This window comes from Alosa pseudoharengus, unplaced genomic scaffold (assembly GCF_046254945.1).
Source record: "Alosa pseudoharengus isolate Yale_2024_CS ecotype anadromous, Long Island Sound unplaced genomic scaffold, YU_APseudo_1.1 YU_APseudo_1.1_scf_24, whole genome shotgun sequence".
NCBI lineage: Eukaryota > Metazoa > Chordata > Actinopteri > Clupeiformes > Clupeidae > Alosa > Alosa pseudoharengus.
Window position 1 is genome coordinate 24,967,629 of NW_027468689.1, and position 72,089 is coordinate 25,039,717.

At 42.6% G+C, this 72,089-nt stretch overlaps 2 protein-coding genes across 2 annotated transcripts; one reads left to right on the plus strand and one right to left on the minus strand.

Moving 5' to 3' along the window:
* The first annotated feature begins 3,008 nt into the window (after positions 1–3,008).
* LOC143142581 (transmembrane protein 131-like) lies at positions 3,009–46,130 on the plus strand. Its single transcript, XM_076303563.1, has 41 exons — positions 3,009–3,179; positions 6,592–6,653; positions 7,539–7,579; positions 13,723–13,791; positions 16,881–17,001; positions 17,980–18,096; positions 18,350–18,472; positions 18,857–18,937; positions 19,044–19,194; positions 19,784–19,840; positions 19,949–20,010; positions 20,105–20,213; positions 21,018–21,126; positions 21,354–21,507; positions 22,483–22,653; positions 23,268–23,378; positions 24,763–24,897; positions 26,172–26,276; positions 26,656–26,742; positions 27,121–27,273; positions 28,185–28,260; positions 28,906–29,020; positions 29,287–29,425; positions 29,711–29,820; positions 30,001–30,064; positions 31,096–31,247; positions 32,952–33,094; positions 33,475–33,661; positions 33,920–34,105; positions 35,402–35,560; positions 35,960–36,390; positions 36,642–36,856; positions 39,740–39,879; positions 39,997–40,124; positions 40,483–40,644; positions 41,479–41,668; positions 42,654–42,775; positions 43,206–43,299; positions 43,956–44,059; positions 44,320–44,483; positions 44,857–46,130. The coding sequence occupies exons 1-41, from the start codon at positions 3,056–3,058 to the stop codon at positions 45,163–45,165; spliced, it is 5,532 nt and encodes a 1,843-aa protein (XP_076159678.1). The 5' UTR covers positions 3,009–3,055; the 3' UTR covers positions 45,166–46,130.
* A 6,919-nt stretch (positions 46,131–53,049) lies between these two features.
* LOC143141827 (uncharacterized) lies at positions 53,050–54,093 on the minus strand. Its single transcript, XM_076302532.1, has 4 exons — positions 53,934–54,093; positions 53,711–53,840; positions 53,250–53,616; positions 53,050–53,154 (listed from the first exon to the last, which is right to left on the minus strand). The coding sequence occupies exons 1-4, from the start codon at positions 54,091–54,093 to the stop codon at positions 53,050–53,052; spliced, it is 762 nt and encodes a 253-aa protein (XP_076158647.1).
* Between the last annotated feature and the right edge of the window lie 17,996 nt (positions 54,094–72,089).

A 72,089-nucleotide genomic window follows, 5' to 3' on the forward strand; every position in this document is an offset into this window, starting at 1 on the left:
AGTGCTTTATGCTTTTGAAAATGTTCCTCTCCCGTATCTGGTGTTAAGTCATGAGGAGGGAAAAGTATCACATGTCTAAAACACCTTCATATGACTTGATTTTGTAATGACATTGATTCAGCACCACTGTGCTTTTTGTGTCTAACATTGTCATCCGTGTCTATAGTATTCCTAAAGCAACATGATTTGTTTGGGCTTACTGTTGAATGCTTAACTAATACTTGCATCATCAACAAATTATGCCAAACCCTACCAGCCCCATTACCAACCTCTCTTAAACTTACTTAGAGTAAATACTGTAAGACTGCATTTGAAATGCACTGCACTGTTTCTGAAGCCATCCCAGAAGGCTTTGCTATGCTACCAGACGGCACAGTCCATCTTTTAGCAGGGATAAGCAACAGCAAATGAGATTGGATCTAATCTTTTGATGTCACTTCAACCTGAAACCAAAGACACATGTCAGCAGTGGATCATGTGGCCTATAGGAGATGATAGAGCTGGAGTGTGATGTTTTCATCTGACGAAACATACCTTGTAGGTTTTGCTCCTTGCAAAAGCACAGTTGGGTTTCTCCTAAACTCCCTCCCACTGTCTGATCCTATTGGATTTTGAAAAGAAAGATGAGCTTATGTTTAATTTCAGTCTGAATATGATGAAAGCTGTGGAACAGCAGTGAACATGTTTATGAGGATGTTATATCAAAATATGAATTGCGTCCCAATCCTCCCAACAGATAATACAAAAGAATACAAGCAGATAATATAAAAGAAAAAAAGGTTGCCAAAGATGTTGAATGAATGTTGAATGAATGAATGAATATGAAAGATTGTTTCTCCTTTTGATGAGATAATTTTTTATTTCAGACTCCAACTTGTTGTGGTCCCTGCTTGTTTAACATTGTGATCATCTCTTGACAGCAGCTTGTTTGGTGTTGTTGTTGCTAAGTCTCAACTAATTGTTGAGCCCATGTGTATTCATAATTGGCTGGCCGACATTTTCTTGACTTCATTTAATCTCACAGTCCCTATTTGTTGATTAATGCATGAATTCCCTAGCGCAGTCATGCTTTACAGGGTTTTCCCCTGGGTGATATGGTTACGCACCCTTCCCCTGATGCGTCACTCAGTTGAAGTGAAATTACAGAGGAGTTTGTGCTATCCATATGCTGCGGATAGGCCTATACATCAATTTCTATCACAGAGATGTGTGTGATCGCACCGGGCCTATACAATTTTGACACCCAGAGTTGATAGTTTGCTAGCCTGGCATATTGATAATATTATGCCATTTCTTAGCACCTTCTCAACAACAAGAATTCTGACATCCAAATTCTCACCATGCCTCTATATGGGACCCTCTGTGACTGTGCAGTCCTCCATGATGGCTCCATAGGTTACTGTGCAGTCATCCATGATGGCTCCATAGGTTGTAGTGGCATCATGAGAAGGAGAAAAGGCCCAGAGGATGGACCAGTGCTGTCACGGCAGAGCCCATGGTGTCCTTCAGCAGCGCCTCTGTGAGGTGTGTGGTGTGTTTTGGTGGATTTTTTGAGGAACCCAATGAGATTTTGAGGCTCATGAAATAGGCTAGTGGGGTATTTCTAAATGCATGCTACCATTCTCAATTTGATTTCATGATGTGAAGCTGAGTACCGTCTTGTAACTCCTTCTAGCCATGCTCGCCATAGCTTACCACCTATAAGCACGGCTGTTAGGATATATTGCAAATGTCAGATTTAGCAACTTTTTTCACCTGCCTACTCTAGCAGCAACAACAACAAAAAAATCACATCTAGTGACCAATCTGGGGACTCTTTGCACAACTTTGGCAACACCCTTTTCCAATCTCTGAATACTGTCATATTTTAATTTGCCTTTCTATTCTGCTCATGATCATTCTGTATGTATAGAACAGAAATATGGACATATGAGAATTAATACCCCTGGTAACATATATGTGACATTCATCATAATAACCCTAGGTAGATGTGCCATGGCATTTTGGTTTGACCTTTAGTGTGCCTTAGCCCCCTAAATGTTGAGAGCCTCTACCCTACAGGGCCTGGTATAATCAATTCCATTCCCCCACCCTGGGGTGGTGCTATGTAATACAGGAACTTAATTTGGCTTAACCCTAAGATGACAGAAAAAAATAATATAAAGAAAGAAAATGCTGTCTTACTGACATTGTAGTAGGGAAGAATATGAATATGAATGAAGAACTTGTCAGCTGCTTGAAGTTTGGAACCTTGAGTAGCCTGCTATAAAAGTTATATTTTTTAAAAACGACTAATACCATCTATTACATATGGTCAAAATAACTGTGTTGCTGGCTACTGCTTCCATAGCCATTTATCATCCAAATATGTCAGTATCACCTCATGGTAGGCCTACTGGATGATTTTATTTGCTGAGCGGAGTTTTACAAAGACAACACTGCCCTCTGGGGTTAAGAGAAGTAACAACCTGAAATGCTCAGTAGCATTTGTTTGTATTTTGTGTCAATTTTCAATAGAGATTAGTTCAAATTATAGGATATTTATCCTAGTGGAACTATTCATAATTATGTCAGTCAATATAGCCAGTGAATATAATTAAGTAACTTTTAAATCAGACCTTGGGCTCTTGTAACCTTAGTGCTGTTATCAGATAGATAGGCTACTATTTTATTAAGTTCCAGTGTGAAAAATACAATAGGCTACAATTTGCTTGCATGAATCATGATAACCTACTTGTCGCTATGAGTTTATTCAATCTTTAGGCTACACTGAATTATAAAGTTCTAATGTTATAACAAGCACCTTAAATTCCACAAATGATAGCATAGTGGAAACAAAATGACACTTTATCTGGTACTGTAAACACAGTCATGTCCATGTCCATCAGGAAAAGATAATTGTGCTATAATCCGAACCATATGTAGGTGGTGCCGATGCAGTGATACTCGTGTAGTGTGCGGGCTGAGCGAGATCAGCTCGCTAATGTTTATATCTGCGAGCGGCGAAGGTTAAGCGTACACACAGGGACACACACATACACATAGACGCGGCAGCATGGCGAACGCGCAAAGAACTCAGAGTCCTCACAAGCTGTCACAGAGAACAAAGTCAACATGCCTCCCGCTTTTTCAGCTTTTGTTTTTTGCTATCTTTCAGGTAGCGCGGGCAAACAAGCAAGGTTGGTATTTTTTTGTTTGTATCTGGCAAATGGCACAAAACAGCGGCAGTATTTAAAACTCGGTGTTGGATCAACTAGCTATGCTACCTGGCTAGCCGCATTAGCTAGCTGACAAGGTTTAACATTATATTCACTGGCTAGAAGCCTATTGCCTTTGTGTCAATCAATATAATTATCCAAGTCTCCATATGCAAGGTTTTATATCGTGCTGGTATCAGTGTACAGTCGCTTGAGTCGCGTTTGAATGGTCAAAATGGTATGGAACGATATGTAGAGAACGACAGGGCTTATAATTGTAGCTAGCTAGCAAGCAAGCCAGTAAGCAAGCATAGCTTCACTGCAAGTAAGCTAGCGAGCGTTAAGCTAGCTATTATATTGGCCATCGGATAAATTGGCCGCAGGTTGCTATATTGATCATCGTTACTCTACTTCATATTCTAAACGTGGTGCATGTGCAGAATACATTGAAGTTGGGAAACATCACAGTGTGTTGTTGGAGGGTTACGCTGTAATTCCTCGTCAACACGGGTGGTTTAAGTAGGTGATTTAGATTGAACATATAAACGTTACTTCACTCGATATTGCTCTTATCCTGCGGATGCAGTTGAGCACATTGACATTCACATCTGTTCCTTAGGCTACATGTTTGTGGACCAGGGGTATCCTTTTTGCAACATTACCCTCACCTACTGATCAGCTTGTGCCAGCAAATGTTGAGATTGTTGCCTATCTCTTGACCCACTGTGGTTATAATAGAAATTTGATCGGCTCATCAATTGTTTACTATAAAAATACACATTGCAGTCAAATTCTGTCAGGATTGTGCAATTCTATTTGCCGTCTGCCTGGGCTTGTCACATTTATGGCTATATATTACTCTTGTAACCGAAAGACGAGGTTGTTGCAATAACAAATAAGCTGTTAGTTCAAAGACTAAGCGAAAGAGGAAGTGAGCTGTGAGGTAGGCCTTCAGATATTTGGTTGAAGTTTCCTCTTTTTAAAAAATAAATCTATTACAGAGGTTGTTTGTAATTTACTGATAGGCCTAATGCATGTGGTTGCATGTGAATGTAATATGGATAAGTTCAGTCCCCACTGCCATATCGTGTGAATAGTGTTGTTGGAGTACATTTCCTGTCAGCCACACACTTTTTCATGTTTTTGAAATGTTTTAATCATAACTGCTTGAGAACAGTTGAGTGTTCTCCGTAAACCTGTCTGCATAGTGGAAGCATCACCTATGGCTGATCTGCACTTTTATTTTTAATCACACTTCCTTTACATGCTAGACATGATGGGTTTGAAACCACCACTTCACCTTTTTTGAAAAAAATAAAAGAAATAAAAAACAATGACGGTAGCTCACCATCACATGTTTGTCATAGAATTAGCACAACTTCTTAACCTCAGTGAACTACGAACCGAACAGACACATTCAGTATCTCTTCTCTTGTAGAGGAATCTTAGTCAAGCACACCTGTGCTACTGTTTCAGGGAGAAAAGCTCTGCTTGGCTGCAAGTGATTAGTTTCCATTCGACTGATCATTGTCAGGCCGTGAAGAGTGTTTGCTGGCCAGTGACGCTGCCACAAAAGGCCTTGCTTGGATGACCTGTCCAGAAAAAAGAGTGGGAGAGAGGGTGCAGAATGGCGTGTTTGACAGTCTGTGTTTGATATGCCAGACCCTGTGTGGCTTTTTAGAATCCGAGTATGCGCGGTGGTCCGTATCGAAACAGAGGGGGTTGGGGTTGCCACAACTATCTTTGGTCTCCACACAGCCGTTTCTGAAAGCCAAAAGCAAAATGTTTTCCACCACACGCCTCCCCTCCCCCATCATTCATCCTCTCAGCTGGATGTCTCCCGACCTTTTGTAAGAAATCCCTGTTGTCATCAGGGTCTTTGAGGTAGGCAGAATTGAATGAACCAACTTTCATTCAATGTTTTTGTCATAGGTGAAAATTCAGGTCTACGCGGCTGATGCTGTGTTCTTTTAGACCTGTTGTGTTCTTTTACTTTTCCTGAACATCAGCAAGTTTACTCAGACCTGTATGTTTGAAGACATCTGCGTAATATGATGGTTAAAATCCATACGTACATGTACACACTGTGTAAGACATTGAGGTCATGTGAGTTGAGTAAAGTTTCTGCGGCTAGTGGCTACCGTATCGAGTGTTTGTCGTTGTCATGCAGTCAGTCTGGTGAAGACTTCTCAGAGGCTCAGGCACTGAGGGGAGGAACGTTTTGTTTTGGAAATGAGTCACCGATCCACCACTGACCATGCATGTGGTTGCAAGCACCTTCTGAGTCCAGCCAGGCCACCCTGCTCTCTCAACTCGTAACCTGTTCAAGTTATCTGGTATCTGTTGTGGTTGTTCGTTTCAGGTGGTGTTTATAATGGAGCTGATCTATATGGCTGCTTTCTGTTTGCAAGATTTTTTTGTGACAATGTGAATCTGAATTTTGAATGTGTATCAGATTCAACATGTAGAGTTAATCTTTGTGAGCACTTCGCCTGTTGAGTCTCACTGAATGTACTTAGGCCCCAGCTATTCGCTTTGATTTTTGGTGTCCAAACCGCCATTTTACCCCAGTCATTTAAATTAATTTACCACTAGACAACGACAATAATTTGTTTTCATTAAACCAATGAACATTGTACGACAGAGAGATAATGGAAAAATAGTTGAATGTTTGTAAAAAAAATGAATTTGGGTCAGGTGTTTCACTTTGGGATAGTCAGGTAATGGGGCTGAGGTGGAGGTTTTTGAAAGAAAACCTTTTGAATGATTCCATAACGAGGATGCTGTCAATGAAGAGAAAGATATGGTGTCGTAGTAATATTGCGGTGTCCATTATGATGTCTAAATTGCATCATACCTTCTTAAAACATGACCATAATTTGGTCAGTATTTTTAAAGTTTTATTTAGTTGTTTGTTTTGAGCCATCCTTTACATTTATGTGAATTGTTTCACAGACTTCGGATAATTTTTCGAGAGTCAAGTACAGCATGTACGTTTGGTCTTGAAATATGTGCTAAAATTAAAAAATACCACATACTTCCTGTGTCATATAGTCACACAGTTGGATTGCAATGAGCTTGCTATGTCCTTCATCATCATAATTTTTTCATTGTTGTTGTATTTATTTGTTTTTGAAGTGAAGCCTTAGCTGATGGGGGTTGCTGCTGTGATATTTGACACATCACCTCATACACTTCAATGGCAATACAGTCTGAGGCCAATCAAATCTCAACTGATCGTATTACCTTTAACACCACCATTGCTTTTGATCAAAGTGTATGAACATAAAGTGTGTGTGTGTGTGTGTGTGTGTGTGTGTGTGTGTGTGTGTCTGTCTGTCTGTCTGTCTGTCTCTCTATATGGGAATTAACAGCTGTCTGTCTGTCTTCACAGCTTTCATTCAGTCAGACACCATCCTAGAGGTGCTACATTTTGGGGAAGCAGGCCTCTTGCAGGTAAGCTAAAAGCAGTTCATAATGATCTTAATTATCAGTCGTGACCCAGTTAATGCCGTGTACTCAGACTTATACAAGCTTCGGCCGTGCCTCCTGTGGAACACTTGAGCTGTTCTGTGTAAAGTGTACAGGAATAAATCTCTGATACCCCACTCTGTCAGTAAGTAGCCTTCTCTCGGTAAGGTTTAAAGTTAAATATACCTGCAGTTTCTGAGGATCCCATTAATTCTCATCTCAGTGGTCAGACAGAATACTTTGTTGCAAGACACCGGTGTCATATCATTCAAGACAAATGTGTTGCTGAAGGCATTATCAGGTAGAATTGGTCTTTAGTGCCAAGTCCAAGATCTAATAATTTTCTGAAGCTTCATTGTTGTTTCTCTAGTTGCTTAAGGTCGAAGTATGTGCTGGATGTAGAAATGTATTGAGTTCTGTCTCTCTGTCCTGTCTGTTCATCTCTGTGTGGCTCTTTCTCTTTCTGTGTGTATATGTGTGGTTGGGTGTATGTGTGGCTGTCTAGCTAGCTAGCCTGGAGTTTGTTTAACCATACCTCACATCGGGATGGGTTGTTTAATCAGCCCCTGTCTCTGTGCTGAGCTCTTTGTCATTGTGAGCCACTACTGCCCAGTGATTCAATAGATAGACCCACAGGTTGAGATATGAATGTTAGATAAGATTTTTGGTGTGTGTGTTTATGGAGAGATGAAGAGCCATGTAGTAATTGTGAACTTGGTTTTTTACTTATTTACTTTACCTTCATACCCATTTTGCACAGGTATACTAGAATGAGTGTGGACATAAAATAACTGTTTAATTCCCTTGCCTTACCTTGTGGTGTTTTATTGTTGTGTTCTAACAATGTCTTTTAACTCTTGTGTTTTGCAGACAGAGTCTGACATTGACATTAGTTCATATAATCAAAAAAGGTAAGGCTAATTCTACCTCTCCTCACCACTCCCTTACCAGTGCCTTTATTGTTGACTGATGTCTTAGACATACTGTATGTTTGACATGTTTGTATCTTGGGTTATGCAATCACATGGCTGTCCTGGTGACAATGACCGTGATTTATCATCTGTTTGGCACACTGGAGATGTTAAGAAACTTGGTCAGTGTGTGGCCTCAGACACAATGGCCTCAGTATTCCATGATGTAGCTCAAGCGACGGTCCTCACTAACTTCTCACATGCTTGGTAGTCAGTGATTCTGAAATGGTTCTGCCGGGTCCTTGCCAGATTGGTGCCAAATCAATGCCAGTCAACCATTATTTGGGGGCCGCACCCCACTTTTCAGCAGAGTGGAGATTTACGTTTACAGTTATTCATTTATCCAAAGCGACTTTACAGTGAGGACTAACATTCAAGCTGTATCACAATAGGTTTTTAGACAATCAACAATGCCTAGTGCTTTAAGTTTTCTGTCTTTTTTAAAAGCGTAACTCTGGAGTAAAAACAAATTAGGGTCTATTTACGGTAGTCAACAAGTTAAAACATTTGAGCTACAGACAAACCAAAGTATTCCAGCGCTACCGCAACATGGAGCCAGGTAATTTGCTTCCTTCAGATAAAGGTCTTGTTATAACCTTTCAAAGTTTACAATACTTCGGTTTGTCTGTAGGGACCCTCCCCACACTACCACAGAAGTGTAATTATATTTTGAGAATTGTCAGTGGTATAAAATAGCGTTTGGTTTTTGATGCTCTAGCTGGACCCCTTAGCTTTCACTAAAAGTGTCAGTGTTAAAAAAACAAAAAAAAACAGTCTTGCTCAAAACTCCACCAATTAACGTAATTTTGCTCTCAATCAAATGTTTGAACTTGTTTGAACTTGTGGAAATCATACATTGCTCCGATATATTTGCTTTTAATCAACAAACACCACTAACCACTCGGTGAGTTGCACAGTTTTGAAAACGAATGTTAAGGGTTGTTTTAGGACATGTTTGAGTAGCCTACAGTATGCCTGTTGGCAGCCACTCTGAGTAGTCAAAGGCAATTCAAAACAAGTCAGAAAGGTCGAGACAGGACCAATTGTCAAAATTTCGGTGTCCACCACTCTAGTTCATCAAAACAAACCAGAAAAGGGACTAAAAGTGCTAAATACCGGAATTTTCCTTTAACTCCCGTAAATAGACCCTAAGTTGTTTTTACTGTGGTGTTTAACGATTTGTTTTATGTTACTATGTGAAAGTGTATAAAATCCACTGATGTGTAGCGTATGAAAAACAAATAGAGCAAGCTGAAAAAGTACCCATAAAAGTTGCTGGACAGCCTTTGTGCACTAAATAAATCTCAGTGCCACACATCTCTTCCACAAAACGTCCACAAACTAGAACGTCAGCTTTCCCCAAAACATAGGAAAACATGGGGTCTTGTGGTGACATGATTACAAATAAAATGCATGCAAAATTAAAATGAGCAGTTTTGGCTACTGAAAAGCAGAAATCAAATTGCTTAACACAACCCACAGTTGTGGACAGCTCTAGATAGGGCTGCTGTTGTCACAATAATGCTGACTAAATGTTGGTATCACCATGGTCACAATTTGGAAGATTGTGTGTGTCTGTGTCTCTGTGTGTGTGTGTGTGTGTGTGTGTGTGTGTGTGTGTGTGTGTGTGTGTGTGTGTGTGTGTGTGTGTGTGTGTGTGTGTGTGTGTGTGTGTGTGTGTGTGTGTGTGTGTGTGTGTGTGTGTGTGTGTGTGTGTGTGTGTGTGTGTGTGTGTGTGTGTGTGTGTGTGTGTGTGTGTGTGTGTGTGTGTGTGTGTGTGTGTGTGTGTGTGTGTGTGTGTGTGTGTGTGTGTGTGTGTGTGTGTGTGTGTGTGTGTGAGAATTCCTTAGATTCAGCAAGCCTGTCCGACCTCTTGTGTTGCTGTTGACTCGACCTTCCATTTTTGAGTTGACGTGCAGCCTTTTTAATGGCTGAAGGAAGGAGGCTTGGCTTCTAATCATAAAGAGACAAGCAAACACACACACTGAGGCATCCAACTTTTTTGTGTACCCTCAGTAACCTTATCCAACAACTTACAGCAAAGCATGCCAGACAAGTGACACTCCTTGTGAAAATTCTTTAAGCCTGCTTAGCTGCAGATTCTTTTTTTATTTTATTTTTTATAACAGAATGTGTAGTATTTAACTGTAGTCCTGTTCAGGAATTTAAGTAAGGTAACTTTATTTATATAGCACGTTTTAATGCACAGAGTGCAACCCAAAGCGCTTCAACACAAACAGCAAAGAAGTCGCCATCGTACCTGTTAAATGAGTGTGATAAGCTACATAAAACTCACATGACATACACAGCGACATACCAAACATATCGACAATTAATAAAGTCCATGGTCAATGGTGACTCGAAACAACAGCAGCACATACAGTAGGATCTTTAAAAGTCCAAACCCCAAGTTGCACTGGGCTGTAGCTTGATTCTCTTGAACACACGTTGCTTTGAACCGGCCAGGTCATCAGCAGAGCGTCGGAGACACAAATCAGTCCTCCGCAGCTTCTCCAGGCAGCCGCTATTTAGTTTTGTTGAATGTTGAATTAGTTCAGTTATTGAATGTTGAATTAGTTCAGTTATTGAATGTTGAATTAGTTAAGTTTTTCTTTTTTTTACTGTGAGGATTTTTTTTTGTGAGGATTAGGGGTGGGCGATGTATATCGTCTGCGATAATATCGTGATTGTTGTTTTAACGATTTGCAAATTGACATGATCGAGTATTTAAATTACTTTGGGGAAAAAACACTCGAAATCACGCACTGAAGACTCATACAGTCCCAGGAGGTAGGTGCAGCAGAGCAAGTGTCACGTGATCACTAGTGGGTCACAACGTTGTCCCCATAGCATAGACAGTAAAACACGCAGCCTAATGTTTATTTTGTGCAGGGAGAGTAGCCTACTTGGGATTTTATGCGGCTACTTCTGTTCAAGTAGCATTGTATGATGAGACAGTCACGTTTTTTCCTACACGGTATTATATGGAGAGAAAACATGGAAATAACTGAGATGTAGGCTACTCTGTTGGTCTGCTCTTAGTTTTACAGTGAATCCTATGTAAAGGTTTGAAAGGAACTTCAGCTTCAGACTTTCTTTTGGGAAACTGTTAGACCTATTCATCTTCTCTAATGTAGCTGGCTAGACCATGTCATTGCCACACACACAAGTGGGGGCAGAATTGGAAATGTGTAGAGTGACAATGAATTGGTTGATTTGGTTAAAAAGTCACAGGTTAGGTTATTGGTTATTATTGTAATGATGCTATTTATAAATAATGAGCTGTAAAGTAACTCAGACTTTAACAAAAAAATTTTTTTAAAGGATATCGACTAATTATCGTTATCATCAAAATCACAAAAAATATCGAGATATTATTTTTTGTCCATATCGCCCACCCCTAGTGAGGATTATTCTTTCATTCCTCTAGGCATGTGCTTGAGGCCATCTTTGACCTTAAAAACCATGGGAATGTGTTAGTATACCCAGTGTGCAAAACGAAAGGGTTTAAATATCTGTGACTTTTCTATCTGTGACAAGTGGCTAGAGATAACAGGTGAACTCTTTTAAACACTTAAGCACTGTGCTGGACACTTTCTCTTACTTACACACACACACACACACAAACACAGACACGCACTAAGCACTCTGGACTGACATCTGTAATCTTAAATTATCAGTAGAAGTTTAACCAAACAGAGAGAAGCAGAGGTGCGTGCGTGTGTGTGCGGGTGATGTCAATCGGCATATTCTGAACAGCTTTTTTTGCACACTTTAATTGGCTTTCCTAGAATTAAGTAACTGTGAGCGTGGAAGTAGTATCGGCCTAATTATTTATACATACACACACACACACACACACACACACACACACATACACTCACTCAGACACACTCAAAGTTACACAGTGTGTCTGAGTGAGTTAAATTTGAAATAAGCTCATCAACACAAACTATTTTGTTTTGCCACCCCAGTCTGGATGTGGCACTTTGCAAAAAATTGCCACTTCATTACAATTCGTGGATGAAAAGCTTAGCGGAGGCTGTGAGAGCCGCTTGAGGTCATTTAGACTCACTCGTAAGGTGGACTTGACTGCACTGAATGTTCCCAGCAGTCACTCATAGCTGACACTTTAACAGTTAACATTTTTACTCAGTCACATGACACAGACTGGCACAGTCTGCAGCACGTGTAACAGACTTGTTTCATGAAAGCCTCTCAGCTGTGCTGAGGGATTCAAGCAGCCATGACACTTAAATCTCGAAGGCACTTGGACAAGTGCAGACCTCTGCCAAGGCCTAGTGCCCCATCTCTCAGTGTTAACAAATGAAAGATAATTTGTCGGTCCGCCCTGCAATTTGGAGCTGCTTTAAAATGTAATGGGATCTTCTTTGGCCCATTCAACCCTTTATCAAGCTTCCGTAAGATAGTTAGTGTAGAATCCTACTGACAAACAAACAGACAGTGAGGGAAACATAACCACCATGTTGGAGGTAAAATTAACTTGACTGATGTGTTTCTGTGTGGATTTTATACCAATAAAATCGGCCTAGTTAATAACCAATGTGTCTATGTAAAAGTTAGGAGAAAGCTTCTGGGAGCACACATTCTGCTCCTGTGGAACAGAAGTTAACGGTCACATCTTTTCCTTGCACAGTGAGGAGCTTTGTTTTGTGTAAGATACTAAATTTAGGCCATATGTGCTCTAGTTGTTGGTGCCCTTGGTGCACTACCTCAGTACCCACCCTTGGGGAGTGTGATTCAGTGTGTTACAGACTCTTGGTTACTCATGACACCTGCTGCAGTGTGATGATCTGATTTTGTTAGCAAATCGTAATCACTTCCACATCAAACTATAAGGCTCAGAAGATGACTAGTCGTGCTCTCTGTCTATATTTTAGCCACAAGGATGGGGCTATTCAATGTTATGATCCACTAGCCTACAGTGAGTAGAAAGAAATCATGCCCATAAAGCTGCAAGCATCAGACTAACAGTGTCAGGAATGTTTCATTGTGCTTTTGGCGTCATTGCTTAAGGTGCTGTCTGGGTCACCCCCCCCCCCACACACACACACACACACACACACACTCTCTTACACTGATTTGAAGCCCTCTGTCTTCGCTCGATGGTGTTTTAAGCCCCCACCATCGACTTCAAGGCAGCCCTGTGGCCGTCGACTTCAAGGCACCTAACCCTCACCTTTACACCAACCCTTGCCTAACCCTAGTGCCTTCCATGCAGCGTTACCTGGAAGATGACATTGGGGGCTTAAAACACCATGCAAGTCTGTGTCTTCTCTCCATAAAGCTCTGGAGGTTTTTGTGGTGGCCACGGCACACACCCTGACTCGAACATGACTGATGATCTGAAAGCATGGCTGCTAATGTTTTGAGACTTCTCACAAATACTTGAAGAAAACAGGTCTTCTCTTTGTGGTGGCTAGAAAAAAGCCATTTCTGTGTCGGTACCCTAAAACTGCTTGCTTACGTCCCAAACTGCACCAAGACAAACCTCAAAACTTCTGAAACAAATTCAGTTGGAGTGATGAGACCAGAATTTAACTTTATGATCACAACCATAAACGCTTTATTCGGAGAGCTGTCGTTTTTTATGATTGAAGAATGACTGTCACACCCTAAATGTGTTAAGTGCTGGTTGGAGTGTTTTATCAAATCAGATGGAGTCACTATACAGTCAAATAAGTCAAAGCTGCAAAACACATACAAATGTGCACAAAAATGCATACACAGCCATTTATGTGTTTTTGTGCTCAAGGACGCTTTCCTCATCATTGTGAAATGCACAAACACACCCTCAGCCACCAGGCTGGTTTGACCAGACCCCCCCCCCCCCCTTTCTCTCTCTCATGTGCGAGCACGCACACACACACACACACACACACGCCCTCACACACCCCCTTACGTGTACAAACGAAAACAAACTGAGGCACTGGTTTGTCCACTACAGCAGATCCTTCTTGTATCTGAAGCAGCACATGTGTAATTTGACGATGAGCAGAAGACATGGCGTGCGTCTTCTACACAGCCTTGCTCTTATGCTTCCTCTCCTTTGTCTCTTCCAGCCCGCCCTTGCACCGGGGAAACTGCAGGCCCATACGCTTCGAACCGCCCATGCTGGACTTCCATGAACAGTGAGTTACTCCCGTGGCCAGGCCCACATGCTAGAGCTGTGATTTCTCTCAGGTCTACTCCTGCAGGCATGTGGGACCATGTTTATATCTGTTCCCTCCATCCTGATTGTAGTCATGTGGAAGTCACAGAGTTTTATACTAACTTAAATTAAACTCATTTGGTAGAAAGTATTGTCTGTTACCAGTATGTAATGCATTCTAATGTAATACACAATAGAATTACACAATATTCCTGTTTTTATCTAATATTTTTTATTGTACATGTAATCTATTTGCTATTTTCTCTGTGCCATCTATTTTGCACTCTTTGGTCTTGGCTTTTGCAACGGCTGAAATCCCTGAGATTGCACAAGGCGTTGTGCATTCCAATTGGTTTGTTAGTGGTCACAGTTGGCGATGTGATTTGGCTTTGCTCTTTTACCACATTCGATCGTGTACTATGGATACACTTGGATTGATACAGCTGGTTGCATGAGGTGCTATGAACAATCTTTTACTTTTATGTTTGTTAGCTTTTGGTCATTTTTTTGGCTCTGCTTATTGTACAGCTGGAAGTTCATGACTTCAGGAGTACAGAAGTAATTGTGTCAGTTCCGAAGCAGTGCAAGTATTGTATGCTGTCAGAAGTTAAAACATAATCTCCCTCAGTTGGTCTATCTAGATGTGAGTGTTTGCTAAATGATGCCATGTTTGTAAATATCAGCATAATATCTGTGGTCACACTGAGTCTCAACTTCTAGGTAATGTGTATTTTTGTTAACTCAAAAGTAGTCATTGCAAAACAAACTTGGTTAGTACCGGAGGGCTTCAGATTGGAATTTAGGCTAAAGGGAATGCACCTATTTGTACCCAAACAGGATGTGTTTTTTATGTCTAGTTTGCTATTTTTGAATTCTGATAGATAGTTTGACGGTGAAGAACCCTCTTTGCATTTAGTGTTTCCTGTCGAAAGTTGTGGTTACCATTTCCGTCTAATGGTGTGTGTGTGTGTGTGTGTGTGTGTGTGTGTATGGGCGTGCTTGCTGTGCATGCTGGCATACGTTTATGTCCTGCATTTTACATGATGTCAGTATTTTCAATATGCCTAAGGATAACAGGGAAATTAGTGTTTGTTTTCTTATAGTTTTCATTGGCTGGATTTCATGACTAGCATGTATTCAGCTGAAGCATCTGTTGAGTGTGTAGAGAAGTTTTTCTGAAATTACACATCAGTGATGCAGATATGTATTGAGATCCTGTTTGTAATACATATGTGTGGAAACTAGAAAAAGATCAGGTTTACTTTAGAAGGACGTTCAGCATAATGTGTTATCTTTCTTTCCATAAACTTGGACAGACTTATTGGGATTATGTCTGAGTGGGAAGGGGAGACAAACCATAACTCATGGTCTCTTTCTGTCTTACACACATACACACACTTATTTTTCATCTCCTCACATCAACAAGTTTCTACCTTATTTCAACCTAATTTCAACAAATACAGATGGTAGGCCTACATGTAGCCCATCTGCCATGGTTGTGGGTCATCTTTTACCACTGAGTCCGTAGCTTCCGCATCTAACCGCTCTAGATGGCTGGTTTCCTGAACCCTGTAGATCTGTTAAAGAATGTCACAGGAGGCCTCCACGAAAGTGCAACTTTTTTTCGCAGGTTTGTGTTGAGTCTAAGCAGACAAACGCACCATCAGGCACATTGAGAATCAGTAAATTGCCGTCAGAAAAATGAAACATACACAGTTTGACTCAGCTTTTTTTTGTTTGTGTAATACTGTGTAAAACTAAACTTATATGTACTATGCTTAATCGGAAAATTGATTCAACAGCCATTTCCATTCCGAGGCCAATTTTCTGACCTTTTTGTGTAAACCATGATTAGATTAAACATTGTTCTTTTGGGACCAGCTTTAACCCATTTACTCCTAGAATGCCTGCTAAAAACGCCTATAGAATCCTATGGCATTCTAGACTAAATAACCTTATTTCCTGAGGGTTTTCTGAAAACATACTAAAAATTGTCAGCGTCTACCAAAATTTAATATCTAAGCCTCTGTAGCACCTAAAAACATGAAATAAAAAGCATGCTGCGCTACGCAGCATCCATCGGGAGGGTCAATGTTGCACTACGCATCATCCAGCGGGATGGTCAATGTTGCGTCATGCAGCATCCAGCGCGAATGGGTTAAAAGAGTAGTCCACAAAGCCAGGGAATTGGCATAGTCAATAACTGTCTGGACGCCAGCATGGACGGCACAATGCCTTACAACCAGCAACGCATGCCTTGGGCTGTGTGGGTCTCTGTACATTCACAAACACAGATAACACTCTGGCTCTCAACGTCCTCCTGACCGCATAAAAAAGGCCGTCCGCATTCCACGTTGTCATGCTTTTATTTTTATATCTTTTTTTTCCCCCATGTCTGAGTAACGATAACGCCTAACAATAACACCTTAAGTCAAAAGCAGTCCCTCATTCAGACCTTTAAATCAGCTCTGTGCTTGTCTGAACTTGTCCTCCTTTCTGACCCCTCCCCGAATGTAAAGGCCGAAAGAAGACTTGCAGGGTGAACGTTTTTGAGACTTGCTGTCAGTAGCAGTATGATATCAGTGTCATTAAAGCGCAGCCTGCTTTCAGTTCTCCTCTCTTTGGACACATTGTTAACACTTCAGATATTGTTAACACTTCAGATAAAGTCATCTACATATCCTATAAAAAGGAGTCAGTTGAATGTTGTTCTCATACATAAATGTGAACTTGAAACAGGAGCTATGGAACTGTTGTTGTTGAAGAGTCTGTTTGACACCTGTGAATTTTGCATGGTGATATTTCAATAGGAACGCTAGAGGTGTTTCTATATTGATCTGTAATGCATGTTTGGGAACGCTTATATAAATCTGATCTCTCTCCTCACTCTCTCTCTCTTCTCTCTCTCCTCTCTCTCTCTTCTCTCTCTCTCTACTCTCTCTCTCTTCTCTCTCTCTCTACTCTCTCTCTCACTCTCTCTCTTCTCTCTCTACTCTCTCTCTCTTCTCTCTCTCTCTACTCTCTCTCTCTCTCTCTGTCTCTCTGTGTTTGTTTTTTCTTTCTCCTCAGGCCTGTTGGAATGCCAAAAATGGAAAAAGTTTACTTGCACAATCCTAGTTCAGAAGAAATTAGTTTAATATCTATATCAGCGACAACAGCGCATTTTCACGCTTCCTTTTTTCAAAACAGGGTAAGTGAAGTGTGGCGTTGAACCTCTGTAGAGAGAAAGGGGGAAATAGGTCTCCTTATCCTCCCCTGGTAAACTCTCCAGGCTGAAAAGGCCAGTGTTTTTAGAGTGACCGCAGTGCATTTTCTGACCACTCCATTAAATGCCTGCTTGGCAATGTGATTCTTTGTGCCCTTTTTTAAATTCATGCTTGTCTGGAGCAGGTCACCTAGAGTCAGTGTCCCTTACCTAATAAGCGTATGGTTTATTTAATGTCCCATGCTGCTGACCATCAGTAAACTGACATTGGACTTACTCCAGTTTATGTTTTCTATTTAAGTGAATAGCCGACATTTATGGAGGAGTTGAAGTTGTTGTTGGTGGTATTGATCCAAAGCGAGGATATTGCTGTACGCTCTCTAAGAATTTTCTCCAAACCAGCTCTCACGTTCACAAAACAAGCAAGCTTGAAATATAAAGAAATGCAGGCTAGTCAGCAATTCCTCTGCAATTAGAATGAGGATGTTGCTTGCTTGCTTGGATCCAAACAAAATAACTTCTCCTCCAGTTCTTTGGAAAAAAAGCAAAAAAACAAAGTCAAGACAGAACAAAACAAAGAAATCCTCTGATATATTGCATTGGTCCCACCCCACCAACAACCTGATTCATGTTTGGAATTTCAACCTTAATGACTAGCTGCCATATTTTACCTTGTAAAGTTCAAACCTGGAATGGCTTTAGTTGGCTTTAAGTGTCACTTTGGGGAATCTCCTTCCCAGCTAAAGCTCTGTTTTTGTAGAATTCACCAATGTCACCGCATACCTCTCCCATGAACCTTTGTGCTGAATCTTAATTCTTCAACTCTTGTTTTGGAAGCCACCTGAATATTAACAGGTTAATGATTGATAGAACATGCATATTTTTGTGGTGAGCTGTCAAACTTTTCATGGCATACGTTTGAAGTTTCAATCGTTGTCTCTCCTTGTCTCCTCTCCTCTGCAGATCATCCCTCCAGGGGGAAACACATCATTTGATGTGGTCTTTCTAGCCCGAGTAGTAGGCAACGTAGAAAATACTTTATTTATTAACACATCACACCATGGAGTGTTTACATACCAGGTAGGCATCTCAACAACCCGCAAGAAAAAAACGACACATTTCTTTCTCACAACCCTGCTAGAATTTGATAAACAAGTCATGGTTTGCTAGAACTTGATAAACAAGTCATGGAAAAGTTGTGTGTACTGTACACCACTTAGATCACACTGATATGCCCATGTCTTCCTCTACTCCTGACCACAATATGTTTATCATCACACATCTGCACCTACTGCATGGTAACAACATTTCCTGTTTGCGTTGGGTTTGAAAGGTGTTTGGTGTGGGCATACCCAACCCATACCGACTCAGGCCATTCATCGGGGCCAGGGTGCCTGTCAACAGCAGTTTCTCCCCTCTCATAAACATTCACAACCCACACAGTGAGCCCCTGCAGGTGAGTGTGCCGCCCGTCCACAAATCAGTCACAAACTACATGAATAATGAGTATGATTACTATGAGGTTTTGTTCAGACACAGACGCCTTTACATTTATCAGTGACTAAAGGTGACCATACACACGGCTACTTTTAGAGTAGTGTTGCGTGACTGATGTTGTTGCATCACTTTCCTGCTAATATTAGACAACACATTTTTATCTAGAGATCTTAAATCTGTAGAAACTTGTCACAATCATTCAATCAGAACATCAGGAACCTGTCATCTCATTGCTCAGCAACGTTGTTCAAAACATTGTCCCATGCATAATTGCCTTAAAGGTTCTCTTATTGGTTGGAGGTTGTGTAGATCACTAGTGTTTCCTCTTGTCCCGCCTCCTCAGGTTGTGGAGATGTACTCCAGCGGGGGCGACCTGCACCTTGAGCTGCCCACAGGGCAGCAGGGAGGGAACAGAAAATTATGGGTACGAACCTGGTCACCTACACGGGATCAGAGCCATTCTCTATGCTGTGGCCTTTACCTCCCTCACTCCGCAATGGCACTGACTGTGTGCTTCCCAATGTCTGCAGGAGATACCTCCCTTTGAGACGAAGGGGGTGATGAGGGCAAGCTTCTCGTCACGAGACGCCGACAACCACACAGCCTTCATCCGCATCAAGACCAACGCCTCCAACGAGGACGAGTTCATCATCCTCCCCATGGAGGTCGAGGTCACTGCAGGTCAGTTCAGTTCTGGGAATGCGTCTTCAGAATTCAGAGTAATCTAGTAGTAGCATGATTTTAAGGAGTTCTTTGAAATGACAGCAGGAAGTACTAATGACCACGCTGAAATTGTAGCACATTCGCTTATTCGTCATTTAGCTGAAGCTCTTATCCAGAGCGACTTACAGTGAACTATAGGGGCATTCCTTCCTCTAGTGAACTATAGGGGCATTCCTTCCTCTAGTAAACTACAGGGACACACCTTCTCTTGTGAACTACTGTATAGGGACACGCCTTCTCTAGTGAACTACAGGGACACACATTCTCTAGTGAACTACAGGGACAATCCCCCTGGCTCAACTAAGGCTTGAGTGCCTTGTTCATGGGCACAGTGGTGGAAGTCCCTGGGATCACTCATAAGCTTTTATGTGTTTGGAGGCACCTGACCAACACCACTGAAATAATATGTTATGGAATATGTTACGGAATATGTTACAGTAGACTTATGACATATTAAACATAAATGTCAAAGAAGTCTTTGCCGTTACATTTGACATTGTCATTGCATGAACTATACAGTTGAAAAATGCGTTTGCTTTGTTTGCAGCACCTGGTATATACTCCTCCATAGAAATGTTAGACTTTGGTACACTAAGATCTCAAGGTAAGGCCACACCTAAATCCATCTCAACAACCACAACACTGAATTTAATTTCTCTCAGGGCCTTTTAAGAAGCCTCAAACTATTTTTTTTTTATTCTTTTTTTAACAGATCGACCAAAGCAGTTGAATTTGCATCTGCTAAATTCAGGAATGAAAGATGTACCAATCACAGTGAGTATTGCACTGTCAACTGTTCCCGTCCACCTGCATGAAGTGCGCAGGCTTCTCTGCCTGCTGTCACTAACATCTGTTCTCCACTCCACAGAGTATACGACCAACGCCATCAAATGATGCTGTGTCAATAGAATTCAAGCAAATCACGCTTAAAGCTGGTGAAAATAAATACACCAAAGTTGCAAGTATTAGTTTTGATGGTAAGTCCTGTCAAGTCAGTTTATACAGTAAGTGGATGTTTTGTTGTGTTGTGGGATTTTAATCCAAACTTCAAGAATAGTGAAAGAACATGCGGTAGTTAGAGCATGTTATTCTGCAGCCCAAGTAGATGACACACCTGCTTTTGTGTTTTGTTACTGTGATGTTGCACACATGGAACATCTCTGTTGTGTTGTAGTGCTTCTGTGTTCTGAGTTTCACCTTACCACCTTTCTAGCGAAGATCCTTTAATCCCTCTATATCCCTTCCATTAATCCCTACCTATAATAATAAATATAATCCCACTGTAACATGGCCTTCTTTTCGATCACAATATCTCGCATGCCACAAATATACAGTAGCTGAGCGCAGCAAGTGTTATGTAATGACGGGAGGCCCCATTCAATCATTACTCTGAAAAATGAGATCCATGAATCCATTGGCATGTCCAGCTGCTGTGAAATGAAACGGTTGCTGTGAGGACAAGAGAGTGTTATATAAGTCAACCGTGAGCAGAAGACGCTTGTCAAATTGTTGCCAGCTCATCGTGCATCATCGAAGCTTTCTGCTGTACATCAGAAGACATAATGTGTGTCTACTTTGTTATTTTTTGCTTTAGAACAAATGATTGACACAAAGCTTACAAAGCAAAAAAACACTATACACACGGGAATGTGATCTTTAACGAGAAAAGCCATAACAGTGGCTTTACGGAACTCTTAGCTTTACACTTGCACTGTGTGGGGCTCCTGATGGTAAGGAATGTGCAGCTAATTTAACTTTTTCTTTCTTTTCTTTTCCCCCAGCGTCAAAGGTGAAAAGACCATCACAGACATCTGGTAAAATAACAGTGAAAGCGAAAGAGAAAAGCTACTCCAAACTTGAAATTCCATATCAAGCTGAAGTTTTAGAAGGGTATGAACACTCTCTTTAATATCTAATATCGTTTCATAGAGCTAAAATATCTATTTAAGTGTTGTTATTACGGCAGAGATTGGATAATGTCTTGCTCTTTTAAAATTATATATACAAAAAACCCTTAAAAAGAGTTGAGTTGATGGTAGACTGTAGACTTGAGGTGGTAGACTTTTCTGTATATACAAATGTCTCCAGTCCCTCACCTCTATGTGTTTGCCTGGCAGGTATCTGGGCTTTGATCACACGGTCACCCTGTTCCACATCAGAGACAGTCCCCCAGACCCACAGGACCGGCCCATAGTCCTCACCAACACCTTCAACTTCCCCATTCTCATCCATGACGTCTCACTGCCGGAAGAGGCCAAAACCATGTTCAGAGTGAGTGAGGACGTGAGTGAGTGAGTGGTCTGTGTGTACCCACGTATGTGTGTGTGCCTTGTGAAGTGTGTGTATGTTTCCAGAGGTCAGTTTATTGAAGTGTGTGTGTGTGTGTGTGTGTGTCGCAAGCCTACAGGCATGTGATTTTCCTCTAAACAAATCTTGGGCTGATTATCCAGTCACTGATAAATGCAAGTACAAACAAGCAACAACCAATCTCTACCTCTCCTCCTCCTCCTCTCCCTACCACCCTTCCCTGCTCATTTCTCCTCTCTGTCCTCCATGTGTCCTCCTCTCTGTCTGCCAAATAATCCCTCTGCCCCCGCTCTTATTTTTCCTCCTGGCATATCTCTCTTTCCTCCTTTTCCCCTCTCCTCCTGCCCTCCCTCTGCCCACTCTGTTCCTCTCTTTCCATCTGCATCTAACCTCCTTCCTCCCTCACCCCCCCTCCTCTTCCTCTCATCCCTCCTCTTCCTCTTTCTCTCCTCTTTCTCCTCCCCTCCTCTTCCTCTCCTCCCCTCCCCCCTCATCTTCCTCTCCTCCCTCCTCTTCCTCTCCTCTTCCTCTCCTCCCCTCCCCCCTCATCTTCCTCTCATCCCTCCTCTTCCTCTCCTCCCCTCCCCCCTCATCTTCCTCTCCCCCCTCCTCTTCCTCTCCTCTTCCTCTTCCTCTCCTCCCTCCTCTTCCTTCCATCCATCCTCTTCCTCTCCTCCCCTCCCCCCTCATCTTCCTCTCATCCCTCCTCTTCCTCTCCTCTTCTTCTTCCTCTCCTCCCTCCTCTTCCTTCCATCCATCCTCTTCCTCTCCTCCCCTCTTCCCTCCTCTTCCTCTCATCCCTCCTCTTCCTCTCCTCCCCTCATCCCTCCTCTTCCTCTCCTCCCCTCTTCCCTCCTCTTCCTCTCATCCCTCCTCTTCCTCTCCTCTTTCTCCTCCCCTCCTCTTCCTCCCTTCATCTTCCTCTTCCTCTCCTGGTAGGTGCAGAACTTCAGTGACTCCGTGTTGGTGCCGCCCCGCGAGGCCCGCTACATCTTCTCGCTGCACTTCCGCCCCTCGCGGCCCTCCATCCACATCGACAGCAACATCCTGCTGGTCACCAACGCCTCGCGCTTCCACCTGCCTGTGCGGGCCTACACCGGCTTCCTGGAGGTACACCACGCCCATGATCTGTGCCGTTTGTTTACTCTTTCGCTCACTGGGTCACTCACTCACTGGGTCACTCACTCACTCTCCTCCAAAAGACTCCTTTTGTCAGTGGGGTTTAAACAGAGTGAGAATCAATAGTAATTCAGCACAACTGCATTTAGTCTGTAATGGGAGATGGTTGGGGCTGTTGAGCTCTTTCTGCAGAGAATTATTCATGTGGCTTGTTTTTTTCCAATACACCAAAAGCACTCAAGGCACTGTCCAATTTCTAAAACATAAAGTGTATACAAAAAAAATCCAATCCAATCAAAGTGCAATTTTAAAAAAAAATAATGCTGATGTGAGTGGTAAGACATGCTTTCTATTAGTGGTACTAATGCTTTCAGCTGCAGTCAAAACACCATGGGCACAGATGATCTCTCAGATTGTTTAGGTTTCACTGGCACCTCCTTGCTGAGTTTGAAATAGCTGCTTGAATAGATGTCTTCATTCACTGGAATGTGTATGTCAAACTCTACCACTTCAGTGATTCAGACATGAATAGCACTTTGTCAGTTGATCTTAACGTCTCTTAACGTCTTTCTCCGTGCTTATCTTTTTCTGCTTCTTCCTCGCAGCCCCTGGTTCTGCCCCCCAGCCTAGAGGAGCACCTCCTGGACTTTGGTGTCCTCAGTGCCACTGACACCAGTAGCATTGTGTTTGTGGTGGTCAACAGTAATCCCATAGAGGTAATGTCACCAACTGCCTACCATGATTGATGCACTGCTTGTCTGTCCATATCACACGTCATTTGAATTTGATTCTTTCCTCTGTGTCTGGAACACCACTTCTCTGTCTCTGAGTATAGAGTCTTAAACTCACTTGCTTGACCTGTTTCTGGAAGTCACATGTCCATCTCACTGCAAAACCAAAGGGCCCAGTATGTCCATAACTTTCAAAGATACAGCAGCAAATCTGCCTGTCATGTCTGGGTCCCGGTTGTCCACTATCCAAAATTTACTATGTGTGTGTGTGTGTCTCTCTCTCTCTCTCTCTCTCTCTCTCTCTCTCTCTCTCTCTCTCTCTCTCTCTCTCTCTCTCTCTCTCTCTCTCTCTTTTTCTCATTTTTTTTCTTTTACTCATCAAGTAAAGAAGTTGACAGGTGGGGCTCTTCTTGACCCAGTGTTCTAGTTTCGTTGGTTGGTAATTTATATCTCCTCACGTGTGTTATTTATTTTCATGGGTCTGGTGGTTTACTCTTGTAAAATGACCTAGAAATCCAGCTGATTTCTAAACCATGCCATTTCTTTGTAAAAAGCAGATGGCTTACATTCCATTTGCCGAAGTCATTCTTTTTTTTATCATGTGTACCTTCTGTTGGGTAAACATCATCCTCCCTGAACTTGCAGGCTCAAGATATACAGATTGCTTCAACAAATATTTAACAGGACACGCATGACGGCGGCTCTAAAGATGGCCCCCCTTTGACTAGTGTGCCACACATTTGCCTTGACCTTGATCGCTGTGAGGGCAGCTCTTTGGGTTAGGTGTCTAGCCATTGTAGTGGATTCACATGGTTACCTGAGGATTAGATAAAAATAAACAGTAGATGACAGTTCTGGGTTAATAATACCACAGTTACATAACAATACCAAATAGGAGGTGGAGCTCTGTGGTACTGTCTAGTTACATATTATCCTGATTATGACATCTCTTTTGTTCTCTAGCTCCAGTAGAGAAAAGCAGCATAGGACAGTAAATAGGACATGGGGGTTATCAAAAATACTGAATCCAATACTGATTAGCTCTTTTTTTTTTTTTCATTCTTAATGTATTTTATTTATTCTGTTGCTCCGATTGCACTTGTCCCCATATCAAACTGCTTCTGAGAGTCAGGTCTTTAAGCACTATTTTGTGCACTAAAGCAAGACTTCACCGGTGCCATCCTATACCTGCATTCTGGACAAACAAGTGTGACTTTGGCAGTATTGTGCTGTATTTGTTTAAATATATTGAAACTGCCATTTCTTAAAAAGAGGATTATGTTAAATATTGAAAGATACAGGATATATGAAGGGTAGGCGTGTGTCTCTTGATCCCTTTCAAACCTGGCCATTTTCTTCTGGCCCTCAGCTGGTGATTAGGCCTTGGCTGGTGACTGGGGACAGTCTGTCCATGGAGCTGCTGAGGACGGAGAGGGGCAACAGAACCACCGCGCTGGCCCGGGTCAAAGACCTCCACAACGCCACAGCCTCCACACACAAAACGGTAAACTCAACACCATAGAGGGACAGGAGCCCAAGAGGCCGGGCACAACCGCAATGTTATGTCCAGACTTATGCCTTGTCCTAACCGGACGCAATGCAAGCGAACATTAGCGATACAATCCGTTTAATTCCATTGTTTTCAATTGGAGCGTCCTGACTGCAAGCGACGCAAGCAGCGCGATGCAACGCAACATTTTAAGAGAACTTTTGTCGGACGCCCCGTGTCTATTTTCTTTCTGGCGCTTGCGTTGCACTGCTATTTTGAGTGATATGACTCAATAGAAGGGCATATTTAACGGATTCTGCGTAGATGGATAACATTGACAGTTGCTCGCTCGGATCCTGTTTGGACAAGGTGTTACACTGTTTTTAAACTGTATCCTCTCTATTTTTGTCATGCTGTATAAAGACTGCCCTTTGCCTTTCTGGAAAAAAAGTTCTGTACCAGCTAAATGAACCATTGGTGTGGTTAGCACATCAAAGGCACCGAGAGGTCTGCCTGAGTGCTTTCATGCTAAAGCTTGATGATGAATGCTTTAATCCTTTACTGTGTCATTAACTAATGCACATACATACATACATACATAGATACATAAGATGTTAAGCAGAATGAAAACTGAAATGGCAGAATGAATCATTTGGAGGCAACATGTTTGTGTAAAGTACCAAGTCAATGATGCTTTGTTCTTGTTTGATGTCCAGATACGGTAAAAGAGGAACAATCTTTTTTTGGTGCATCAGCTGATGTTTCTTCCTGTTCTTTTTTGAGTGATTCTAACTGATATGGAGGATGTTTCTTGTGAATGCCATTGCATTGGGAAATACGCAGCATGTCTGTAACTTGCCATAATGAGGATTATTTTGTTGTTGTAGTTTTTTTTCTTCCGACATACAAGCGTCTTTTTTTTTTTTTGTATTGCTTTAGTGCATTAGGGAAGAATAGTGCATTACTGCCATATATTATCATCATCCCTGTCAATGATCATGTTCTCTCTTTCAAACACCTAGACATTGAAGATCATTTTTCCCTCTTGTCTATATGAGGTCATATCCATGACCGTTACTGGCTCACTGTTTCACCTTTAAAAGGCTAAATAAATATTCCCTTCAGCAGTTATCTGCCCAGGGCATTCGTACAGCGGCGTCAGTGATATGAGTGGGGATATGGCATCCCTGTGAAGGCACCATTGTTTGTTATAGTATAAACACATAGCTCATTTGAGTCATAGGGAAAACAGTATGAAAATGTGCGTGTGTGTGTTTCCCTCTCTCCAGGTCATCCTGGCCTCTGGTTATTATGCAGCTTTCAGGGTAACGTTGGTTGCTAAGGACCTGGAGGGCGTGTACGACGGGGCGGTGCACATCACGACAGATTACGAGGTGAGCCTCTACGCTTGGCCGTGTCCGCTAGTCATAACTCTTTACTCTGTTTACACTGCAACTGTTATTGGGAGACCATGTTTTCAGGTTTTCTCTTGACTGCATAGTAACTCTGGTCCAACCTCATGGACTTTGAACAGTCTCTTGTGCACTGAATCAGACCTATTGCTGTTGCCTCTACAGTATGTACATCACTTATTTGGGTTGATTAGCCAATAAGCACAGTACTGATTGATTTATTGCTGCTTGATCATATCGGCTTACGTTGTATGTTATATTGCCATACCATTAAAGTCCACTAAGACTATTGAAGAGTTCCTCAATGCATATTTATGGATGTGTTTTCATGCCTAGATGTGTTTGTGTATCCTTTTTTCAGATATTGACCATTCCGGTGAAGGCTGTGGTTGCAGTGGGCAGCCTGACCAGTTCCCCGAAACACATCATCTTTCCACCATCTTTCCCAGTAAGATTCTAACCTACCTCATCTCCATACAGCGTAACATACAGTAGCATAGTGTACCTACTGAAAACATGTTTGTACCTTGATGCCTATTGAAAGCATGTTTGAGCTTAACATGCATGTACTGAAGTAATCTTATCGCATTACCATTACTAAAATATGGTAAAACGTATTCAGTAGGGAGTAAAGTGTGTGTGTGTGTCTGTGTGTCTGTTGTCTGGTAGTGTATGTAACAGTCATGTTGTGCCACACGCAGGGTAAAGTGTGTGTCTGTGTGTGTGTGTCTGGTAGTGTATGTAACAGTCATGTTACATGTGTGTGTCTGGTGGTGTGTGTGTGTGTCTGGTAGTGTATGTAACAGTCATGTTGTGCCACACGCAGGGTAAAGTGGTGCACCAGTGCTTGAGCATCAGCAGCTCATTCTCCCAGAAGGTGAAGGTGCAGCACATCATGTCGCTGACAGAAGACCCACGCTTCTACTACAAGCGCCTCAAGAACAGCAAAGATGAGCTTGAACCCAAACGCAGGTCCAAGGTACAGCCAACTTCTCATACCAGGGATTTATATCTCTTCATACTCCTGAAATTAAATCTGAATTTGGTAAATTAGCTTTGAAATTTTTTGCATCTAATAAATGGAACAAATTGCAAGAATCACTAGACCAACTCAAGGGTATGATTGATGATATGGCTGTTGACAATGTTCTTGCTTTCACTAATATTTTTACCTTTATTATTATTATTATTATTATTATTATTATTATTATTATTATTTATACATATATACATATTTCCCTTCTTTTCTTACTATTTATTATTATTTTATTGTTATTATTATTTGCCTTTTGTACCTATTTATTGTTCTTGTTTTGTTATTTTGATTATTGTTGTTGTATGTTTTGTAACTCAGGGCATTGCTGTAAAAGAGCTTGATGCTCAGTCAATTTCTCCCTGAATAAAAAACGGTTGATGATGATGATCATACCCGTCACTGACAGCCGAGGTAGTTTTTGTATCAGAAAGTGATGTGCTCATGAAGCGATCAACATAAAACATAAAAACACAAAACATGAAAGCCTAAAACATAAAAAAAAGATCTCAGGCACTGCGCTGCAGTTGAGGTGTGGGATGGGCTGCTTAATATAAAACGGCTGACAATGACCTTGACCATTTTCTGGCACAGAAACTTTCCTTGCTTTAAGCCTTCAACTACCTTGAAAGTCACCTCCTCAATACAGACACACACAGAGGAGTGTTGGCAGTAGTTGGCATCTACAAGGACTTGTGCCTGAGGACTCGTGTAGTAACGTGATCCCCTTGCAAACAGCACTGTGAAAAACACCCCTCAGCAATGCTGTACAGTACACTTCACACAACAAACATGGACACACAGTCTGAATTGGGTCTTTATTATTTGCTGAGATGTTGCTTTGTTGTTTCTTGCAGGTCGCAAATATTTATTTCGATGCCAGTTTACAGTGTGGCAACCACTGTTATGTAGGACTACCTTTTCTGAGAAAATGTAAGTACATATCATATCATACACTACTCACAAAAAGTTAGGGATATCTGGCTTTCGGGTGAAATTTAATATTTCAGTACAGAAAGTACCGAAACACTAAACTGCTGGACATGTGCATTCAAAATTTTAGAGGTCACATTTTTGTTCACCCGTAAAGGTTATAGTGGATTTTAGGTTCATCCTGAAATTTTACCCGAAAGCCAAATATCCCTGACTTCTTGTGAGTAGTGTATATGAATTGAAAAGTACCCCATTTTATTTTGGCACCTCTGGTAATGCCATGGCACACCTACTTGGATTATCCTAATCCAACTAGTGTACCCAACTAAACTTATTTCATACCTGACTCAACTTATTTCCCTCTGCCTTAAAATCATAGAAATTAAAAGTTTACAATAAAGCCAGCATCTGCTAATTAATCAGTCACCTTGTTTTGTGACATTTCGTCATGCAACAATGCACTTACATTTGTTTGAATGTGAGAAACAATAGAGCTTTGTTGCCTGCAACTCTTCACAACAAGTGAAATTATTGGGGTCCAAGCAGTGATCTGTCTGAGCAGTTCTTGTATGTTTTGGTTTTATTCTACGGTAAATGAATGAGCATGCCTGTGTCCCCTATGCGTCCCCTATGTCTTCCCCTCAGATGAGCCAAAGCCCCACGGGCCTGTGATGCAGGAGGACCTGTTTGATGGGGATGCAGACCTGCACCAGATGCTGCTCAAGACCTGGGAGGAGATCAGGGACAGCTCCAGACACGAGTGAGTAGCCCATGGCTGTACCACTGCCATTAATTAGGGGAAGGGTACGCTCGTCATCACCCTCATTATCAATAGTTGAAGAGTTGGCCGGAGAATGCACATTATTATGATGACTATTTCTTGCATTAAATTATTTTTTTTTGGGGGGGTTCACTTTGGATAAAAGCAACCACTAAGTAACACAAACCTAATGTTTGGCATTGTTGTTCTTGCCGATGTTCTTGTTGTCATCAATCAATCATTTTAACCATCTGCACAATTTGAAGGGTGGAAGGCGTCTTTGAGGTGAACACTGACCTGCAGAAAAACGTGCAGGCTCGGGTCAGTGCCCGCGTGATGTGGCCCTCCCTGGTCCAGTCGTCATGGCAGATCGTCTTCCCTCTCACCAACACCAACAGCTCCTCCGTAAGCATCTCCACATCTCACTCACAATGCTAGTGTGTCCGTCAGCAGCTTAGCTTTTTAGTCTAAAAGGCCTAGCCCAGCCTTTTAGTCTACATACCCCCTGCAACCTATTTTTGACACTTAGTTACCATGGTTAGACGGAAGTGTAGGCATAAAGTTTTTTGTGAACATTTCCTACACATCTCCAGATGAGTTGTCCGAGAGTGAGCTTTAAATGAGCTGAGTGAGCTACACTGCCTTCACCCTTTTCAAGAAATCCTTACGCTGTTCTTGTGATGTTTGCAGGAAGTGGAAGTTTTACTTGAAAACCCAGCTGATGTCCCCGTCTACGTTCAGATCGTGCCCCTGGCCCTCTACCCCAACCCTGCACCGCTCGCTGAAAAACTCTTAGAGAGGTAAAGGCTTTGAGTACAGATATGATGTATGATAATATGTTTATCAACACCGTGATATATTCTTTCTGATAACTGTACAGTGTAATGCCATTTTGAAGTTTAGTAGTAGTGTTGTTTGATTGTTTGTGTGTGTGTGTGTGTGTTTGTGTGTGTGTGTCTTTTCTCTATCTTCATCTGCAGGCTCCCAGTCAAAAATCTCCCCATTGATACAACCACTTTAGAGTTCCAAATCCACAGGAATCAGGTGAGTAACATGTTCTGTCATTTCCTCCATGTTTCAGTGGAGATGCAGTGTTTTTTGTGAGCTTGGCCTCTTATTCATTGATCATGGTTTAGGAAATGTCATTTATTTGGTTTTCTCCCTTTTTTTGCATCAGGTCTTTTTCCCATTAAATGGTTTAATCTGTGTAGATTTGAAGATGTAGAAGTTAAATTGATTTGAATAGAAAATACCACAAACAATCCTTTATTTTTGGCCACCCACTGCACCACATGTTCTGTGTGTGACATTTAAAACATTTTTAATATAATAATAAAAAAATAAAAAAAAAACATCACAACTGTAATCTCATTTTCCCATTTTTATTATTATTGGTGGCTTCACATTCATAATGATCCGTAGCGTCCTGCTTCTCGGCTGACTTGGCTATTGTGCGGGAGTCGTTGCCAATCAGATAAAAAGGCCAAAGTCAAGTGTGTGTGTGTGTGAGCATGCATCAGTGAATATGCTACCAGGGACCTCACTTTGTCTCCGTTTTCATTTCCTTGAAAAGACATTTGAATACTGCATGAGACTCCACCTCACACAGGCATGGGTCTGAAATAGTATCTCATTTCCCCAGAAGTCCTGCTCCCTTTCTTCCTTTTTTGTCTCAAACTCAAAAGTAGAGGCGTGTTTTCTCCTGAAACTCGAAAGTGGTAGCATGGTATGCGTCTTGGAATGCTGGCATGTGTTTGCCTGAAGACATGCCAGCATTTTTTCCCCTTTCTCTCCACTGTACAGCACTGTACTTTCTATTCACTTTGCAGCACTGCCATTTGCAGGTTGCTGTTTGTAAATGTAGATCCCACGCAAATCCATGTTCGGTATTGGGATAGAAAGCCTGTTTGTTTATTTATTTATTTATTTTTATGTGTGTGTTTTGTTTATCAGATGGCAGAAAAATCCTTCAGAGCCTGAGACTTTCTAACACCTTATTGAACTCAAAGAAAACTCCCTCTTGGGTGTTCATTTCCGAGGAGTACAAGTGATTTCTGTGATTTTGTGCTTTTCAGAGCTCTCTGACGAGAACCAGCAGTGGCTTCACAGAGGGGCAAACTCGGCCGCTTGTTTACAACCTGCACCTCCTCCCAGGAGAAGCCAAAAGCTTCTCGGTGAAATTCAGCCCCATCAGTAACCACACACTGACCTCCTTACTCCTCATCAGGTACACAGCTACACGGCACTCTTCCATTGATTTCCAGTCTATTGGATATAGTACCGCATGTGGTTTAAAACTATATATATTACAAGAGAGCCGGGTCGACACTAGCTGGTTTGCTATCATGCTGGTTTGCAATCTAACGTTACCTGGGCAACGCAACATAGGCATTTTTGTGTTTGTGACTTTGTATCGGTTGTTTCTTCCCACTTGGCTGATGTCTCTTGGTCATTTTTAAACATTTTAAATTAAAATTGCTCCATATACCACCTTTACATATGGCACACTATTTTTTGCTTTTACAGTAGATTCAAAATAGCAAACAAACACTGGCACAAACTTCATTTAAAACCAGTGGTACATTTTATGCTTAGATTTGCAAACTGATCATGGGTTTGGCCTGGAGGGTTGGGGAAATGTTTGTTGCCCTGTGCCTTGGCAATGCCTCAGGGATATTTTAGTCTGAGATAATTGGCTGAACGTGATTTTATTTTCTGGGGTCCACAGAAGCGAGTTTGTTTCATCCATTTGTAATTTTCTCCAGGCCAAGGCGTTTATCCCACTCATAAACGAGCATGAAAACTCCCAGAGAAGCTGTAGCCTATGGCCTGTGGGCCCCCCATCTCCACTCATCCTAGAGTGCTTTTGCTGTGCCTAGGGTACATGTGGAGAGTGGTCACGGCGCAGTTGCAGCAGTGGATTAGTGCCTTATCTAATAAAGCTGTCCTGTCTGCCCATGTGAGCAAAGCCATCACTAGAGTAAATGCATGCAGAGGTCAGGAGGGTCTGCTGGACCGCAGTCAAGAAGACTCCCTTTTTATGACTTAGCCCGCCCTGGCAGGGCCAATAAGAGATGACCTTTTAGATTTTGAGATGAGCTCGTATTTCTTCTGCAGATCATACGTGAAATATATCAGATATATCAGTAGTTTGTTATTATCGAGATCCATCAAGATTTCACAGAAATTGACCCGACCAAAGTAATTCCAGGCTTTCTTGGAAATGCATTAAAAACAAATAATGAATGAATAAAATAAATATCAACATGAGTCATGACCCTCTGCAGACCTCTAGTATACACAGCTGTGAAACTCACAGACTCGTTTATGGTTTGGCTCAGCACAGGACCCCACACCCTAATCATTTCATCTTCCAGTGAATCTGACTCCAATGGCTGACGCACGGAAGGCGCTTTCAGGGTGAAATGTGGTTATGGGCACTGATGTAAATGCTAGCTGGGTTGTAAACTTCTCTCTGGCCTTTCTGACTCTGTTAAGCCATGGGCTAAGAAGTCTGGGACTCCTTTTCATCACGGAAAAAGTATACAATTTATTGTTGCTGAAACAATATTACTTTGAAATATGCTTAATATGGGCACCCTTGCAAACTTACAAAAGCTATTTGTTTTTAATTGTAATAACATCATTTGTAATAAATGTTAATAATAATCAGTCACCATTTAGATGCTTTTTATGCATCTTAATTTATTTATTTATTTTCTGTTCTCTAATTGATAATGATTAATAATGTATTTATTTATTTATTTGTGTATTGTGGTGTTGTGTGCATTTCTCCCTGTTTGTATGTTGGAGTGGTGCCAGTTCCTGGCTCTGGAGAAGTGTCTACAACCAGGGATATTATAAAGCTTTTCTTCACACGTGCACCTTGTGACCAACCTCCATTTTCATTGTGTGTGCGTTTTTCTTCCAGGAACAACTTGACGGTGGTGGACTTCTTGCTGGTGCATGGCCAGGGCACCTACGAGAGCCTGAAGATGGCGGGGAAGCCCCCTGGACCAGGCAGCTCCCTACGCTTCAAACTGACCGAGGCACTCCTGAGGGACTGCTCAGAGAGTGAGTATGAGCTGAGGGTCCTGTGGGTCAGCAGTGAGGTCGGGCCTAAAACGAAAGGTAGTGTGGCCACCAGGGCACCAGAGACGGCCACTCGGACACTCACCAGGGGGAAAGGACTTCTGATGGGTGCATTGTGCCATATGTTTATATAATGTATGTATGTATATATATAATGTTATGCTATATGCTGGAAATGTAAAATGCACACAGCATTGATCAATGTAATGTGAGTGTTTTGCATTGCTTGGAAATCCACAATTCGCTGTGATAAAGTGTGTTTAGTAAAATGTTGACACTGATGGTTTGTTTCCTGTATTTTCAGTCATGAATATTGTCTGGTTTTCTTTTCTTTCTTTTCCCCCCTTTGTGGCCTTTGTCAGAAGTGAAGCTGAAAGAGCCCAACTTCAGCCTAAGAAGATCCTTTAAAGTTGAGAACACAGGCCGGCTGCCCCTGCACATCAAAGCCATGGAGATCAACGGCTACGCCTGCGAAGGCTACGGCTTCAAAGTCGTCAACTGTCAAGAGTTTGTGCTCAATCCAAACGTGTCCAAAGACATTGTTATAATGTGAGTGGCTTTATGCAGACATCTCTACTTGTTATTATTCAGATTTATATAGTGTATCAAATTAAATCTTTTTATGTAGTGCCTTGTGTGCAGTGTGCAACCAAGCAAAAAGCAAAGAGAAATGTAATCATCAAATGTAATCATCCAAAAACAGAACTGGCAGTGTAGACATACCAGTAGATAAATGTAGAACCACTGTAGCGTTCACACAAAATTAGATTTTATGTCTAAGGGTTAATGACTGTTTGTGTCTTTCAGGTTCACGCCAGACTTCACAGCGTCGCGTATTATCCGCGAGCTGCGGCTGGTGTCAGCGGGCGGCTCGTCGTTTGCCTTCGTGCTGAACGCCTCGCTGCCCTACCACCTGCTGGCGTCGTGCGCTGAGGCCCTGCCCCGGCCCTCCTGGGAGCTGGAGCTCTACGTCATCATCTCCATCATCATGAGGTGCCAAGGACGTGTGTGTGTGTGTGTGTGTGTGTGTGTGTGTGTGTGTGTGTGTGTGTGTGTGTGTGTGTGTGTGTGTGTGTGTGTGTGTGTGTGTGTGTGTGTGTGTGTGTGTGTGTGTGTGTGTGTGTGTGTGTGTGTGTGTGTGTGTGTGTGTGTGTGTGTGTGTGTGTGTGTGTGTGTGTGTGTGTGTGTGTGTGTGTGTGTGTGTGTGTGTGTGTGTGTGTGTGTGTGTGTGTGTGTCATAATGCAGTATTGGCCTGAAACGACACAAAAAAAAGACTTGCACATGAATGGGAGAATACGGCCTATAGTCTGTAGTCAGCTGTAAAATCAAACATCTTTACCGATAGTAACTTTTAGCATCTTGAACTGAAACATGCAATGCATTAGGACATTTAAAGTTGCATAACATCACGCCGACATCATGTCCTTCACAATGAGGTAAAAAATGCAGTCAAAGCTTTTGGTCAAACTTGGTGTCATCAATCACTGTGTTTAAATCCTGATCCAGTATGTTTAATGAGGTCACAGCACAGTCAGCATCAGAACTTGCAGGGATAAAATTAAATTTGCAAAAAATAGCAGATTAGCATGTTTTCAGCTATCGGCCAATGCTGTCACCCAAGGGAACCACATAACAGAATTGTCATGACTCAGTGCCTGCCCCCAATGTCCACAGCTTCGCATCACTGGCGTAGGGATCCATGTGAATCTGGTCTTGTTGTGGTCCAACAGTGATTAAAAACAGTCGGGCTCACTGAGTACACGCGTAGTCAGTGTTGGAGATGTAGCAGAATGTCAGGCTCCTTTCAGTGTCCATCAGTGTGCATTGTCTCCAATGGCAACCAATGGAGAGCATCTCTCATGTCAGTATCCCTCTGCCCGCAGTGGTTGTCCGTATATGCATGCATGCATAGTTACGCCCGTTGCAACACAGTGTTTATGCCATATCTCCCAATGAGTTACAAGGATCTTCATCAAGTCTGACATGCTTTGCTACAATTAGAGCTCAATGAACTGATAAACTGCACAAGGTCAGGGTGAATCAGTGTGGCTCAGGCCAAGTCATACATAATTCCAGGCAATTTTAACATTGCTTCAGAAACATGGACGAGCTCAAATATCCACTAACTTTCACCAGAATAAAATCGTGCTCAAATATCAATAACCTTTGCCAGAATTGCTTACTTCACCTTTGATATCCATCACATGTGTGTGTGTCAGAAAATCTGTAATGGCATCTGTTCAGATGAAATGTTTAAACTATATTGCTGTTGTGTGTGTTCTCTGCAGCTCCATGTTTCTGCTGGTGCTGGTCACAGCTTACCTTGAAGCGTTGGGGATCTGGGAGCCGTTTAAGAGACGCCTGTCCTTCGAGGGATCCAACTCCACCATGGAAACGGGGCGACCTTTTGACCTCAGGGAAATAGTGCGAATTCATAACGATTCGAAGTAAGTTGGGTCTGGGAATTTTTTTACATTTTTTTTTTGGGATCTGGATTACGTAATTAAAAAAAAAAAATCTAGAATCATTATTTTTTTCCTTGTGCTCTCAACATCTGTAGTGAATTTGAGACATGCTGAAAGCCTCTGCCATATCAGCCTCCAGAGGCGGGGTGTTTCACAAAAGATTAAATGTTTTCTTTTGAAATAGTGACCCGCTCTCACCCGTATCCCTATTAACATGGTGTGTCAGAGCCTAAGCTAGTTTCTGTTAAACATATTAAACTGAAGCAATGGTGGAAAAATGTAGTTATGATAGTAGTAGTTTTATAGTTGTAATTGGTTATATAAATTGGTTTTATTGTTGTAATTGGTTATCTAAATCTGTTCTAAATCTGTTCTCAACAGCACAAGTGATAACAGCAGCGACAGTAACCACTCCTCACGGGGAGGTGCGTACAGCAACAGGCCAGGTGGGAGACAAAACACGGCCCCGTTCCACCACAACAACAGCAACGGCCACCTGGATCGGCTCTCCAAAGGGGGCCCAAGCAGAGCAGCTATGCAGACCATCCCCAGCACACACAGCCCCACGGCCCTGCCAATCAACCGCAAGGGAGGCCGTGGCTCCAGAGCCCAGAATCAGTCCCAACAAAACCAGAACCAGAGTCAGAGCCAAGCGCACCAGGAGGGCAGCCAGCGCCGCTGCTCGGACGACTCGGACTACAGCAGCTTAGTGGAGACGATGGACCGAGACCTGGACCGACCCGAGTCCCCAGCCACCACAGAGGTGTTCCAGGAGCAGGCCACGTCATTAGCACAGGCCACACACAGCAAAGGTAGGCTCACCAACTGACTGTGGCTACGTATCTGTGACCGTACATTTTATCAATTATTTTATTTATTTTTTAATTAAGGTTTTTTTGATAGGTCATGCTTTTTCAGTAGGCCTGTAGTTGTATATTTCTTGTATGACCTCTGAATCTTGAATTCAAGCCCAAAGGAGCCATTGGGTTCATAGCTTAAAGTTTGAACATTTGATGTACTCCAGAGTACTCACTCCAGCCGTGCCAACCCTCTGTTTCCTCAGCCTCACAGTCTAAGGGGAAAGCCCAGCAGCAGCAGCAGCAGCAGCAGCAGCAACAACAGAAGAAGTCGAAGGCCCAGAAGAAGCGTGAGGAGAAGGAGAAGAGGACCAAGAGCAAGCCTCAGGCAGAGGAGGAGCTGAAGCTGGTGGACAACGACGACAGCTCCTCCACCACCACCGAGGCCTCCAACCCTGACGTTGAGGCCGGTGTCAAAGATGTACGTCCACCCAGCTATGTCTTTTAAAAACCTGTTACAAACCTGTTCTAAGCCAGAACCACATAACTTTCAGTGTCCCGCCGGCGGGACGGTTACCCACCTCCCCCCAACATTCTAAATCAATTGTATGCACCATATTGCTATGTAGCATAGTAATGTTATACACCATTTCAAAGCTCTGACTCTTGGGAATCCAAAAATGACAACTTTTTTCATGTACAATCTGTATAGTTCTTTACATTCTCAGATTAATCTTATTATGTCTCAATTAAATTTGATCCAAAATGCCCCCCTCCCCCCCTTCCGCTTTTGGTGCTACCCTGACTTCTGGCTGCAGTGTAGCTGCAGCACAATAAGTAGATGCAACATATTGGGTACTGAAATATTCACAAGAATCCATAGAAATTGAATCTTCATGTTGTGTTATCCAATATTAGTTTTACAGATGTATAGTCTATCTTATAAACACTCATTGAACCAACAAAGTAAATGCAAAAATAGAGACATTTTTGTAATCATTCTATATTTAGTGTAGTCATTCCATATCAGAACCCCTATAATCCAAATACAAGCATGAAACCTCAAAGTGTTACCTTTCATTTGAGACCATTTCATGCTTCTACACAAAGGGGTTCATGTGCAGTAAGCATTTCATTTTGGATAACAAAAAGTCCTATGGGGAGGCATTTTACAAAACGCATGGGCATACCTTGGCAAATAATAGTCTAAAGCACTCATAATTTCATTCTATATTGATCTACTTTTGCACACAACTTCACAAGACCTGGTGCTAGGGCTCAGTTGTGTTTCTAAGGGATATCAAGAGACCTAGAGGGCTGAAATGTGGTCAGTTCAGAGATGCTTGTAATCCGGCAGAAAGAAAAAACTATATTCTAGCCTCTGTAACTCTTTGTGAGTACATCACACATTTATTTTGACTGTTTCCTACGAAAACTAGAGGTTCTCAGCTTTCTATAGAGGTCCAACATTTGATGGTAGGCCCCAGAAGAGGTGGGAACAATGCCCTTGTAAATAGACACAGTGCAATTTCAGGCAAAAACTTGAAATTCTTTTTGAGAGTTATGCTGTTAAGAAACTGTTGACCTGTTGAGTTTGAGGTGGAGGGAAATGTCAGCCACTGAAGGTCCCCAGACACTTACAGGCTGTTGACATCTGGGGAATGCCTGGGGGGTATTCCATCAACCTCGCTAAAGTCCAAACCTGGCTTATTTCGATAAGTCTCGCTAATTTTAGTCAGAATTCCGTTCCATTAATGAGGTTAACGTGAATCCCAGCTTGGTAACCATGGGAATTTATGCCACAGAACTAACCTGCTCCGTTGCAGGTTAACTTTCAAGCTAAATGAAGCTGTGTTGCAAAAAAAAACAATCAGTCGGAAAACGAGTCCAAAAAGATGGTTCCGTCAACCTGTGCTCTCGTCACCTGTAGCCTACAACTTTAAAAATAGAAGTAGGCCTATAGAAATGTTTTTTTCCGACAGTGCATCAAGCATGGATTTACACATTCACTACCTCCATAGAATGTATGAAGATTATACGATTAAACATGTTTTAACTTCACATGCGTGTGGTTCTAGGAATCGTGCTACTCTGCGTCACTTACGTTTGGTGGTGGTGTAACGTGCAGCGAGACGGTATAGGAAAGGAATTACATTCTTGCGTGTTCGCAGGTTCGCTTCCCATACGAAGTATTAAGGCTACATTGTTTATCACCTTGATAATGGCATTTTTAGTTATACTCTTTGATGAAAGACATATGTATACTGCTGATAAAGGGTCATGCACATTTGGTAGGCTGTTCAGTGACATATATATATCTGATGCAAGCCAAAGGATAATTATTCTGTAGCCTAGGCAGCTAATAATTAAAACTGCTTCATGTGTCGACGATTGTTCATGAATGTCAAATCAACTGTGTGCTACACAGATCAAAAACTAGGCATAAATTTAATTGAAAGCCATTGCATTTCAGAGAATTTTATTTCAAACACTTTGGGACTTATGGGAGACAATAGGCTATTATGTTGATACTAATTTATTTTATCACCACCTACACCTAGACAATAATTTGGAGTGAACTCTTTTAATATAAGAACGTAGGCTATAGATAGTTTTGAATATATGGCAAAGTTGTTTTTGAGTTTATACTATTTATTCATTCACTCGTTTTGTTCAAGCATAGACTGTAGGCTATAGTCTATGTGTTCAAGAGTGAAGCCAATCAAACTCGCAATTGATTTCAAACCATTAGCATTGTTGTTTTAAATGTATGCTTTTATTTTTCTCCAATTTCTGTAGGCAATCTATTTTTTTCTCTCGATGTTCTTTCGACTTGCCTATCAAACAGAAATCATCTAGTATTGTCTTAATTTTACGACATATATCGTCTTTTCGTCAATCTACTGTTTTGGTCTACTTTTCTACCTCGTGCACGAGCAGAGGTGAAGCTGAACTAAACCTCGCTTGAATAAACGAGGCCAAGATGCCGCTAACTTGAGTTGATGGAACGGCTTCAGCCCCAAGTGAAAGTCTACGCTAGTTCAAGCCAGGCTATTTCTGTTAAGCGCCGCCTTCATTAGCGAGGTTGATGGAATACCCCCCTGTCTGGTGTGGTCAGGTGTCTGCATTAGTGGAACTTGACATTCAGACATTTGTCTGTCAAGCTGTGTGCTAATCCAGTCGTTTAATTCATCTGTCCTGTTCATTGCGCTGACATGATCTATGCCCAATAAGAAGACATTACTTGCCATCTCCCATTTTTATCTATCTAGCTTCTATCCACTTTAGTCCAGACACCTGATTATTCCTCTGTTTTTTCAGCCTTACAGTTCAGCCAACATACAATTTTGTTGTGTCCACACAGGAGCTAGTGAATAATAAAAAAGGCCGGTCGGCAGCAGTCGCGTTGGAGAAAGAGGAAGCCCCTGAGCCCCAGTCTAAACCCCAACACAAGAAAGCGGCCAACACAAAACAGCCAGAGCCCCCAACAGACACAAAAACCAGGTGATATATCACTGTTCCAATGAAATCAGAACTGGCCTGTGATGCTAGCTGTTAGCTAGGCTACTGTTCTTTTCACTGTGATTAATTTTTTCCTCATTTGTCTTTCTGCTCTTCCAGTTCATTAGAGCTGCCATACGTGACCCCTCTGGAAACCAAACAGCGCAAAAAGTTCCCAACCAAGAATTTGATGCAGCAGGCTTTAGCCAATACGCCCAAACCAAGACCAGCTCCAAAAGCAGCAACAGGTCAGTGACTGATTCTGTTTTTGCCCTCACATTAGTTCACAAATGCTGCTTCACTGACACTTTTGGTTCACTTGAACCGTTTTTCTCCTTACAGTCCTTTCATGGTGTGCAAACACAATTGGAATGTGTACACAGTGCTGGCTATGCAACTGCAAAACAAACAATAATGGCTTCTCGTTCAGCCAATTAACAGCTTTCTTCAGGAGCACAAAGCGGTGGTTAATCTCAGATACCAACCGCTTTTCCTGGTCTGAATCAGGGGACATGGCTTTAAAGATGGCTAAATTCCCTGACTAGATCTCAGACCCTGAGCAAACCCTGATAATGACCTCTGCTCTGGATCTGCTTCACCCACCAGCAACAGAAGAGAAGTTGTCCGAGTTCCGCTCGTCTCCCCTGGGCAAGATACTGTCCTGCAGCCCCGTCCAGGACCTGGTCACCAGCAGCGGTTCAGAGGGCGAAAAGGACACCTCGCCCCCTCCAGAGTGGGACTCGGTGCCCCTCCACAAATGCCCTCTGAGTGAGTAACTACCCCACCACAGCTCCGTACATCCACCATCCAAACCTCTACAGTAGCCATCACTGGACCGCACTACGCTAGCCATCAGTGTATGATTCTGCTCTAGTCAGAATCATTTCACTACATAACACTGAACTAACGATCACTCCACAACACTACTCCTGTGACGCTGTAAAGATGAAGAAGGCCCGTATCACATCATTATCGTACCCCTGTACACTCATCTCTTAGCTATAATCTGTTTCTCTAATGCGTCTTAAAACTACACGAGAAAAGAAGGGAGAGAAGTTCCAAAGACGACCCCGCATGTTTCTTGGAACCCAGGGCACGTTTGAACATGCTTATCTTGTATAAATTTAGATACATTTTATCAGTCAAATTGAGTTCTGTTAAAGTCAGTTTTTCCACACGAAGGAACAAGAAGTACTGAGATAGATAGCAGAAGTTGTTCCCTTTTAAAGGTTAGAGTTAGATGTTGAGGTCTTACCTTGAGATGGATAAACTCCAAATGAAATTACTCTTAAAGCACTGATTCTCTGTAGGGGCACAGATACTCTTCAAATGTAAGCCCTCCCTGTGCTCTCTGTTGCTTTAAAGGGCATGGATGCATGTAATACCGGTTTCCACCACTATGGTCGAGCACTACCTCTTCTACCTTGTGATAAATGTGAAAAGGTTACATTCCAAAACAGTGAAAGATTTAAGAATTCTGATGTATGTGATGTATCTGCAGAGATCCGAGATATTCTGTAGAACATTCATTCTAAACACAGACACTGGTGTGACATAACCCTGTCTCCTCCTGTGCCCCCTCACACACACACACACACACAGCTGTGGACAGCCTGCAGCAGATCTCAATGCAGACCCTGAACGCAGACCCCTTCCTTAAGCGCTCCAGTGGAAGTGGCCCGTCCTCGATGGGGCCGGTGCCGTCCGCCCGGACCTCCTGCTCGTCACCTCCCCCCTCCTCCCCCAGCCTGACCCCCAGAGGCACCTACAGCAGCATGCTCAACACCAGCAGGTAATGACGGACCGGCCGGTGATTCATCAACGCTGCTCATCGGTATTTTAATGACCATCATGTGTAATGATCAAACTCATTCATCACTGCCGATGCCATGAGTTACACCTACACACGTTTATCACTGTCTTCAAGAATAAGGCAGAGCGTTAGGGTTGTTTTAGGACATGTTTGAGCATGCCTGTTGGCAGCCACTCTGAGTAGTGAAAGGCGATTCAAAACGAGTCAGAAAAGTCGAGACAGGACCAATCGTCAAAATTTCGGTGTCCACCACTCTAGTTCATCCAAAACAAACCAGAAAAGGGACTCAAAAGTACTAAATACCGGAATTTTCCTTTAAGCCAGGAAGTCTCAGGATCTCTTCATATTCCAGTCCACCACACCATATCAGCAAAGATGGTTGATTACGAAGATACTTCATGAGAGGCCATTTCCTGTCCCTGGAAATTTATGCAAATAGGGTAGCAGTACACGCCCCCGCACATTTATGCAGTGATCGGCTCTCTTTTTAACATTGAGGTCTATGGCAGAATCCAAGAATTTCCCAGAATTTGTCAAAGCCTTATTTTTCTGAGCAATGGATGCACATTTCGGACACGGTATCATGATCTCCAAACCCTCCTCCCTATTTCAGTAGAATGTCGTGATAGTATGACCCTCCAGTCGAGAGAAAATCAACATTAATGAAGGTGTACACCAAGTTTATTTTGTACTCCGGCTTGTCTGGCGTGGAACCGAGGCGTTCAAACGTAAGTCATACGTCAGTGACATGCCCCTATGCAGGCGGGAACTGAACCAGAGCCCGTCTCTGACTGAACTCCACTTTGCCCTCATAGACATGAACTAGGACGACCCATCTTGCTACGCATTCATTATCTTTGATATCAGCATACCATACCACCACACGCTTCACTTTGTCACCAAACAGAACGTGGAAAGTAATTTACTCAGTAGTTCATGAAGTTTTCCCTCTTTGTGACTGCAGTGAGACTGGCTCCAAGGGCTCCACTGGAGCGAAGAATAAGCTTACCAAGTCCGTCTCTCTGCCGGGACAGAACGGCAATCCCACATTCGCTGCAGTGGCGGCCGGCTATGACAAAAGCCCAGGTGAGTGAGGGAACCCTATGGCACTGTGTCTGCAGCACATTTGAATCAAGTAATAATTCAATCAAATCACATGTGGTGTACCGGTAATGCCTTTTGTGGTGGTCATATTCGAAGAGCTTACCGTGCTTATGCTAATAAGCATTGTTTGTATGTGTGTGTATTTTTATGATCAAGTAGTTTACTGTTCTTGCGTTCTGATAAGGAACTGATCAAATCGACTCACTGGGGTGCTTGTGTTTGTTTTATGTGTGGCTTTGGTTATGTAAGGTATCATATTACTGTAGCTTTTGTTTTTGGTGTGCAAATACAACATAACATGCAGTGTGTTTGTTTAGCCATATACACACAAAAGGGTTCGGTGCTTCGGTGTTCAGTACTTTATTAACATGAAGTGTGTGTTTGTGTGTTGTGTGCACGTGTGCTTTGTCAGGTGGCAGCAGTCTAGCCAAAGCTGCCGTCAGCAGAGCGGACACTCTGGGCAAAGTGTCCCACACCACCTCTGTGGACAGTGATGGATCGGACAGGTAAGGCACAGCATAACGCCTCCATCGGCAGTTCATCGGGCCCCTACAAGGCATTCTGCCACAACCCCACACACAGGGATGCTGAGTTGACCTCCAGAGAGTTTATTTGAAGGATTGGCTAACATGGTTATGCATGTGTCGCCACTGGAAGGTGTCAGCCCAACCTGTGATGCCAGCATGGGCACAAGTTATTTTGTCTTGCCACTTTTCACTCTGTTTGAAGCCTTACTCACTGAATTGCTTAATTGAGAGAAAACTTGTAAACCCAAAATAAGTATTTATTCTGGGCTCTTTCGAGTTTGTCACTCCACAAAAAAGGTGTCAAATGGACAAATCTGAATGAAAAACACTGCCAAGTATATTAAATTAGGTGCTGCCATAATTGGCAGTCTCAAATACTATGGTCAGGTCTGCTGCATGAAGTTGAAACCAGGCCCAATCAGGGTTAAGGTCTGGCATCTCTCAACTGTCCAATCACATATTTGTTCCAACCATTCCCTAACCCAGCTGATTGCAATGTGCACAACTCTCCGTCCAGATAGATGAGTTAATTATGCTATGTTGGTGAATGGGGACATTTTTAAATGACCACTGTATATATTTTGTTGTGTATTCTGTGCAGTCATGTTGCCCCTGTGTTGTCTTCCTGTGTGCAGCACTGGGCTGTGGAGTCCCATTGGTAACGCCAGCAGTCCAACCTTCAGCCCAGCCAATTCCTTCTCTGCGTTTGGGCCCAGCAACACCTTCAATCTGTCTGGAGGTAACCACACAGAATCTCCTTAGCCTTGATAGTTGCTTGTGTAGAGTAAAAGAATATTTCATGTATTTATTTTTTTGCCAATCAATATTTCTCAATGCATTTATTATTAATGTTGATAGATGTGTCATTCAGTTACATACAAGTGAGTGAGCTGCAGTATGCCCATAAAATACTAATGGTATCAGCTTTATTGATTCTTAGGACGATATGATGAAAAAATAATAATAATAATAAATAAATATTTGAATCTGTCGGAGCAGTCTTCAGTGGGATGACGACCCCCAAGAGCAGCGAGCCGCCCCAGAGCTGGTCCGAGTTCGGCTGCTCCTCGCCCTCGTACTGGGCGGCTGCCCCCGGCACTCCCACCGACCCGCTCCACTCCTGGCCCAGCAGCTCCGCATCTGGACCCACCACTCCAACCACGGTACCGACCACTTGCTCACTGACCATCAGCTCTCTGATGATCACTATATAAGAAGAGAGCTGTGCTTTGCTGTGGAGTGGGGACGCCACTTCCCAGTGTACTGCCTCATTATTATACATGAGGTGTTTTGTTGTGCCTTTTGGCATTCATGTATTAATTGGATTTGATGTGGTAATAATGTAGGGACTTCTGGCCTCTCCTCCCATAGTTGCCCTGTCTCACAGTCTTCAATGGAGCAAGGAAGTCCGCTGTAGGCTTTCAGATAGATAATGTGATCTTTAATGACCATCCAAAGAGTGCATCTTTCATCATGAGGTACTATCGTTGATCACCCCTGCGTGCCTTAACTCAGTCTCTGCCCCTCCCTCTCTAGTCCATCCTCGGCAACAGCAGCCTGTGGTCCACCAGCGTCCCCTTCAGTCCCTCCATCTGGTCCACCAGCGGAGACACCTTCCCGCCGCCTTCCGCCGCCCCGACCTCGCCCATCTCGGACCTCATCGGCCCCGCCACCGACAGCGGCTGCACCTCGCCCGCGCTGGGTGCCGTGGGCAGTGCCGTCGGCCACGGCGGGGTCTCCCCCGTGGAGCTGAGCCGCACCTACAACCCCTGGAGCATGTGGCGGCCCACCCTGACGCGCCGCAGCTCCGAGCCCTGGCCCAACCCCCCCGACGCAGGCAACTAAGAGGCACGACACCACCTGGAGCCTCCAGGACTCTAGAGGGCGACAGCTAAGCTGAGGTGGTTTAGGTGAAAAGCCTGCCCTGTGTTGTCAAATGCAGAATCATGGTTATGGCGGAGAGCTCAGCAAACCGATTAGTGGACTAAACTGGACAGGCTTTGCCAACCACCTCAACCAGTGGATCCCCTCTAGAGTCTTTTGGAGCATGTAGTGTCTTGAGGTAATTTATGGGAACCCAATGCGGGGGAGAGGGAAATGGGATTTTTGTTTTGGTTTCTTCTCTCTCACACAGTTCAGGCCTTAAAGCCAAACTTGTTTTTAAAAACGAATGTTTCATTTGAGGCCCAGTCAATATTAGTGAACATGACATGCTGCTGCATTTATTTTATAAATTCTCAGTTTTATCACCTGGACAACAAGAAAAGGTTAAGAAATAAAAAGCCCCATTGTGGCTGTTTGCCATTTTGTTATATGGCGTTGTGGCAGAATTGGGGACCAGTTGTTCCTAACTGTTGTTTTGAAATGAGCACTTTCATGAAGCCCTTATACTGAGGGGGGAAAAAAGAGGGATTTTTTTCTGTTTTGCGAGGAAGTTGTAAATGGTTAATGTGCAATAGGAATGTAAAATGGGAAAACCTGCAATCTGAGTAAGAAAATAGACAAAAGAGAAGCCCGGAAATCATTGCCACGCAGATTTAAATTTAACAATGTGGTTTCCTCCACCATGACTTTTGGTTCTTGGTTTTTAAGTTTCAAAATTGGGGGGAAATGTTTTACGTGAAATTTTATCCTTTTTTAAGCAGGAAGGATTGGCAGAATGTCTATCTTATTTGTTTTTTTATTTGATTTTTTTATTTTGAGAAGTGGTTATTGGATTTTGAGGCTGGATTAAAAGCGTCAGTTTTTTTTTTCTGTCAGGATCAAAATGTGATCACTTCCCAAGTCAAGAATAAAACCACATGGCAGAACACCTGGTGCTGTGCTTGATTTTACTGAAGATCCCCCCCAAACACACTGGCACACACACACATACATGCGCACACGCACACACACATATATGCGCACACACACACACACATATATGCACACAAACGCAGCCTCGCACAATCTGAAATCGTTTACAACTGGAGCCCCTATAGTTAAGTCGAGATATAATGCGCTAAGAATGAGATATGGCTGTGACTTTTATTTTGACAGACGGGAAACACTTAAACAGGATCTGTAGTTTTAGAGAGCGCCAGATTGTATGCATTAGAAGCTGAGACAATTTGATTCACAGGTGACACCTGTGCCAGTGTTCTGATTAGCCCGGGAACTTCTCTGGGAGCTTAAAGAGTGCAGCTGGCTTTAGGCCATTATGACATCACAGCCATACAAGTCTATGGGGGAAAAATTAGCTTTTTGACATTTTTAATCCCCTATTTCTCAAAAAGTATAAACTTTTAAGAAAATCTGAAAAAGTAACTCTCTTGTTCGTCCAGTGGACAGAAAGGTGAACCCGGAAATGTTGAGTACACCAAAGTTTTATGATGGAAATATATAGTATGGGTTTCCAGCATGCAGAAACTGCCGGATGCTAATTTGCATATGATGGGCAATTTGTGTAATTTTGCTAATTAGCATAAAATAGCATAATCACCTATATTGATAATATAAGAGCTGCTTGGCCAAAATGGACCATGTTAGTATGTTTTTAGGGGTTACTGGAGATGCTGAGTCTATATCTGACATTTTCAAGATTCAAAATCACTATTTAAACTTGGTTTGGTCAAGTTTTTACTCTCATTAAGCTGATTTTGCTGAGTTTTTGGGGGCGATTTAGACGGATTTTTGGAGGAAAAAAATGTTCAGTGTTTAGGAATAATTTGGATCCTCAAGTTATTTTTAAATTCCACAATCATTTTGGAAATAGCTATTCACTGGCCCTCTGCTGTGACTCACAATTGAGTAACAAAGGGAAGAACTAGCCTCTTACTACTCCTCACTGTCCTCATCCGTTGTCCTGTCGCCATCTTCTCCAGACTCTTCATCCCTGTCCTTCTGCTGTTTTTGCTGTGTAAATATTTTGCCACATGTAACATCACTGCCTTTGCAGAAACAATAATTAGTACAGGCCAAGCCTGCAGCTTTCCAGATACATATATACACAGTTTTAACCCAGCTTTGCAGTTAAAGCTGATAACATCTAACAAATCAGGAGGAGCAACAGGACTTGAATCGAGGGTGGGCAAGTTCCTCTCCTTTCTTCATACCTGTCTTCTAACTCCTTCCAAACGCGGTTATATCCACAGCCGGTGGATCAGAACGGTCTGCTGCTTTCCAAAGCAGCACCTGTAGATGGGCACGTTTTCCATGCTTTCCAAAGCAGCACCTGTAGATGGGCACATTTTCCATGCGTTCTGTAGGAGACCGTGTCTTCAGTGCTGGAGGAGCCGGGAGTGGGAGACCTCACCGCCAGGGATGAATTACTGCACGGGCCTACCAGGCCTGGCCCAGGGGCCCAAGGGGTCAGGGGGCCCTAAAGCCTTTGCATGAACTCATTGCCTCAAGTCAAAGTCTGCTTTATTGTCAATTTCTTCACATGCCAAGACATACAAAGAGATTGAAATTACGTTTCTCACTATTCCACGGTGGAGACAAGACATATTTTACCAAATTAAGTCCACAGACAAACATAACATTCAAGTAAACAATAAAAAGTAAATAAGAAGGCACATACAATGAAGAAATAAGAGCAGCAAAATTGGGTTGAAATTGTGCAATTGTGCATAGACAGTCAATATAATAGTGCAAAGTCAGGCCAATAAATGGCTGAGTTAGTTCTGTTTGACCTAAGTAAGCAAGTGGCATAGTGGTGCAAGTTATGTAAGAGCAGCTGAAGTGTGTTGTGTTTTCAGGACAAAAGGACAACAACAACAAGTTGCAAAGTGTGCAAGTGTACAAGTGGAGTAGTGCAAGTGGAGTAGTGCAAGGCAGCCATTGTGGGTCCAAACTCCAGGATGTTATGTAGCTGAGGGTGGAGGGGGGAGGTGCGGGAGCGCAGGCTTCTGTACCTCTTCCCAGAGGGCAGTGGATCAAACAAATTGTGAGCGGGGTGACTTGCATCACTCATAATTGTGGTCGCCTTGCGGGTGAGGTGGGTGGTGTAGATGTCTTTCAGGGAGGGGAGTGAAGCACCAATAATCAACACATCAGGATGTAGGCTATGAATCTGATTGAATTTAGTATTGGCCATCCCTAAAATGCACCAGAATACAGGAAATCACATCAAACAAATTAAAACATTTCTGACCCCCAAACCCCGCTTCCACATATGCGACAATTAATGGGGGGCCCTTAATACATCTGGGCCCAGGGGCCCGAAAGTTCATAATCCGTCCATGCTCACCGCTAGGTGGAGGCCCAAGCAAAAGGATCCGAAGAGAGCCATTGTAAGGGGTACTAAAAAGCTTACAGAGGCCTTCAGTAGAAGCCGCGGGAGGAGACCAGCCGTCGCCTGGGCCTGGCTACGGGAGGAGTGCTTGCCTGAAGAGGGTCTCGATGCAGTGGCCACTGCGGAGAAGGACTTCACGCGACTGGGAGAGCGGCCTGAGGAAGCGGCCTTGGAAGATGAGGTGGTGACACCGGCCTGGGTGCTGACTTCACCGTGAGAAGACCTGGAGCCCCTGCCCCCGCCGGGCAGCTTTAGGCTGGAGTTGGCGGTGGCCCTGGCTGCGGAGCAGAGGTGGAGCGGCAAGGAGGTGGTGCCTTGAGGACGGACGGTTGGCGGAGCCTGTTCGAGTCGGCCTGTTCGCCGGTGCTCTTTAGAAAAATAAGGGGGAAAAAAGTTTGTTGTGTGAAATCCGATGACACGAGCCAGAGAGAAGGTCTAGGCCTTGGCGCGATCATGGTGGTGTGGAGCGGCCGGAACAGCGGAGGACAGCTCTGCGACAAGGCAGCAGAGGAGGGACGCCAACGTCGGTAGCTGTAGCCTGATTGCACAGCGTGGTCCGGCTGCGATGGAACTGACTGGCGAGACGACGGAGTGGAGCATCGGAGGTGCAGTGCCAGTTACGGTGCTCAGCGCCGGGGAGTCTGTGGCAGTGGAGGCTAGGCCCCGCCAGGTGTTGGAGGAACGTTGCGGTGGTGCACACTGCGAAAGTGCGACCTGAGGGCGTTCTCTGAAGGGAGCTGGGGACGAGAGGCGACAGACCAGGTGACTGCTAGCACGCCCCGCATTGGGCCGCTGGTGGTTGTGGTTCCCCAGGGTGAGTAGGGCTCTTGCGGTGTGTGCACCCCACCTGCTGTGTGGCAGTGCTAGAGACTAATTGTTGGACTGAATGTGGGAACGCCCACGCCGAGGATGGCAATGGCCTGTTGGGGGAGCTGTGCAACGCCAGCGTGCTGGACTGTGCTTGAGATTCCCACGATGTTTCGCGCTGGGGATTCTGGGAGAACTGAATGATCATCTCAATACCAATGTTTCCCAAAAGGCTTGTCCCAAGGAGAACAGTATTACCTTAAACACACATGAGGAAACTGAACAGTCCAATCAGTAGACTAGGATAAGCTAGCCAACTATGCTACTTTGTTTACAATATTTCCAGGCTTCAACCAGACAGCTGAGTGTGCTGTCATAAATATCAGACATTCAGTATTTTCTCTTTTTATATCAAGATATAAAATAATAGAGATATATTACATTGTAATCCTTTGGTGTTCTAAGGTAGGCTATTGAAATGTCTAGCCCCCCCCCCCCACAAAAAAAAAAAGAAAAATTGAGGTTTGTATCAAACCGTGGGTCAAAAATCGTTATACGAATCGAATTGTTAGGTTGGTGTATCGTTACAGCCCTACTGTATATCGCTACAGCCCTATCCTCCAAAAATCTGTCTAAATTGTACCAAAAAACTCAGCAAAATCAGCTTAATGAGAGTAAAATGTGACCAAACCAAGTTTAAATAGTGATTTTGAATCTTGAAAATGTCAGATATGGACTCAGCATCTCCAGTAACCCCTAAAAACATACTAACATTGTCCATTTTGGCCAAGCAGCTCTTATAATATTAGTCTAGTCGTGATCCCCATAGGCCCAATAGTAAACCCAGAAATGTTGAGTACCCTAAAGTTTTATTGCAGAAATGTCATCTATAGGCCTAGTGGGTGGAATTCAACTTGGTTGCCTAAAGTTGCACTTTGGGCAATTTGCATAATTAGCATAAATAGGCAATTAAGGCGAGGCAGTACAGGTGAATAGGGTAAAACATTTAAATAATAGATATCACCATGAAACTTTGAGTTGATTACTTATGTTAAGATGAGAAAAAAATGTATTGCATGTTTTTTATAATTTAATGTTTAAATATGCAAATGAGGCCCTATCTCATTAAAAATGCTCTAATTTGCATACACACAAAAGCAGATAGTGTGATAAAGCCAGGCTCAAAATTGTTTTCCAAGGTAAACACGTGTACTTGGTTGGGTGAGTTGGTGAAAACCTTTAAGAAACTTGGTAAGGAGGCAGTGTTGATCTATGGACAGACAGATTAAGAAATTAAGTGTGCCATGCAAAACTAGAAAAGCACTCCGAGGTTTCTTCTTCTTTTTTTTTCTTTTTTTTCTCAATCCTTTTCTATAAGGTGTGTGTGTGTTTATTTTGTATGATTGCTTCAAACATGTATTTGTACTCTGACTAATGCTGATCCATGTGTTAGTAAGGGATTGGGTGGGTGGGGTTAAAGGAAAATTTGACCATTGTTGACAAATGCTGTATATACTTCCCTATGTTGAAAAATCAATAAACATTGCATTACAAAAAAGAAAAGCACTCCGAGAGTGCAGACCTCCGCCAAGGGGGGTGCGCAGGACTGAAGTGCAATTGATTAGACAGGTAATTGGCAGAGAGTCTACAGATGTCAGATCGATGCTTGTGTCAAAATCCTGATTAGCATATGATTATCTTATGCCTTCCCCCAGGTTTGCTGGACCAGGAAGTAGGAGGAATCCTGCAGGGAGCGCTACACGTGGCTCTGACATCATCCAAAACAAACAAACTTGTGTCAGCGCTGGAAGGTGAATCCCGTGTGTTTTACTGAACATCACCTGAAAAGGTGCTGTTGCAAATGGGATTTTTATAGCTAGATTATAACACAATCACACAGTTTCACCAAGCATAAGCCCCCCCGCATTCATTTTAATGCCTTTTATTCACCTTTGTTGTACACAAGTCCCAAGATATTGAAAAGTTTTTTAGTAAAAAAAAAAATTGTAGTTAGCTTGCTCCCTTTCTTTCAATAAAGTATTGGATTTATCACAAATGCCAGCTTGTGTGAGATGAGTTTTTTTCCCCCACCCTATGTCCTTTATGCTTTCAACTATTATGAAAAGTGTTTAAATTTAAAGAAAGAAAGTGTTTAGTTTAAAGAAGTTAAATGTAAGACTTTTGAAGACCTTTTATGACCATTGTGATTGAAATTTTAAGCATACGCTTTTTGGTATAGACAACAAATACCAACTTTATTTCTTCTTTAAAAACCTGAAATGACAGACACTAAATGTATTTTGACCTAGTGCACAATTAAAGACTTTTAAGGCTTTAAACTAATTTAGATTTAAGATTTTGACCCTTTAGAAACCTAGTTCTAGTGTGTGTGTAAAATAAATGTAGACACTCAACAAGGCATTGTTACTGATTTACCATTTTTATTCAGTAAGACCAGCAAACAGATAACAAGTCAGAAAGTGCATAAAATAGGAGAACACTGCAAAACTCAGCAAACGGTGCCAAGACAACAGTCATTTGTAAGACCAGAACATGGATAACAAGTCAAAAACTATTTTACAGTTTGTACAGTCAAAACACTGCAAAGCACAGCGAAAGGTGCCAAGGCAACAGGCTTTTGTAAGACCAGAACATAGATAACAAGTTAGAAAGTGCATAATAGGAGAACACTGCAAAACACAAGTCAGAAAGTGCATAAAATAGGAGAACACTGCAAAACACAGCGAAAAGTGCCAAGGCAACGGGCTTTTGTAAGACCAGAACATAGATAACAAGTTAGAAAGTGCATAATAGGAGAACACTGCAAAACACAAGTCAGAAAGTGCATAAAATAGGAGAACACTGCAAAACACAGCGAACGGTGCCAAGGTAACGGGCATTTGTAAGACCAGAACATAGATAACAAGTCAGAAACTATTGTACAGTTTGTACAGTCAAAACACTGCAAAGCACAGCGAAAAGTGCCAAGGCAACGGGCTTTTGTAAGACCAGAACATAGATAACAAATTAGAAAGTGCATAAAATAGAACGGTGCACAACAGAGAAAAACGTGCCATGATAACGGGCACTTGTAACACAGATTACAGGTAAAAAATTATTTACAATTTGTACAGTGTCAGTCCTCCAAGCCATCTATGACGGCGACAAAGTGGGCAAAGTTTCTGTAGATCCTGTTGTCCAGGCCCTTGGAGGGTGACATGTCTTTCACAGGGCAATACGTTTTCTTTTTGTATTTTTTATGTCCCTGTATAGGCTGGCCACACACCTTGCAATTGGGGATGTGCTGGACCCTGAAAAGCTTTGCCCCAACTTGGGTGGGCTGGTCTGCCACCAGCTTCCTTTTATAATGGGTCGACCTGGACCAGGAAGCTGGAGCAGCGTGGGTCTGGCTGGAGGAAGGCCCAGCGAGAGCAGGGGCAGGCAGGATGGGCACAAGCCGAGCCAAGGGCGCAGCAGTCGGCGCGGTCTGTGTGGAGGAGGGGCCCGCCACAGACTGCGTGGGGGTGGGCACAGACCCGGTGATGCTGAAGGCGGCGGGGGGTCTCTGCAGCGGCCGCACAAGAGGCAGTGGCTGAGGAGGAGGAAGCAGTGGCTGAGGAGGAGGAAGCTGCGACGGCGCCGCCATGTCAGCCCGTCCCCTCAGCTTCTGATGGAGATGGAGTGGCAGCAGCAGCAGCAGCAGCAGCAGACGACGGAGTGGCAGCAGGACGAGCGGCGCCCGACTGAGACTTCTGTGAAATACAGGTAGGTATCAGCTTTATGTTTTCTGTTATGCATCAGATGTTACAGTATTATTAGGAGAATTAGGACAACTCAACAAGCATACCTCTTTCTCCAAAATGTACACCCGGAAGCGCTTGAGGGACTTGGTGGTGATGTCACCCTCCTTTTTAAGCAGCCACTGCTTCACAGCGGCATGAGCATCCCGCGCCTTCTTTCTTTCTTGTTCACTCCCAGCTTGTGGGTCAGCCTGGTGGCGTTTATGCAGGCTGTACCAGCTCCACATTTCAAAGAAGGTGAAGGACTTGAACTGCCCCTGGCCGTAAATGGCCCGATCCACGTTGACCTCAAGGTGACAAGAGACGGGGGGGAACAGCGTCACATAGCTCATCAGGCTGTCCTTCAGCCACCCGTCATTGATGGGAGTTTTTCTCTTTGGGTCCTGGGTCTCCTCCAAGTGGCGGTCAAGAACACTGAAACACACACACACACACGTCATGGTTAGTTTAAGAAACGGACAACTGTATGCTGTTTGGTTTTCTTTAATGTTTTCTGCAATGTACTTACTATTTGATGTAGCCAACATCATTCTCGATCAACCACTTGAAGCTCCTCCCAAAGTACCAGCCGAATGTCAGGACCAGTTGTCCCAGGTACTGGGCCTCCGTAGGGTTGTCAATGTGACAGCGTTTTTTTGCTGGAGACAAAAAAAAAAAAAAAACATTTTATTACCTTACTGAACAAGCCAGCAAAAGCTCTGCATTAGGTTGTCATTATGCCATGATGTTACCTTCTCTGTAGGCCGTCTTTGGCTCCCGCAGCAGCTTGTTAACACTCAGGCTTTTGCCCTGCGCAGCCTTGGCCTCTTTTGAGGCCCGTAGCATGCACTGTTGCCTCTCTACTGGCACGCTAGTGTCCAGTATCTCTAACACTGGCAGCAGTGGATCCATATCTGACATTGGTAACAGTCAATTAGCATTAAAACCATTATGCTTTACTCGTCATTATGCTTTACTAATCACTTGGTAACAGTCAATTAACATTAAAACATTAAAATCATGTATTTGCTTTACTCGTCATTATAACTTTACGTTAGTCAACATATAACCAGTGCGCTCTCTCATTCTCCCTACTGAGAGCATCTCTCTACTCAAGTTCCCGCGCAGCCTGAGCAAGCGGCAGCTGCACTGTTCTCTAACTAAGGAAATATCAAGGAAATATATCATCCTAAATTATACCATTACGTTCACTTTTGCACAATTTTATACACACCCCATTCGTAGTGTGCTTAAATGTCCATTTTTATCATTTCTATTTAGTTTTACTTTTTTTTCCCCTCCCCCCTCCCCCCAACTATGGCTTTCCCGCGCTAACGTTAATGAAATTGGCTTTGAAATTGGTGTACTTCACCAAGGTAAGCATAAAACCGAATTACAACGAAAACACTATAGAAAAAATTAATACCTACATAAATATGCTTAAAAAATTAAACCCTTAACTGAGCATATGGAGCATGTAATAGCAGAGTTATAAATGCTATGCTGAGAAGATGCAGGATGCTAACGTTAACGTTAAGCTACATTGGATGGATGCATGCAGGTAGGCTAACCTTTCTTTCAAATTAAGTTATCATTCCTGTACTTAAACATTAATTTAGAAGGAATTAGCTTAATAATAGTCATTACCTTGCGGTATGTGTTTGTAGAATTTTGCTTGGGTTCTCGTCGGGTAGATGAAAGGGTATGTGCACCTGCCTGAAATGTTTTTATAGACAGTCTCGCTATCGGATTGGATATAAACGTAGACTCTGGCGCAATCGGAGGCTGACTATTAACTAACGTTAACGACCGCCAAAGATGAGTTCTGCTCTCTGGTATGTTCCAAGTCTACGATGAACGTAGACTCTGGGCCAATGACGAGCCAAAAGCGTAGCCCGCGAACTTGAGTCAGGCCCCTTTACTTTAACTGGTAGTCTACGTTGGCCGCCGCGATCGTAGACAGTTTGGCTCTCTGATTGGCTCAGAGTCTACAGTGAAGCTAGACTCTGGGCCAATCCGAGAACCAAACTGTCTACTGTAGAACGTGGACTTAGCACTACGGTAGACATCACCTCTGCCAAGCGAAAACATAACCGCCTCCTGGATCCAGACGGTGATCCGGATCACTCCCAAACTTTTTGAGTTATCTTGCGAACAAACAGATGAACAGACAAACAAACAAACAGACAAACAAACCCTGATGAAAACATAACCTCCTTGGCGGAGGTAATAACTATATAACAGCATGCACACACAAACCCACAAGAACTATATACAATATGCAAAATAACCATATCCAGCATGCACACGTACACAAATGCACAATAACTATATACATGAACTATATACAACATGCAAAATAACAATACAGCATGCACATACACACAAACCCACAATAACTATATACAATATGCAAAATAACTATATCCAGCATGCACAGATTGCATGCACCAGATTTACAGTCGCAGCAAAAAGCCTCCTAAGCTTAAAAAGCTTCCTCCAACATTGACAACCTGATGCTGCACATACTGCATGCTCATCTTCAGGTCATGTTGTGGAAGGCTGCAGGTCAGAGAGCGCCTCCTGCAGAGGCCAGAGACATCACACAGTTTGGGTGGGAGGTTGCTAGTGAAGGGGCTGTCATGCCCGCTCTTGCCATTCAGGCAGTGGCTCCAGTAAATTTGCTTTATGTCACCAGCTGTAGCTGCTGCACATTGAAAGCCTGCAGCAAAGGAAACTGCAGCTGCCATGCTGCAAGTCTCAGTTGTACTGACTATTGCAAGTGTGAAGGGGGTGAGGTCCGCTGCTGCAACCCATTCACAATACATTCAGATAAAGATCAAGAAGATGATGAGACTGAAGGGAATGAGGAAAGAAATGATGAAGATGGTGAAGGCTATTGAGTGGGATTGTGTGGTTGTTGTTAAATATGTGTATGTGTGTGCGCGCGTGTGTGTGCATACTGTATATAGTTATATAGTTTACAGTGTGTGTGTGTGTGTGCGTGTGTGTGCGTGCGTGCGTGTGTGTGTGTGTGCGCGTGTGTGTGTGCGTGTGTGTGTGTGTGTGCGTGCGTGCGGGCGCGCGTTGCATGTTGTATATAGTTCTTGTATATAGTTCTTGTGCATTTGTGTACGTGTGCATGCTGGATATAGTTATTTTGCATATTGTATGGTTCTTGTGGGTTTGTGTGTGTGCATGCTGAGGTTATGTTTTCATCGGGGTTTGTTTGTCTGTTTGTTTGTTTGTTTGTCTGTGTGTCTGTTCATCTGTTTGTTCGCAAGATAACTCAAAAAGTTCGGGAGTGATCCGGATCACCGTCTGGATCCAGGAGGCGGTTATGTTTTTCGCTTGGCGGAGGTCTGCACTCTCGGAGTGCTTTTCTAGTTTTGCATGGCACAGTTAATTTCTTAATCTGTCTGTCCATAGGTCAACACTGCCTCCTTACCAAGTTTCTTAAAGGTTTTCACCAACTCACCCAACCAAGTACACGTGTTTACCTTGGAAAAAACAATTTTGAGCCTGGCTTTATCACACTATCTGCTTTTGTGTGTATGCAAATTAGAGCATTTTTAATGAGAGGGCCTCATTTGCATATGTAAACATTAAATTATAAAAAACATGCAATACATTTTTTTCTCATCTTAACATAAGTAATCAACTCAGAAAGTTTCATGGTGATATCTATTATTTAAATGTTTTACCCAATTCACCTGTACTGCCTCGCCTGAATTGCCTATTTATGCTAATTATGTAAATTGCCCAAAGTGCAACTTTAGGCAACCAAGTTGAATTCCACCCACTAGGCCTATAGATGACATTTCTGCAATAAAACTTTAGGGTACTCAACATTTCTGGGTTCATGAAATCACGACTAGACTATATGATCAATATAGGCTATTATGCTCATTTATGCTAATTAGCTCAATTACACAAATTGCCCAACATATGCAAATTAGCATCCGGCAGTTTCTGCATGCTGGGAACCCATACTATATATTTCCATCATAAAACTTTGGTGTACTCAACATTTCTGGGTTCACAATGGGGCTCTGGGCTGTCCACCGGACTATGTCCAACTCCAGACCTACAAAACGGTTATTTCAACATGTCTGTACGTTAAGCGGTTAGAGTCGCATTCATTCTTGAAAAGGTAAAAAGAAAAAAGGTTATAATAATAACTAGAAAAGCCTTTCCTGAAGGAAATACAGTGCATGAAAATGAAAAAAATATGATGTAAAATATCATACAGAGTAAAAACAAACTATATTGGTTGCTAGGTAGATGAGGTTTAATATAGTTAGAATGACTGAACAGTTAAATAGGTGGATAGTTTAAATGGTTAAATTATTTGCTAGGTAGATGAGGTTTAATATAGTTGGAATGACTGAACAGTTAAATAGGTGGATAGTTTAAATGGTTAAATTATTTGCTAGGTAGATGAGGTTTAATATAGGTGGATAGTTTAAATGGTAAAATGATTTGCTAGGTAGATGAGGTTTAATATAGTTGGAATGACTGAACAGTTGAAACAGTTGAACAGGATGTGTAGTCTTATATTAAGAGAATGAGGCTACGTTTATACGGTGACGATGAAAAGAGAAGACGCAGAAGTGGCGTCTCGTCTTCATTTTTTTATTCGCGTTTAGACGAGCATTCTCAGGGGGAAATCTTTGTTTATATGAAGACGCAAGAGTATGTGATATTCGATTGGATATGCATTCCAGACCGCTGGGTGGTGGTGTGATAGAACCCCGGTACGTCACGCGCAGACATTCGAATTTGACAGTTTAGCCAGAGAGGTAATCAAGGATCTTTGGTTTAGCCGTTTAGACGGAGACGCAACCCGGTTCGTCTTCAAAACTCTACACTCTGGAAGGAGTCTTCAGATTTTTGCGTCTTCAAGCCCCGATGGCGCTGTCGCCGTGTAAACGAAAGGCACTTATGATAAAATATTTTTGTCGTCTTCCTTCGCAATCGTTCTCGTATAAACGGCCTCTGAGACTGTATGCTTAAAGCCTGAGAAACTGACAGTTGATGCAGGTGACCTGGCCACCTGGCACAAGATTCTAATTGCTGTGATGTTATAAAGGCCTAATAGTTTTAAATTAATAGTTTTAATCAATCAATAATCAGTTGAACTGGCTCTTTGATGGGGCCTAGATGAGCAGCTGGAAGTTGATACAGGTGCAAATCAAGTTAATTAGCCCATTGTGATGTCATCAGCCTAATGTTAAGTCTATTGGGAAATTTTAAATAGTTGTTAATAAATAGTTTAAAAAGTATAAAAGTTACAAAGATGAAAAATAGAAAGCCCAGATGTCCTAAGTAAGACCTACGTAACATAGTTTGAATGAAGTTTCTATGTTAAACGGTTGAAGCTGCATTAATTGCGTTAGAAGAAGAAGAAGAAGAAGCCTAGGAAGAACAGTACAGTGCATTTCCATGCACTGTAACTAGAAAAGCATTTCCTGAAGGAAATACAGTGCATGAAAATGCAAAAAATATGATGCAAAATATCATACAGAGTAAAAACAAACTATATTGGTTGCTAGGTAGATGAGGTTTAATATATTTAGAATGACTGAACAGTTAAATAGGTGGATAGTTTAAATGGTTAAATTATTTGCTAGGTAGATGAGGTTTAATATATAATAATAATAATAATTATTATTATTATTTATATAGCACTTTTCAAGCATTGAGCACAAAGTGCTTACAGACAAACATGAAGAGCATTTTTTCTATGCACAAAGTGCAACAAAAGTGAGATTGCTGTCGTCAGAGTTCTTTAAACTTCCTTCTAACGTTAACGTTAGCCTACTCAATCCAGACTACAGGCAGCAGAGCATGGCAGCTCGCAGGTCAATCCAGTGGTCGCGACAGCGGAGAAATCCCTTTCCGAAGCGCAGCGCCGTTGACAGATGGAGTACACCAGAGGCCCAATATAGTTGGAATGACTGAACAGTTAAATAGGTGGATAGTTTAAATGGTTAAATTATTTGCTAGGTATGAGGTTTAATATAGTTGGAATGACTGAACAGTTAAATAGGTGGATAGTTTAAATGGTTAAATTATTTGCTAGGTAGATGAGGTTTAATATATGTGGATAGTTGAAATGGTAAAACTAGAAAAGCATTTCCTAAAGGAAATACAGTGCATGAAAATGCAAAAATATGATGTAAAATATCATACAGAGTAAAAACAAACTATATTGGTTGCTAGGTAGATTAGGTTTAATATAGTTGGAATGACTGAACAGTTAAATAGGTGGATAGTTTAAATGGTTAAATTATTTAGGTAGATAGTTGACGATAACTGACAGTTGGAATGGCTCTAATGTTTGCTAGCAGTTATGTTAACTATGACAACTTAATAAAACAATGCTAACTATGTGACTTAGCTAAATTAGCTAATAATTTATAGCAGTTAAGCTAAAATATTAAGAATGCTAACATGCTAACCATGTTACTTAGCTATGCTAACAATGCTAACTAACATGTTAACAATGCTAGTTAGCATGCTAACTATGCTAACGATGTGACTTTTTTAGTAGTTGTGCTAACTAGCATGTTAACAATGTTAAAATGCTAACTATGCTAGCCATGTGACTTAGCTAATCATTTTTATTAGTTATGCTAACTATGCTAACTAGCATGCTAATACTGTTAACATGCTAACTATGCTAACCATGTGACTTAGCTAACTTAGCTTATCATTTTTAGTAGTTATGCTAACTATGTTAACTAGCATGCTAACAATGCTAAAATGCTAACTATGCTAGTCATGTGACTTAGCTAATCGTTTTTATTAGCGATGCTAACTATGCTAACTGACATGTTAATGATGTTAACTATGCTAACCATGTGACTTAGCTAACTTAGCTTATCATTTTTAGCAGTTATGCTAACTAACATGCTAACTATGCTAACCATGTTACTTAGCTAACAATGTTTGTAATGCTAACTATGCTAACCATGTTAACTAGCTACAGTAGGTAGGAGTCATAGTTGATGACAAGAAACAGTTACAATGGCTGAACAGTTAAAAAGTTTAGTAGTTTAAAGGGTTAAATTGTTTAACAGTGAAATATTGTAGTGAGGACTTTTATTTTGAAACAGTTTTTGGCAGAGGAAGCAGTTGAACAGGATGTGTAGTCTTAATAGAGCTGGTAAGTCCCGCCCTTTCCGCTATCCCCGCTGGACCTCTAGATTGAAAAATTGTTAATGCAAGTGAATGTGAGAAAATAATTATTTTCTGGTCCCATTTGAATTTTGCCATGAATGTGAACATATGTTTTCTGTGAATTTTTAATATAAATTTTTGTGTAAAGAATGCTACAATTGAGAGGGTAGAAGTTTGATGCGGTTAAACTTTGTGTGAGAGCACTTTGTGAACTACAACTTTCCGCTAGACGACAGCTAACTAGTTTCCCATAACAACCATCATTTGGTCGAGATGTAGAGGGTTATTAAGATCGACTTTGAACACAGTGAACCATACAACTTTACAATCAAACTGTATCATAGTGTTAATGTGTTGAGTGAAGCTAGACATGTTTCGAATATTTTTGTTACCATGTGTGTTTATTCCTGCCGTTACAAAAACTAGCATCTCAGTTAATGTTAGCGATTAGAGCTAGCTCACGTCACAGGCGACATGTAGTCTTTCTCGTTATGTCTTTTCCACAACTGATAGCCGAAGAATATACTGTCAAACTCGTAACATGAAAAATTATATAAAAAATTCACAGACAACATATGTTCACATTCATGGTACAATTCAAACGGGACCAGAAAATAATTATTTTCTCACATTCACTTGCATTGACGATTTTTCAATCTAGAGGTCCACTGGGGGTTTAGCGGATGGGCGGGACTTACCAGCTCTATAGGGCCAGTTTGTATGCTTAAAACCTAAGAATGGCAGTTGATCCAGGTGGCCTGAACACCTGGCATAGGATTCTAATTGCTTAACGGCTCTATTGTGATGTCATCAGCCCATGTTAAGTCTATGGGGAAATTTTGAACAATTTTTAATTATTAGTTTAAAAAGTATAAAAGTTACAAAGCTGAAAAATACATAGCACTCTTGTCCTAAGTAAGACCTACGTAACATAGTTTGAATGAAGTTTCTACGTTAAACGGTTGAAGCTGCATTAAATGTGTTAGAAGAAGAAGAATAAGAAGAGGCCTAGGAAGAACAGTACAGTGCATTTTCATGGACTGTAATAAAAAGAAGCCTAGGAAGAACAGTACAGTGCATTTTTATGCACTGTAATAATAAGAAGAAGCCAGGAGATTTCAAGATTGTGGATTCCATCCACTATAATAATGATAATAGGAAAACATAAAACACACAAGGTACTGTAATAGCATATAAAAGCTTAAAAGGGCAATCATTTGAAAGTGTTTTAAACAAAAAACAACATAGAATGATTATACTAGTCAAGCACCCAGTGTACAGCAGCACTGTATGGAGATTCTTGAAGTAGTTCCAAACTGCGCGCACACATTTATTTCCTTTCAGGTCCAAAATGGCCGACCACAGGGCTTGATAGTCCACCTCGTGGAGTATTAACACCCAAATAGTTAACACTCAGTTTCAGAGGAACCCGGTAGAGATGTAACTCTCAAACCGTAAAGAACGAGCTGTTACACTCTGACTGCCTGATCTGTGTATTCTGTTAGAATGGCCGCACAACTACTTCACAGAATCCCCCTTTGCCCAACTAAGGACCGCAATAGTACTACAAGAAACAATAGTCCTCACCTGAAGAGTGCTCTGTAAATTGAGTAATGAGGATCTTACCACATACATTTGTGCTATACTGTACAGGACAAATGCAACAAACCTGAACTTCACTTAAACTTTAGTTGTAAAGGTTTAGTTGAAGAGACATCATATTTTGTAGGGCTGTAAATTGCTTAATTGTGAGTGTGTGTGTGTGTGTGTGTGTGTGTGTGTGTGTGTGTTATTTGCAGTGTAGAGGCTGGCTGAAGATGTTTGAGGAAGTTTGGTATTGAAGCAGATGTAGCATCTACTTTCATCCACAGAGTGGCAGTATAATGCCAGTAAAGCAGAGAAATCATCTCTCCCTCAGTCCAGACGTTTTTAATCAAATGAAATCACATCAAAGCAGACCAATTGTAAGTGTGTGCAGGGGGGAAAGTGTTGAAATTATGGATTTCAATTAGACACTGTACTTAGCTCTAAATTTGAATTCTTAATCGCCTCGTTCATTCGAAAGGTAAGCCGGTCCCATTGCTCTAATTATACGCCTGTCTGGTGATTGATTGCTGTTCAAACCTCCTGCCTGTAATCGGGCTCATGAAAGTTTGAAACCAGATTAGCGGGATCATCCGTCTGGACGCAGAGAAAAGATTATCGCAGATGGTCTTTGTAATGGGATTCACGTACCCCATCACAAAGGCGGTCCTGCTGTGCTTAACTGATCCCACGCAAGCTAGTCCATATATTTACCCGTGAATTCCGCCGTCAGAATGGATGAGTCATATTGGGTATAAATATTTGAGGGCACTGACTGTCTTTATTTTCCTGTGTAAGCACCATAGGGTTCAAGTAATCCTACTGTACACAAACACCTTGTATTTGGCTCTAGCCTTTGGGTGTGTGAAGTGCTTTACAGGTATGGTATGTTGGGGTTTATGATCAGCATAAGAAAAAAAACTGTCACTGTATGATCATTTTTCACCTTCATGGAGATCAGCCTGTCAGTATATATTTATACCACTTTGTTAACTATAACAGATTGAAGTAAATGTGTTAAGTGCACATGACTGTAGGTCATTGGTATGTACGCTCAATAATAATAATAATACAAAATGCAGTCAAATCTGTTTTTATTTCATAATAGCCATACCGGCCTGCAGCTTGGACTGTCCTCATTTGTGAATTCTAAAAACAACTCACAGGAACTCCATAATCAGTTCTTGGAGCTTTGCTAATCGAAAAGCCAGACTTTTTTTAATGGGAGCAAATGAGTTTTTTTGTTTGACTACCTGTCATAGAATACCTAATGCTATGGGTGGTATTCCTCTCATTCAGGTTCATATGTGGATGTCAGTTGCTTACTATATGGAAACAATATGCTGACTATGAGACTTTGTGACATAGGGGCAGAGGGTGCTACACAGTCCTTGGGCCTCATCCAGGGTCAAACCTCTGTCTCTGAGTAGCAACTGAGAGGACGGATGTATGTGCCAAATTGCATGAGATTCTGGTGCTTGGGGCCTAACTTGAAGGTTAGCATGCCGTAGGCACATACCACTATGGATTTGCACAGAGGGAAGGCATAGTCTATTCCTATTATCTATGACAAATGTAAATTGGGTGAAAAAAAATATTGCATGGCATTTATTGTTGAATAGCCTACTATATTACCTGTATGCCTGTTCTCCAATGGACTGTGACAAAAAAAATGTTTTTTGTTGAGAGACAAAGCTTAAATACCTAGATAGGTATTAGACGCTTTGGAAAGCAATGGCCTGCTCTATTATTCCTTTATTAATACTTGCGATATCTATTATCTCCAATCTATCTACTGTAGCCAGTAGCAGCCCGACTAGAAGGTCACAGGAAATTAAGGGGGAAAATAAAATCTAATTTCTCTATAGTTGCAGGAAATGATTTCCAGTTTCAACAGCGGTTTTCCTCCCATCCTGAAGGTCACTTTCCTGATTAGTCTTAATGAGTGCTGTAACGATGCCTTACTCTCCTGCCTCTGGCCAGGCAGTCCAACGCCAATATTGTTGATTTACAGACGCAGTCGGCTCTGAGAAGGAAGGCTTTACTCTGTAGGCAATAAGAGCCCTGAATGGTGCTGCTGACAGTGACTCAGTGCTACCGCTGGCCTGCTGTTGAGGTGAATACAAAGCAGTAGCGCGCGATCCTTCTCATGCGGAACGCCAGGGCCGAGCACCCTCCCGCCCATTTTAGGCTCACCTGCATTGCCAGACATTTGCTGAGTAGTAGAGTATGATGATGTGTGAGTCTGTCTGTGTGAGAGAGAAGCAAGAAGGTTAAGAGGTGAGTTTAATTCTTGCCAGCTTGCCTCTCAGCAGACACCTGTCTTGGTCGGTGTGGTGCCAATTTAATCTCCACCTCTGATTAGGAGAAACTGGGACGAGTAGGGATAATAGTGTTTGGGCTCTGATATCATCTTTTGCTCCCTCGCTTTCACCCTGTCACTTTCATCCCCTTTAATCTGCTGATTCTCCCTCTCTCTATCTCTCTCTCCAAAATTCCCTTCTTCCTCTTCTTTGTTTCACTCTGTCTGTTAGTCAATGCACTCACTTTCCAATCACACAAATTCCCCGACTCTTGACAAGTTCATCACAGATAACAGAAGGGGGCAGCAGAAACCCCATTTCTTTTTTCTGCTCCCCTAGGGAACACACAATCACTTCTCCCCCCTCAAAGAAAAGAATTAAGTAGGAAAGCACTAGGGAAAGTACATTGAATCATTATTCAACAGCATTTAAGAGGTGGGATATTTTATACTTAAGCGAGCTAATAGACGTTGCCTTTCAGGTCTCCACAAAGACATCAGTAGTAGGCGCTTAGGCTTACCTGGGTATAAGCGAGTCAGTCTATGGTCATTATGGATTGCAGCATTGACAGCGCTGCATATCAATGATCCCATTACGTGCTAATGGATGAGTAGAACTAAAATACATGTTCTGAGCATCGGTTTCAAAGATGCATACAAGTCGACAGTAGGAGGTCAGGACAGGTGACTTCTCTCTGTGTAACAGCACCTCTCACTGTCAGGCAGTGACCTTCATACAGGTCAGGCAGCTGCAGCGGCTAATGTGATTAGATGTCAGCACCTCATCTACTCAGCTAAATGGGGCCTGGGAAGTGACAGGTTCTTGAATAAGAGAGAATGGGGTATTGGTGAAGAATAGAACGTGAAGACCTATCAGGGAAATGAGAAATATAGGCTACAGATGTTATCATGTCAGACACTCCCTTATGTCATTGGAAAAATTGTACTCAAGTCCAAGCTCTCTGTTGAATCTAAAACTCAGTGGGTCTTATCAGAAACGCATGAAAGGTCATTAAGGGCATATGGTTTTGTTTTGTTTTGTGTAAGCACAGTGTAGGTTTGTGATGCGGGTTTCAGAGAGATGGTGCAAACATGTGTCTCCGGGTTTCCTTTCACGTCAAGGACATAGGATGATGTCACATACATACATGAGTAGCCTGCATTAGGCTACCTTTAAATTCTGTATTACTACGAAATATCAATGGAAGGTCATTAAGGGCATACGGTTTTGTTTTGTGTAAGCACAGTGTAGGTTTGTGATGCGGGCTTCATGAGTAGCCTACCTTTAGATTCTGTTTTACTACGAAATATCTTACACATGCACACCTCGATTGCAGGTGCACCTTAAGATGGGTGTGGATAGACTCTTTCCATGAAATCTGCTGAGGTCATGTTAATGCTGTGGATCTAGCAGTGTCATCACGACTGCCAGGCCACTACAAGGAATGTCTGTCTCAAATTCACTGCGACATCATGTGCAGTAACCTATTCAGTGCACTTGCGTACTCACCCATGCTTGAAATGGGTTCTCCACAGCTTAGGCTATGATACTGATGCAATGTTGTCATCTCTCTCTTTCTCTCCCTCTCTCTCTCTTCTTGCCAAACAGACGCACGCATTCATGCGGATCACATCACATTAGTATTGTTTTTCAGTTGGGTGATCAGGCTACGTGGTTAGCATATGTACCGAACGGGTAGGTGAATGGGTGTGCGAGGCTGGTGCGCACGCCGCTAATAGCTGCACTGTCTCCCGACTCTTCGAGCTGCGCTCCCGGCGCCCAGGCTAGCATCAGCGTTCCTCTGACATTGCAGTGACTTTGCAGTACACATGGTCATACTAAATATCCCGTTCGCAGGAGGGAAGACAAAGCCGCCTTCCGGCTAGCCTATTTCACTTCCCTCCACTCTTTTCCCAGAAGACAACACACACATACACACAGTCTTATAACTCTCTGTCAGAAGGCGGAGGTGCGGCTTTAACGGTCCACAAAATCTGCTGTCTCAAGAGGCTACGATTACAGCCTGTTCCCTAGACGTCTGTGGAATCACTGCAAAGCCGTTTATAACCCGCCAGACAAGGGCATCAAGGTTATTTTCTAATTCCACATAATAAAAACAGGGCTATTTGAACTTATTAACCATGAACCTAGGAGTGTGACCCCTGTCATGTGAATTTACTTGAGTCACCCAGGTTCACCTAAGGGTTGTTGAAAAGAATGATTTGATCTGTGAAAATTCCTTTTGAAATATCTCTTTTTCAAACAGAGCTAGAAAGGAACTGTGTTCCCCTTGATCATCACACCATTTGAGTTATTGATTGCATGCCCTTATTGAAATTGTGAACGTGTAGCCTACGTGTCTTTCTTCTGAGTGAGTGTGTGTGCACACCCCTCTGCCCCTCTGTGTGATTCCCTTTTCACAAGTATGGGGGCCTCCTCCTGTGAAATGTCACGGCGGCCTGACAGCTCCGGAAGCGCCGGGTCACCACCAGCAGCCGCACCATCACCTCTGTAAAGCACTACTGCGTGGGAATCCCTTCTGCTACCACACAACGTCTATTTTTTAACAGACCTTCTCGCATTCTGGGCAGTAAGAAAAGTAGTTCCATTCTCTCGCCAGTGCCTCTGATAAGAGAACTGCCGTTCTCAGCATGCCGTGTTTTTGCCTCATGCGAAATGTCATCAAAATGATTGCTGATCCAAGCAAAGGCATATCAAGTGAACATGCAGAGTGAGAAAGAAGCCGAGAATAGTCTCCTAACGTCCACTAACTGTCAACTGTGCCTTACACTGCAGTGGAGCAGAAACTTGGATTTGCGGTGTCGGGAATTGGCATGTTTATTTTCACTGTAGAATGATAATCGCTTATAAAGAGTTTGAACAGTCCACATAAAGTAGGAATGACTTTACAGCACTTGTGGTAATAAACTATAAAAGGGTGGAATTACAAACTTGGACCAACTTTTGTCTTTGCTATGGAAACTGTTCTGCACAAACCCAGTCTCCACTCCCCTGCTGAAAAAAACAACCTGATCAGCTTGTTTGACCACCCTATGATGGTTGACCTGCTAGACCAGCAAAACACACTGGTCTACTTTGCTGGTTTAACTGGCCATGCTATGCTGGTCATTCTAGCAAACCAGCATGACCATCTTACACCAACAATATCAAACTTGGCAGGCTGGTCACCAGCATGACCATCTTACACCAGCTGTATCCCACATGACAGGCTGGTCACACCAGCATGACCAACTTCCTCAGATAGTCACGCCAGCATGTCCACCTGCTGACCCAACCAGCTACACCAGCAAAGAGCAGGAAGGAAAGCAAAAAAGACCAGCTAAAACTAGCTAAAACCAGCTATCAGCATAAGCTGGTTTCTAGCTGTATTTTGTCAGCAGGGTCTAATTGAAAAGAACCCTCTGAAAATAGTTTCATAGCACTCTGAGCAGCTAACCAACAGGAGCTGGTCTATGTTTGCATATTTGGCGAGTCTTTTTTCCCTCTGTAACTTCACCCATCATATGACGTCTGCCAGCAGCCCCATAATGTAGGCGCAAATTCGCCAGACACACCACCTCAGCCACTCAGGTGCGATTCCACCTTGAGACAGAAGCAACTGTGTTAAATTAGCACCTTTTTGACAGTTTTAGCAATTACACGGTGACGTAAATACCTTCAGCTCAAACCAGTTTTAGGTGCAAATTTGTCAGATAAAGTCGAGCCCTCTGTGTGCTAGAGGTCTGTTGATAATACATTGGTGTCAGTGTGCAGAATTAGGTTTACCAAAATGCCCTGAAACAGAGAGAAGCTGGTAAAGTTTTCAAAACAAACATGACAGCGCATAGAGCTCAGCTCCTGCTCCAGGGCTTTATAACACCTCTCCTCGAATGCGTTGACTCACACAGAGCCTCATAGCAGAGGAGATTATGTAATGTTGGAGTGTTGGTGGTGGAGGGGGGAGGGGGGGGTTCACTGGATAAGCTTTCTTAGTGGATAGGGGTCCCTTCTCTACCTATTCTTCGGCTGACCTGTGGGGGAGGCATCTGTTCCCAGAAAGAGCTCTCGACAGCCCTGCATGGATTGTGTGTGTGAGTGTGAGTGTGTGTGTGTGTGTGTGTGTGTGTGTGTGCGTGCGTGCGTGCGTGTGTGCGCGTGTGTGTGTGTGTGCGCGCGCGTGCGCGTGTGTGTGTGTGTGCGCGCGTGTGTGTGTTCGCGTGTGTGTGTGTGTGTGTGTGTGTGTGCGCGCGCGCGTGCGTGTGTGTGTGTGTGCGCGACTTTTCACTCCTGGCTTAGTGGTATGATTCATCAGCTTTGAGTGAGAGTGCAACAGAGAGTCATGTTTTTGGGCCTTGAAAACTCCAGACAGCTGTAGAGTTTAGCTCAAAGTGTTAAAGAGCATCTATGCACACACAGAACACACTCAGCCAGCAAATGATCCCTTAGAGGCATTAATATCCAGTGTTCTGCTCCACAGGATGTTAATGGTTTCATAGGCTGGTGGCTTTGATCTCATGTCAAGTCAATTATGTACTGGATTATTAATACCAAATTACATGCAAACGCCAGATATGGGAATTGGGTCTGTGACTATATGAGTATATATTTGTGGTATGTCAAAATGCAGCATGGAAAAAGAAAATGTCAGGTCTTGGTGCAAGCTCAGCACGTGTAGTTGAGGGGAGTTTGGACATTATCCAAAAAAAGTGTGTGTTGACATGTTGCTCCAGGCCACGCTGATCCTTGGTGTGCTGTAGGACATGTTTTGGATGATGCTGTCCTCACCTTCTCCAGAACAAGCCCAGTCTCCACTGAGAACTCCTGCCACACCAATAGGAAACATCAGTTGCCAGGCAGCCCGAACAGCTGTCTCCTAGCAACAGAGTGACATGCGATTGAGATGGGATGACGTAATGGTGAGTTCCGTGTGACAAATGCTGCAGTTGGATGAGCTGTGTGTGTGTGTGTGTGTGTGTGTGTGTGTGTGTGTGTGTGTGTGTGTGTGTGTCTGTGTGTGTGTGTGTGTGTGTGTGTGTGTGTGTGTGTGTGTGTGTGTGTGAGTGTGTGCGCGCGCGCGCGTGTGCGTGCGTGCGTGCGAGAGAGCGATAGAGAGACAGAGAGAGAAATAAACAGTCACAGAGGTCAAGAGAAGGCAAAGGACGCATGGCTGTCTAACCCGCACAAGTACCTGACACTGTTCCAAGGTGGAATGCAGTACAGTATCATATACGCTGTAGAGGTTCCTGGAAGAGAATCAATATTAAAAATAGCACCAGTGCCTGCTCAGCTTGTCTCGAGCTTGTCTATTAGACATCAGCTCCAAGTGTGAGAGGTTCAAGAACATCTGTTTAAAGTGGGTACTTTATCTGTTTGAAAAGCCCCTTTTCCCTGGTTTATTTCTCTACTGGTAATGTTTAAATAATTTCAGGGTTTGTGATTTTCCACAGATCAATGGCTCCCACTCTATTTATTTATACACGTAGAGATAGATAGGTTCAACTTGGCCTTTCTTTGACTAATTTCACTATTATATCCCAGTGACTGTGAGTTACTTTGTCAATGCCAAGGAAAATGGCTTGTCTTTCCAAACAGATCACAGTCTCAACATATAGCATACGCGAGAACACTGAAAAAGGAACGCACTTGCAGTGTGTGCATGTGGTATTCAAGTAGATCTGTGTTTGTCTGTGCACACAGATACGGCACCGCTTCTCACACACACACACACACAACCACACACACACACACACACACACACACAAACACACACGAGTGTATTTACATCACAAATGGCCCCCATTGTGTGTTTGTTTTGAGTTCGTACCCACCTCCTGTAACAGAGCAGATGATCTAAGACAGTGCAGTGGAGAGACGTAGAGGGAGTGCTGAATGACGCACAGGAGCACCTAAGGGCAGGGAGGCATCACTGCATGTGAGACTGGTGGGCTGTAGGCTAGTGGACTATAGGCTGGTGTGTTGTGTAGTGACTGTAGGCTGGTGTGTTGTTTAGTGACTATAGGCTGGGATGTTGTGTAGTCACTATAGGCTGGTGTGCTGTATAGTGCATTATAGGTTGGTGTTCTGTAGTGCACTATAAGTTGGTGTGCTGCTTGTGCACTATAGGTTGGTGTGCTGTACTGCACTATAAGTTGGTGTGCTGTAGGCTTGTGCGTTATAGGTTGGTGTGCTGTAGGCTTGTGCACTATAGGTTGGTGTGCTGTAGGTTTGTGCACTATAGGTTGGTGTGCTGTAGGCTTGTGCACTATAGGTTGGTGTGCTGTAGGCTTGTGCACTATAGGTTGGTGTGCTGTAGGCTTGTGCACTATAAGTTGGTGTGCTATGGGACACACTGGTGTTGCTCAGTATGCTTGTATGTGATTAGATTCTTCTGTCTGGATTGCCCAGCTCTTATCACAGACACTTCTTGTGAATCATACCACTGTGTGTTTTGTCACCCGATTCGGACACAAAGTGGCTTCTCTGGTGGCTGCCAGGTGCTGTGAGTAGCCCTGGGGTTACGTGTGAATCTCATGAGCGAAGTGGGACAGCAGGCCGGGGTAATCACACCGTATTGTGTTTCAGTGGCGGAGTAGTTACTGTCCAGGTGCTTGAGTGACCAGAGGTGTGTGGATCACAGGAAGAGGTTGCTATCATTACATGTGCATAAGGCTACCTAAATGCTGACAATAAATTATAAACACAAAAGGTTAGATTACATCAAACGGTTTATCACTTAACCTTTCTACTCTAAGTGAATAATCTGTTAATGAAAATAAAATTTGCATTTAAGTTGCTCCATATGTGAAAACTAAAACATCATTAAACATCACTAAAAGAGGCTGTAGTAGTAGTAAGGTTGTAGGCTACTTATGCAGCTTCCTGTAGGACAGGGGTTTTCAAATTGGATAAAGAAAATAAGGGACATTATTCGACATTATTCAAAAAATACTTTTTTATTTCCTCAACAGACAACTGATTTGTGTTCAGATCATAAAAGTACATGATTTGCCATTGTACAATGGTGTTTTGCCGAATTTGTGATACCGAATCACAAACCAGTTTCTAAAATGTGACCTGCATGTCTAACAAGTTCCAAGCTCCTCCTGGGAAGTGATGCTGCCACCTGAACCACCCACACAGGACTGGATGGTTTTGATAGCTTACACAATTATGCATGCGATTACTGCTGTATATTTAGCTGCCGAGTACACAGTATGGGTTGGATGACTGGGCCTGACCCAGAGACCCCAGTCAGACAGATGAAAGTGAGAATGCTTGTGTAAGGGTGTGTGGGAGGCGTATATGAGTGATGTCTGGCCCGCTATTCACTTCTGTCCTTTCCGTAGCACACACCTACGCAGCAGGCTGAAAAAAGTATATGCACATTCAGTCAGATTCCACAGTCTTATGTCCTGTTTTGAAGGCTGGACTGCATGCGCTGGGAGGATGTAGCCTTAGCTTTATATAGGAATGTACTTGCCCTTAGGAATACACTTTTGTTTAGTTTTGCACTTTTAAAATGTATAATCTTGATACCTGTCTGCCGATGGTTAGTGCCTTGCACTTCAAAGGATTATTATATCAGCTTTAAATCTGTATTGTTATATATAAAAAAAATAAATTAGACAAACAATTAGTCAAACACTGACATTTCAAACTCTTGTAAGCAATCAGGTGTCTTTCCAGACAATGTAGGTTCTATCCACCTGCTCTGTCATAATCAGGGATGCGTTCCCTTATCAACTAAACACAGCAGTGGATGTTGGAAGCAGATGTTCGTTTCATTCTCTCACAACAGTTGCCCCACTTTCTCACACAGTGCAACCTTGGGAGATG

Excerpts from the sequence above, each read along its gene's own strand:
- LOC143142581 (XM_076303563.1), top strand. The coding sequence starts at position 3,056 with ATGGCGAACGCGCAAAGAACTCAGAGTCCTCACAAGCTGTCACAGAGA. Across the intron at positions 20,214-21,017 it reads TGCAAGTATTAGTTTTGATG|CGTCAAAGGTGAAAAGACCA; the intron begins GTAAGTCCTGTC and ends CTTTTCCCCCAG. Across the intron at positions 40,645-41,478 it reads CCTCCACAAATGCCCTCTGA|CTGTGGACAGCCTGCAGCAG; the intron begins GTGAGTAACTAC and ends ACACACACACAG.
- LOC143141827 (XM_076302532.1), bottom strand. The coding sequence starts at position 54,093 with ATGGATCCACTGCTGCCAGTGTTAGAGATACTGGACACTAGCGTGCCA. Across the intron at positions 53,841-53,933 it reads AAAGACGGCCTACAGAGAAG|CAAAAAAACGCTGTCACATT; the intron begins GTAACATCATGG and ends TTTTGTCTCCAG. Across the intron at positions 53,155-53,249 it reads TGTACATTTTGGAGAAAGAG|AAGTCTCAGTCGGGCGCCGC; the intron begins GTATGCTTGTTG and ends TGTATTTCACAG.